Source organism: Beta vulgaris, chromosome 1 (assembly GCF_026745355.1).
Source record: "Beta vulgaris subsp. vulgaris cultivar EL10 chromosome 1, EL10.2, whole genome shotgun sequence".
Taxonomy (NCBI): Eukaryota; Viridiplantae; Streptophyta; class Magnoliopsida; order Caryophyllales; family Amaranthaceae; genus Beta; species Beta vulgaris.
This window is the reverse complement of record NC_079202.1, coordinates 16,981,922-17,036,921: the sequence shown is the minus strand read 5'-3', so window position 1 is coordinate 17,036,921 and position 55,000 is coordinate 16,981,922. Positions and strand designations below refer to the sequence as shown.

At 33.2% G+C, this 55,000-nt stretch overlaps 1 protein-coding gene and 2 long non-coding RNA genes across 5 annotated transcripts; 2 read left to right on the top strand and 1 right to left on the bottom strand.

Moving 5' to 3' along the window:
- The first annotated feature begins 11,692 nt into the window (after positions 1–11,692).
- On the top strand, positions 11,693–23,505 carry LOC104905661 (uncharacterized). Of its 3 annotated transcripts, XM_057392528.1 has the most exons (13): positions 11,698–12,207; positions 12,550–12,607; positions 12,725–12,832; positions 13,542–13,679; positions 14,677–14,746; positions 14,835–14,890; positions 16,594–16,719; positions 18,472–18,611; positions 21,959–22,031; positions 22,118–22,192; positions 22,643–22,729; positions 23,022–23,070; positions 23,220–23,505. In XM_057392528.1, exons 1-12 carry the CDS (start codon positions 12,077–12,079, stop codon positions 23,025–23,027), a joined length of 1,068 nt encoding a protein of 355 aa, XP_057248511.1. In that variant the 5' UTR covers positions 11,698–12,076; the 3' UTR covers positions 23,028–23,070; positions 23,220–23,505. The 3 variants fall into 3 exon arrangements, with proteins under 3 accessions (XP_048501834.1, XP_019107762.1, XP_057248511.1); XM_048645877.2 differs by lacking the exon at positions 23,022–23,070 and having other exon boundaries at positions 11,693–12,207; XM_019252217.3 differs by lacking the exons at positions 23,022–23,070; positions 23,220–23,505 and having other exon boundaries at positions 11,696–12,207; positions 22,643–23,011.
- An 8,028-nt stretch (positions 23,506–31,533) lies between these two features.
- On the top strand, positions 31,534–32,757 carry LOC125491837 (uncharacterized). Its single transcript, XR_007268455.2, has 2 exons — positions 31,534–31,772; positions 32,466–32,757. It is a non-coding gene; the product is annotated as an uncharacterized LOC125491837 (long non-coding RNA).
- A 7,838-nt stretch (positions 32,758–40,595) lies between these two features.
- Positions 40,596–45,845, bottom strand: LOC104905662 (uncharacterized). The gene is made up of 2 exons (XR_008967967.1): positions 43,040–45,845; positions 40,596–42,888 (listed from the first exon to the last, which is right to left on the bottom strand). It is a non-coding gene; the product is annotated as an uncharacterized LOC104905662 (long non-coding RNA).
- Between the last annotated feature and the right edge of the window lie 9,155 nt (positions 45,846–55,000).

The window sequence follows — 55,000 nt, the reverse complement described above, 5'->3', positions numbered from 1 at the left end:
AACTAGAAGAACTATATTGAAAGACAAACCAGAAGAAGAATTTGCAAATATCATTCAAACTTAGATCTAAAACCAGAAACATTAAAACTAATATTAACATCAACAAACTAAAACCCTAACCCTAAAATAACAACTTATAATTCCATTGCCAGATATACTCGTTCATTATATATATACACTTCAGCTTACAATACAAAATCCGAAGTCCGTGATATACATGCTCCCACAATTACTGCGGCAAAATACTCATGGGTGTTGGTAAAAGCAACAGCAGCATCAAGCAAATGACAACATAAACTTATCACACATCAATAAACATGGGTCATAATAAAAACATAATACTACTACTACCAGCAACTACTACTACAAGATCATTTAGACTTACACAGTCAGTGGTGATTCAACACAGTTTTTTTTTCCCATCAGTTCACTCAAATCACACAACTCGAAAGATGATCATAAACTGATTTCTTCCGTGGTGATGAGGGGATATCATGTTGCTCATATAATGCGACTTTAGCTTCCAAGATCTTAACAATTAACATTAGCAAGTCGCACTTTCTGCACCTCTCTAAAAGGGGACCTTCAGGGGCTTCATCACGTAACTAAACAAAAATATTGCAATTTAGAATGATGGCATAAAAGTAATCAATTATAGAAAAAATTGAAATTTAAGAACTATCATCTTCAGAGAACATAAATGCAACTAATACAAACACAAACCCAAAGTTGGCATTAGCTTTCACGTACCTATAACTTGAATTTTTTTAAAAAAAAGGACAACAAAACTTACATCAGAATCATATGAGCTCTCATAAGCAGCCAGTGCTTCTTCGTACGAATCAAACCCTTTATAGCAATTCTTGTTGAATCCTTTGACTTGGTCATTACATTCTTTCCACGAATAATAGATTCCAGGATTTTTTCCTACCCAAAAAACATAGCATTTATGCCATCCTGCATACAAATTCCACAACTTTGATGTGTATAATGACCTTGACAATGCATCATCAAACCAAATACGGACAGATAACACACGCTGGGGAGTTCCAGAAGTGCTGCTAGTATGCTTTTGGGTTGATCCCCCTGCATACAAATCTCACAACTTTGATGAGTATAATGACATAAATTTTGCATCATTAAACCAAACATAGATAGATAATGCACGCTAGGGAGTTTACGATGGGTTGCTAGTATGCTTTTGGGCTGATTGAAACATAATGTTATTTCTACAAATCGGAGAGCATCACATATCAACAAAGATGATTTCAAGTAATGAGAAGTTTAGTAAAAGTCAGCAATATCGGGAGAAAGGGAGAAAGAATAATAATAAAGGCAACGAAAGATATAAGACAATTTATCAATTAATGGTACTTTCATGAAATTTCGGAGAACAAACTGTATCAGGAGAAAGCAAAAGATGTAAGATTTGAAAGTAAGACAAACTATATCACAAATTCATAATGATAAGTTGATAACCTATAAGCATAATAACCAATTTGACAATTAATGATACTTACATGAAACAGCCACTCTACATTACTATCAACATGTCTAATTGTAATGCAATGCAATGCATAGATTAATGGTACTCACATAAAAACAGATAACTCTACAAGCTTAAGAATGAAGATTTTACACATGAAGCAGTTCCTTCATTAAAAGTTTACCTAGCTAAACTAGAAAAACAATATTGAAAGACAAACCAGAAGAACAATTTGCAAATTTCATTCAAGCTTAGATCGAAAACTAGAAACATTAAAACTAACATTAACATCAACAAACGAAAACCCTAACCCTAACTCCATAACCTCCAATCATTTAAAAGGCATATTAACTACATGGTTACTTTCAAAAAAACCTAATTAATTAGAGTTCAACAAACCACCACAAAATCCACAATCCACATAACAAACCCTAATTCATGCGGCATATTCCATCAAGCATTTGAATGCATTTTTCCACAAAAATAAAGTGATGATAACTTGAATTTACTATATTAAATTAATCACCAATACAATGAGCCTATATTGCTAGGTATTTACCATTTGACTAATAACGCCTCAATTTTCTCGAGTATTACTAGACTTGGTGAAAAACTACTACTGCGTAATGATCATATAAATTAAGCAAAAGCAATAATATATCTAAAATAAGGACAATAAATCTAAAATGCCAAATTACTAGCACAATAAATATAAATAAGCTCCAGAATTGATAAACTCACACATATTTTATATTTACCAGCACAAAAAAAAAATCACAGATAAATTTAGGGTTTAGGGTAATCAAACAAACGAAGCATTCAATTTTCCCAACGAATCATAAAAAATAAACAATTGACATGCAGATGGTAATTAAGCAACAAATTGTAATTTTCCCAACAAATCATAGAAAATAATCAATTGAGAACAAGATTAAAGCAGCTATCGTGCCTTCAAGAGTTAGATTAAAGATTCAAGCAAACAATTGTGTTGTTCTTTTTTTCAAAAACAAAAATCCTAACCCTAAACCTAACCCAAAAACAAAAACCCTAACACCCATTGATTAACTTTAATTAAAAAAACATACAAAGAAACAAACAAAAAACATAATCTTTCAGTTCAAGCAAAGGAAGATGAAAGAAGAGGACGAACTGGGGAAAACAAAGGAAGGAAACGAACTGGGGAAGACAAAGGAAGAAAATGAAACTAAATTATGTTGTCTGTGTTTTTGAGGAAGATGAAATTAATCTATGACTAGAAATGAATTTGGTCATTTTTGGTTGAGAGAATTGAAATCTCAATTGAAGAAATGAATGGAGCAATTTCAGCGCTAATGTCGAGGTAGGAGTGGAGGAGTGAGAAAAAGAGTGTATGCTCGAAAATAAATATTAGTCCTAACCAAAAACGTTATGGTACTACAAAATTCAAATCGACCAAAAGTCTTGGTCAAATATTAAAAAGAATGATTAATTCGTAAATCAAATTATATTTTGAAATTGTTTAGAGAAAGGATATATGTAGATATATTTCTATATATCATTAATATTCCTAGAATTAATACACAACTTTTTCTTGAATCAACAAAAATTTGGATTGATAAATCCATTTACAATAATGAAAAAAATCCTGAAAGGATTAATAAACAAAATAAAAATATAATTTCGACTATAAAAAACCAAATTTTGCCTTTTCTTAGTAATAGTAATCTTACTAAGAATTCGAAAATTATTTCTGATTTTTCTTTTTTGTCACAAGCCTATGTATTTTATAAATTATCCCAAGCAAAAATTCTTAACTTATCTAAGTTAAGATCTGTCCTTCAGTATCGTGGAATATCTTTATTTCTTAAAAATGAAATAAAAGATTATTTTGGAACCCAAGGAATAGCTCATTCCAAGCTAAAGACTAAAAAACTTACGAATTCTGAAATGAACCAATGGAAAAACTGGTTAAAATTGAAAAATAATTATCAATACGATTTACCTCAGATAAAATGGTCTCGATTAGTACCACAAAAATGGCGAAATAGAGTAACTGAACATTGTGAGGTTGAAAATAGCAATTTTCAAAAAAACAAAAGCAATTCAGATCAAAAAGAACAATTAATTAATTCCAAAAATACAAATAATTCTGAAAACGATTTATTGGTCTTGCCAGATAAAAAAGATAATTTAAAAAAAAACTATAGATATGATGTTTTATCATATAATTTTTTTTATTATGAAGATAAGAACGATGAATTCTCTTATGCTTATAATTACAACATAAATAAAGACGAATTAATTGACATGTGGTGTAATATTTCTATCACTAAAAATTTAGGAATAAAGAATATTAAGGATATAGAGAAAAATACAGATAGAAAATATTTTGATTTGAAAATGCTCCATTTTTGTCTTAGAAAAAAAGTCGACATTGAGGCCTGGGTCGATATCAGTACTAGCATGAATGAGAATACTAAAACTAAATCTAAGAATTCTAAAATTCTTGATCAAATTGATAATAAAAGTGTTTTTTATAGTACAATTTATCAAGAAATCGGGGGATCCGATCAAAAAAAAAACCTTTTTGATTGGATGGGAATGAACGAAGAAATACTAAGTCATCTCATACCAAATCTGGAATCTTGGTTTTTCTCCGAATTTTTTTTATTTTATAATGCATATAAACTGAAACCTTGGATTATACCAATTAATCTTCTTTTTTCAAATTATAATGTAAGTGAAAATTTTAATGAAAATAAAAATATCAACAGAAAGAAAAAAAAAAATGCTTTTATACCATTAAATGAAAAAAAATCTTTTGAATTAGAGAATGGGAATCAAGACGAAAACGAACTCGTAAGTAAAGAAGATCTTGGATTTGAATTAGAGAATGGGAATCAAGACGAAAATGAACTTAAGTAAACAAGATCTTGGATCATATATATGTTCAAGAAAACTCTGAATCTGTTATTTTGAATCGACAAAAGATATTGAAGAAGATTATATAAGATCATATATGAAAAAACCTCAAAAGAAAACACAATCCAAGAATAGTACAAAAACGGGAATATTTATTACTGAAAAGATATTTGCTTTTTCAATTGAAATGGCCTGATTATTTTACTCAAAAAGTGCTCGATAATATCAAAGTATCTTGTCTCATGCTTAGATTGATAGATCCAACAGAAATTGCCATAGCCTCTATAGAAAAAAGAGAAATAGATATGAATCTACTATTGGATGAGAAAGATCTTACTCTTCAAAACTTGCGAAAAAAAGGGATACTTTTTATTGAACCGATTCGTCTGTCTATAAAAGGCGATGGCCAATTTCTTCTGTATCAAACCATAGGTCTTTCATTGGTTCATAAGAGTAAAGACCAAAATAATCAAAAAAGATACAGTGAAAATGTTGATAAAAAAAAATTGGGTGAAAGAGACAAAAACAATTTTGATTTGGTTGCTCCTGAAAATATTTTATCGCCGAGGCGTCGTAGAGAATTGAGAATTCTAATTTGTTTGAATTCAGGGAATAATAATGGTGTGAATCCAAACCCAATAGGGAATCGGGTAAAAAACTGTAGTCAACTTTTTGATGAAAATAAAGATTTTGATCGAGATAAAAATACATTTAGAAAATTTAAATTCTTTCTTTGGCCCAATTATCGATTAGAAGATCTAGCTTGTATGAATCGTTATTGGTTTGATACTAATAACGGGAGTCGTTTTAGTATATTAAGAATACATATGTATCCACAATTAAAAATGCGTTTATGATGCATTTGTCTTATGGATTCCCTATTTATTTGGTAGATAAACAAAGTCCACAGTCTTGTCGTACATTCAATTCCGATACATGATACTAATTCGATGACGTATCAATTATATCCAGAAATTACTCAACATAATTTTCTTTATTAAGTTTCTTTATAAAATGAATCAATAAGGTATTGTGACGTTATTGTGTATACCAGATTAATTAAAATTGCTGGCATTATTATTACTGATCGGTAAAATTCCATAATTTTTAAAAATAAAAAGGTAAGGAAGGTTAAGAATTTATGAAAAAAATTCATTCATATCTGTTATTTCGGATGTAAAAAAAGAAGAAAAAAGAGGGTATATTAACTATTAAAACCGTGTGATTCGGGTGATTACCGGGTGAAAAAATCTAAATATCAAATTTAGATTACAACTATTAAAAAAATAATGTACCCAATTTTCACCTACACTTTCCGAAATCATAAATAAATACGGCAATGTTTTTAGCATTAAGAAAAGGTGACGTTGCACCATACAAGTTTTAGGAAGTCGTCTTCACAATAATAAAGTCTCGACAACAATACTTCAACAATACGAGTTTCAAAAATACGAGTTTGAACAAAAAAAATTAAACGGATGGATAATGGGTCGGGTGCTTAACCGGGTGGTGGATCGGGTGATGGGTGAGAAATGGTCACCTGCATCCTACCCGGATTCATCACCCGGTCTTCATTCGTTTATTACGGTTTTTCACCCTTTTATTTAAACATGATGGAGCGGGTTACTGGATATCCATTGGATATTGCCATCCCTATGGTAATGCTAGTGTAGACATCATATAAATTTGTCTCCCTTTTAAGCACACAATTAAAAAATACGCTACCCTAATTGATCTAGAGTACATATAAAGCGTTCAAAAATCTTGTCCAAAACCATCTTTGCATAAAAAATATAGGTTTTAAAGCTCATTTGAAAAAATATCCATTTTTAAAATCCAATTAATTATTTTTGATAATTAAATAAATATTTAATTAATTTTTTTTCATAAAATCATATAAAGTCGTTATTATTTGATCACAACAATCAATAAAAGATAAAAATAAAATCGTTATTTGAAGATAAAATCTAAATTTCGGTAAAAACTAAAACATGCATTGTACACGACATCCATGTGTTACATGTATGATGGTTGCTCCAAACACCATTTTAACTTCACTAAACACATCTTTCTGTTTCTTCTGTGTGTGATTTTATTAAAACCCTAATTTCTTTTGCTTTATAAATAGGCTCGATTTTCACTCGTATTTTTACATGACTTTAAACACGAAATACAATATTATTCAATATATGCAGGATAAAAAAAACCTCTTCGAAGCACATTAAAACTATCCTCAAATGCACTCAATACAAGAATCTTTATTCTTCACACAAACAAGATTATCATTCTTCACCCCGTTTTTCAAGGCTAATGTTTGCTCCCTTTGACATCCGTACAATCAAACCTAGGCCACAAAGATATGAAAAACTTGAGGGTCAATTCCAATTTAATTATTATTTTACTAAAAATCAGCTTTTCATGATGTACAAATAAATTGCAAACGCGTGTGTACATATTTGTATAATATTTCTTATTCTTTTCTTAGGATTATATATGATCTTTCATGCATTTATGCCTTTGAATGCTTTTAATTGAAATTCTATTATCACTATGATATTTATTTACTAATTCAGACCTGCAAAATAGTAAAATCATGTCTAATAAGACAAACTAGACAACCGACTTAGGTACCTATTAATCTTGTGATTTTAACAAAGTTATCACCAAAATTAGATCTTATGTGTTAAAAAATCGACCTTTAACATAGTTGTATTTTTATGCGGTTAAGTCGAACTTTATGCGTTTGCAATTTAAATATCTCAGTGAATAAAGTAAGGAAAATCACCCTAACTCAAAAATTCTTATTTTTTATTAAAACTAATTGACGACTCTTCTTTGAACCAAAGCATTGAAAAATTATGTTGGTAAAAACATGACTTACATATGTATATCTACTAATATGTACTATTTGTATCAAAGAGTTATAAGGGTCAATCCTCCAAACCTAACATAAAACAAAACAATAGCTACTCTAAAGCCCAATACTTTCACTTAGAATACTAGCAATAATAATTTATAAGCTTTTAGCCTTAGACCTTAGGAAATTAAAACTCTTCTGAAGTTTGCTTGCATAAAGCAAGATATGTATTCCAAGTTTTCGGAAATCACAATTAAAGAAAAAGCAAAGTGACAATGCTCTTTAAAATTGTGATTGACGGACCTTTTCAGTTTATCAAGAACATTAAAAAATTTGGAAAAATTTAACAACATTAATCCCAATTATTGGCGGTCATTTTAAATAATTTCAACTATTAATTGAATCCGAATAATCCCAACTATTAGGGATATTCTTCTCAAAATAGTATCATGATTGCGCCAACTTATTGAACCAATAACCTTGATAACGTATTATTAATTGATGGTTTCCTTTTCTTTTTAATAATATTCTTTTTTCTCTCTTACCTCCTTTTTCCTCTCCTTCCCACTGCTATTCAACTAACACTTTACACTGTAAATATTTATGGTAAAATAAACTCCTTCCTTACCCCATCCTCATTCCATGCTAACACCTAAACTTCTTGTACTAATATTCCCTTCTTCCTAGTTTGCTACTTGTTTGCTTGTGCTATTGATTGTCAAGAGATCAAACAAAAGAAAATTGGGATTATGCTTGAATAAGTTAATGAGTTGCTAAACGACGTCCTATTTTTTCCTACTAACGTCCTAAATACACCACAATACATAAATTGACCTACCTAATAATACTCATTCCCATACCTCCTCATTCTCATCTCTTACACAAAGGTCATGTGATCGTCATTCTCTCTCTCTCCACGTCACACCACCACACTGCTGCCTGCACCGCTACTGCCAATGATATGCCTACACGATGGAGTCTCTGGCGCTACTGCTAATGTTGTCCAGTTGTTCTTCTCTTTGTTCATCCAAAAAAGTTCGAATTAGCTAGAAAATATGTAAATTGGAATTAGAAGATGTGTACTTCCTCCATTCTTTTATTTTTGCAATATTTTTCTTATTTGGAAGTTTCATATTAATTGCAACATTACTAAATTTAATTATATTTTCTCTCGATCTCTCTCCTTATCATACGTATAGGTTACTTTTTTCATCTCTCTCTATCTCTCTCATCTCCTTAAAAAATATGAAACCCTACATGTTGCAATTATTAAAGAATGAAAAAAGTATATTGGAACTGGAATATTTGAAGATTTCAGATTAGTAGAAGTTCGAATAGTAGTATTAATATGTATTTCGAAGCGAGGTCCCTCAACATTGTAATATTTTAGTTATAAATGTAACCAAATCTATAAAGTTCAATTATAGTTTCTAATAATAATTAATTTGAATTACATTTAAATTTTAGTGTCCACATTCTAAGATAAAGTTCATAAGTGTGAATGTGTGATGGTTAGGACTGTGCAAAAATCAGGATTGGACCGGTTCGATAAAGGAAAGTGCGAGGAGAAAGAGAGAGAAATCTACCAGGGGCAGATCCAGCGTGGGTTCAGTGGGTTCAACTGAATCCACGTGGATCCGGCAAAAAAACTGGGTTTTACAGCAAAAGCAGAAAAATGATTATATAAATAAGCGCCCGCAATGATCCAATATGTTATGTTGTATAGCGCAGTGGTGCTGAAGCTGAAGTACTGGGACTTTCGTATGATCAGGGGATCGAATCCCGGCAAGGGCAGGTGTAATTTTTATTTTTTTTCCTTCTCTTCCTCCTCCCTTTGTTTTTATATTTCAGTTTTTGTTTTTTCCTTTTCTTCCTCCCTTTGTTTTTATATTCCAGTTTTTGTTTTTTTCCTTTTCTTCCTCCCTTTATTTTTATATTTCGGTTTTTGTTTTTTCCTTTTCTTCCTCCCTTTGTTTTTTATATTTCGATTTTTTTTTCCTTTTCTTCCTCCCTTTGTTTTTATATTACTATTACAACTTCTTCCTTTTTTTGTTTTATTTTTCTTATTTCTTCTAATCCTCCATTTTCTAGCTTCCCTTCTTTACAAAAATTCCCCTCTCACCAAGTACTTATACATTAAATATAAGTTTTCATACTTATTCTACCTTAAAAATAATAGAGTTTTTAATTCATTAGTTGATTGAACGAAGAGGAATATACGCAGGGAGATTATGTTCATTTTTAATACCTAAATTTAAAATAATATTTGTATATACATGTTTGATTATTATCTTATTGAAAAATTAAAATTGAAATAAATTGTCTAACTCAAATTACAATCCACCAATATAATTGTTTAAACACCTTTAAATATAAGTATTAATATTAAAATCTCGTCGTTTGCGTGCATATAAGACTAGTTTCGGCTATATGCATGTTTGAACAAGTTCGAACCCACGTGATTCAATTCCTGGATACGCCACTGAAATCTACGGTGTTAGTGTTTCGTCAATAGTAATTATATTGAGACAAAAATCAAACCTCAAGGGTAGTCGATGAATTTTCAAAACGTGATGGGTAGGTCAAACTCCAGGGATATATATCTCAGGAAATTTCTCTTATTTAATTGATCCTTGGAATTATTGTTTTTTCTCTAAATTGTATATTTAATGCTCTTTCACCCATTGTTCTCTATCCTATATCCTAAAATTAGTTTTTTTCCCCAACATTCATTGTTATCATTTAATGTTCTATGAACCTTCATTCCTGTAAAAAAAAGAATGAGAAGCAAACAATATAATGGAACGGGGGAGTATTATGGTAAATTTTATGGTTTAGGCCTTTTTCTTGAAAATTGGTTCTAATATAATCTCTATTATATACGTGAAGGTCGGAGGAAGATGGTATTCCCGTCCCTTACAAAAAGTATGATATACCTTTATGCTATGTTTGGATAGCAAGATTTAATTTCAAATCCTGGATTTGGATGCAATCTATTGTTTGGATGGCATGGAATTTGAAATTATGGAATTTGTCCAAATTCTTATCAAAAGCCTATATTAGTAGAATTTCAAATTCAAGCTATTATCTTGTCATTTGAAATTCTCTCCTCATTAATATCCCAACTCCATGAGTATCTATATCCCAACTTCACTCATTCTCTTTCTAATATTTATTTCTCTCTCCTTTAGTAAACCCACACTTTTTCTCTCTCCTCCATTAAACTTCTATTTCTCTCTCCTCTATTAAACCCCTTTTACAAAACATGATTAGGAATTGAAATACAAACTTTAAATTCCAGATTTCAATTCCATTATTTGAAATGAAATAAAAGTTTCCAAACACTACCTTAATAAATTTAAATTACCATATATATTAAATAATTTTTCTTCTTCCTACTTGCCATATATATTGAACAATTTACCAAAGGAATTGAATTTGAAATTTCAATCAAATATTAAACTAAGGAGAATGATTTTCTCTTCTTACATATGTGAAAAACTTTGATAAAAAACTAAATTGAGAATATAACTTGATTGACACAACTAGAAGAGAAAACAAAAACTTGAATTTCATATAACTAATTATACTGATGATAGTTTAGAGTCTGATACACCATTAATGAATTAAAATTACCATATGTATATATAGTAAGCCTAAATATTGATTATTATTCGGTAATATATAAACCAACCACTTCCACTTTATTAATATTCAAAGATTGAAACTAATACACAAAATTTTCTACTTTTTTTACAAACAAACTTTCTTCTACCTTATTATTCCTTCTCTCAATATTGTATTTGAGTAATGATAAACAAATAACTAAAAAAACCGACGAAACATTGATTTAAGAAAAACATATTAAAAAATTAAAAATAAATGTTTGTTCGAATAAATTTTTTTTGTAATACTGATGAATAACTAATTACGAAAAAAAACATTAATATGACATGCACGTATATCTTAAAAAAATGCTAGTACCAACTATCACTAGTGTGTGCTAAATAATCCTTACTCTTTTATTTGCTCACAGCAAGTCGAGCAATGATATTCCCATACCGGGTATGTGCCAATACCATGACATTTATGTAATTTTGATGACAAAAGTAATATTAAAAAATTATAATTTTTTTTGTTTTTCTTAATTTTTTTTTGGGATTTGTTAGTTGAAATCTTATATCATATCCTAACAATATCTTATCATATCAGTTAGCTATTAAATTATATCTAAGCTAAATCTAATCATATCAAGTACTCTGGTATGGGAAAAGTTTCTCTATATCAAATATGGGAGTATACTTTCTCCAGCAAGTCAGCAATACCAACTGTTGAATAATTTTGATAGTAGTATATCAAAAGGCCCTAATCTTTTGGGTTATATTGAACTACCTGAACTAAACAAAAATTATAAGAGGAAACTTTAAAGCACAGGGCCTCAGCCTCACACCCTTTATTTTACGACTCCAATTTTAACAGTCTTTGATTCTCATTTGTCAAATGGTCACAGGCTCATTGGGGGAAAGAAAAGTCAAGAATCATTAAAACTTGTAAATGGGGATCCAACATTAAATTTTGGCAATCGAGAAGAAATAGAAAAGTAGGATGGATTTTGCTGGTGCAAGTTGAACGTGAAGATTCAGACGACCAACTGACAAAGTGACAACTGCCCCCACCCCCTTTTTCTCTCTCTCTCTCTCCTCTCATATATCATTCATCATTTGATTAACACTCCAAAATTGGGATTAATCATGACAATCAAATGAAAAACAACGGCATCAATTTATTACACACAAACTCTTTCTCTCTCCTCTTTCCCTCTGTAGATTCAGATGGATTCTCTCTCCTCTTATTGGATCTTCATCGTTTTTCTTGCTTGCTTGCCATTTTTCTCACCTGTGGATGCTCGAACTGACCGTAATTCCATCATCACTCCCATCAATCGTGATCTCTATCATTCCAGGTACTTTTCATAATTCCATGAAATTGGGGGAGTTTTAGTGGGAGATTGAATTTTGTAACCTTAATTTTTCTGGGTTTTGTTCCAATTTTTGTGGGTGTTTTTTTTTTTTTTTTTTTTTTTAAGCTTGATTGCAAGAAATGGAGATAATTTTGGTGGAAAATTTAATATTGTAACCTCAATTTTTGTGGGTTTTACTCCAATTTTTGTGGGTGTCGATTATTTTGAACTTGATTGCAAGAAATGGAGACGCTTTAGTGGGAAATTAAACATTGTAATCTTAATTTTATTGGGTTTTGTTTCAATATTGTCGGTTAGATTTATATTAAATTAATTTGTTTTTAGTGTTGATTTGATGGAAGAGATTGAGGCATTGGTCCATCGTCATCCAAACAAGCTAAATGTGAGTTATTTCTTTTTAGATTCTTGCAAAAAAAAATTGGTATGAATTAATTTATTTCACTTTCAGTGTACTGTTTGAAAGTAGGCATCAATGTTTAGTTGTTGTACTATGTGACAGATAGAAACAATTGAATCTGAAAACAGAGGATATCAAGCACAGGTAGCTGTCGTTACTTACTGCAGGGATAGAAAGGAAGATGACAAGTCAAAGTTTAGGATTCTTCTTGTAAGTTCCTAAATTTTTTATTTTTTTATTAATTTTTTTCTGGCTTTTATTGACTAATAATGTTGAAGTAATTACTGCTTAAAGTATTAAAAGTATGATGATAAAGAATATGCATATAAGTATGTAATATGTTGTGCCATTTAATAACGGGAATGCTTATGTTGAATAAAAGTTTTTAAAGATAAGTCTTAAATATTGCTTGTGTGGTATGTATACTTATAACTTATCTATAGTGTTTTATTGATGTTCATTTTATTGAACATTATTTATTGATAATTTTATTGATGAGCATGAGTTGAGAGGCTTTTCAGCAAGCAACACTTTATCTGTAGTTGTAGATGAATAAGTCATTGATATAATTCAATTTGAATTTCATTTTCTGAACCTTAATAATTAGATCCATTGATGAACCATGTTGTGAGAGCACAAAGCATGATGCTCCTAGGTGCTCTCAATATTTTGCGCATCGCTCGGTAGATTAAAGTAATTTTGACTGGAATCAATATGTCTGCTGGATTTTTTCAATGAGGATTTTGTAGCATAAACCAGCAAAAAATGACTTTGAAAACAGGATCTGAATGTGGTCTGGAGTGAAGTCTGTACCATATAGTAGTCATTGCTATCAAATTCCAATTTGGACATTAGTGGTTAGATTTGTCTCAGATTGGTGATTGGTGCTGTTTTTGACAGATGATTCCTTGTGTTCCAGACTTTTGGGCAGCATGGGAGAGAGCTCATTACATCTGAGCTTGCCTTGCGAATCCTTTCAATATTGAGTGAAGAAGAATTTCTGCCCAAAATGGATCGAAAGTCCTTGAACAACACACTCGACAAGCTTATTGTTAAGGTAATTATTTTCTTTATAAACTTTCAAGTTACTCCAGTCATTAAAATTATTGAATGTGAAGGGAACGGTGATTGTGATCTTAGTAATTAAGTCAAGTTTACTCTGTGGAATATAATATGGATGTTTAGATGAGGCAATGATCAATGATTTTCTGCAAAGTGAACCAAGATATGGGCTGATAAGTTGGTGTTCATCCACTCTAATAGTTATCTCCTATTTTGCAACCAACTACAAACAAGGACCACATAGGAATTGGGACATCGAACTAGAGAGTTCATATTTGGATGATTCAACAGTTAGATTAGAGGACATGAGGTGGGAAGAGGAGGAAGGAAACACAACAATGCCAACTGCACCTAAGAGGCAACAATATGCAGATTGAGTTTTTTTTCTTAATTTTTCATTTACTATCACGAGTTAGAGTACTTTAAATTTAAGTCTTTAGTTTAACTTTTAATCTTGTATCTGTATTCTGAAATTTTTAGGATGTAATCAGATTATCAGAAATTGGAAATCAAGATTTTGGATTTTTTTCTTATTGCATTTTAATTTCAGTTTCTAAATCTATTGAAAAAAATCAGTTAAAAATGACCCAACGTTCCCGATTCACCCAAGGTAGCGTTTCCCGTACCACGTTTCGCATCGACTCTCGTTCCTTGTATTATTTGTTTTGGGCTTAATATACTTCCATTGTGGGTGAGCTTCAGCTTGATATCTTGATGAGGCTACTTTGAAAAAAGCTACTTTGAAGGTTTACCAAATTATCCTCATTGTTGGGTGAGCTTCAGCTCCTATTGCCACTGGGCTGAGTGCTGACCTGACTTTTATCACCTGAATATTTAGTTCATGTACACTGTCTATACAGGTCAAGCTTCCAGATTTTAGGGACTAAAGAAATGCATTTATTGGGATATTTGACCTCCCCGTTTCAGATTTTAGGTTATTATCTACGGAAGCCTGGAGAGATCTCTAATATATCTGATTATGTCTCTATTAGGTTGTGCCTATGGAAAATATTAATGGTCGTAAACGAGTGGAGGATGGAGATCTTTGTGAAAGGAGAAATGGTATGTACACAGTTTTGTGGGCCTTTTCATGCAATATACTCTGATGTTTATGTTGTATTTCTTAATCTTGTTGTTGTTTCATTGACAGGAAGAGGAGTTGATCTGAACCGCAACTGGAGTGTAGATTGGGGAAAAAAGGAAAAGGTTTGTATCTCTCTAATCTCTATTTGCGCTAATTCATTGCTTGCTTATTTTTATGAAGATAGAAAGACGACAACCTTAGCCTGTGTAACTGTGTTTAGTGGGGTCTGTCAGTGTTATAGAGAGATGTGATATTAACTTAATTTTTGGTTCTCCAGTTATTGCCCAATTAAACCATCCAGAATCTAGACATACATTTTACTTCTCTATTTGGCGTGCCACTTCTCTTGCATGCTACAGATCATCATTTCCATTCCACTTCTTAGCTTGTCTGACTTCTCTTTACTATGTGTGTGCATAACTAGGTTAGGATGACAGTTCATTAGTTTTATGTGAAAGGAGATTGCAAATATTCTGGCCTACAATTTTGCATTTCTTTGAGGGGAAAGATTGGCGACTATAGTGAAGGTAAAGTGCAGTACATGAGGGAAACAATATTATTTGAATTAATACCCCAAAAAGATTTCACCCTGTTCACTGTTGTATATAGGATGATCAATTAGACTCTGGGGATTTTTTTCTCTTATTTTAGAAGGGGTTTGCTCATATTGTGTGTATTGATGATGCTATTTGCATTGCTTGTGAGATTCTCATTGATTCATCTCTACACGAGTGAAATTGATGCTTATTGTGAGATCTTGGTGTTCATTGGCTGCTATGTGATAGCATAGGTCAATCATGAGGAAGGTAGTTTGGTATTTTGGATCGGGAGTGTGTTGTAAATATGGGACGTTAGAGCACCCATTTGTTTTGGAGGGATGCGTTCCTCTTCTTAATTTGGAGCAGCGTCAATTGTGTGGTTGACTGGTTGAATGTGGCATGTATTGGCTGTTTCTGGAGGTGGTAGTATGTGCAAGTGGGAGTCTATTGGATGATCTCTTGGATGAATGTGAAGTCAATAGTCCATTCAGGAGGCTAGAGGCGAGGTTTTAGTCCTTGTGATTTTAGTTGCAATTGAATTGTTGAAATAACCTTCCTGAATCTAAGGGGGACAAATTTGAAGATCGGGTTTTTACAAAGTAGAAAGAACCGTAATCTAGGGATGAGTAGTTCTTACAAGGCTCATGTATGCCTCGATAATATGCAAGTATTTGTTGCTTGTACATCTCTTGCCTCTTGGTTTAATGTACGTGAGTTTCGTAAATTCTTTTGAGTGTTATTTATTCTCTTCTACTGACAATTAAATCTACCAAGTGAGTATCTAGGTAGGCAAATTGGCCCATAATTTCCCAAGGCATTGTGACATAAAAGATGATGTATATCAGTACAGCCCATTTGGTAAAAATTATCCTTCCAATATCTATGTCAGTAAGGTTATAGTTCATTGATGTAGACAGTAAAAAGATAAATCATTAAGAAGTGGCCCTTTTTACTCTCTCTGTGCTATTCCTTTCCTTTCTTTAGTTAGCCTCTTTAATTCTGGGTCAGTCACGTGTGGAGTTCTATTGAGGGTTCCCAGATACCTTTTAAACGTTTCCAAGTTGATAGGATTTCATATCTGGACCGTCTTGAAGGAAAATCTATTTCTTTCTGAAATGGCCTGATCACTTTTCAGTGAACAGATCAGCTGAAAACACCCTCGAATTCCCTTGATTTGGATTGTTGCTAACTTGCTATGCTATGTGGTAGGACTACCTCTGTATCACTGGACAACGTGAGATTTTTCTCTGACAATTTATCCTCGTGCTGTTGGTCCTCCATGACAGGATTATGATCCTTATGAAGAAAATCCTGGAAGTGCTCCTTTTAGCGAGCCTGAGAGCCAAATAATGCGGAAACTTGCCTTGTCATTTGAGCCACATTTATGGGTTAATGTGCACTCTGGAATGCAGGTAATGAAATGTTTATACCATATACTTTGTGTTTGCAATAAACTTTGGTGAACTGACCTAGCTTGACAATTAACTACTGTAAGGGTCACTGGCTGGTTAGGCCCCCTAATTCCCTTCCTCTGCTTCAACCATACAACTTGAGATTTCGGAGTGTATCTGTTAGTATTGAAGATGTCAGCCTAGTGATTTCATAGTTTCCATGACGTGCCTTCTTGTTGTCTGAGTTTGGGTTCAATCCTATTTGCCTTATGGTGCTTTTGAGTGCTATTATCTGCACACTCTTCTTTCCAATATCCCTGTTCAGAGAGAGAGATAAGCTATGAAGAATTGAGGGGTGCCAACATCATTGCCTGCCCTTTTTCCTTTTTGTCATTTCTTCATGTCTAATGTTCCTCTAACATTTGTTATACGAAAGGCAGAATATGAGCTCCCCTCCCTTGGTTATAAAATTCTTACTCTGACCTTGGAAGAATACTAGGTTTTGGTTGAGTTGAAGATGGTACTCCTCTTATTGGTAAGAAAACCACAAGTCCATACAATGTGGTACTTTGATCGACAAAGTGTTGAATAATAATTTCCATGTCCATTTGTTGAGCTATACATTTGTATGGTTACTATTGGATCCATTATTTCATTCGCTTCCAGCTTTTAGGTTTGCCATAGGTTGATCATATTTTGATATCTGCTGCATCTGCTCAAAGGTTTTAAGAATGAATTGCCCGTTTGGTATGGTAAAATTTGTGGTAACTAATAATGTATTATATTGTAGATTTTATAAGAAAAAAATCAAGTCAATGTCCGTGGTAATTGGAGTTTATTCCTGAACATGTCTTTTTGTTCATACATTTGTATTATCATTCATTATCAATTTTGATGGGGTATTGAGTGGAAATGGAAAATTTTGAAGGACATCACATGTTTGTGGATGAGATTTCGTTACTATGGGTATGAATATGGGATTTTCCATAAAACTTGCATATTTCATTGTCATTACCGCCTTCTAGTACGCCCTACCAAACAGGCCATAAGAGTAATCTCTGTGCTGCTGCTGCCAGTCCCTGAATGGGATATAGATATTAGTCGGCCATGGGAGCCTGGGAGAGGCAAATATTATGAGCACATTCTTTCTGAGACTTATAGGAGATCTTAGGATTTGATTTACCAACCCTTAAATAGCTACAAGCAATTGTACCATGATGTATCTATTTCCACTCTAGCCTTTGTAATAAAATGATGTTGTGTAGTTTAGTTTATAACAAATGCCAATGACATTTTATTCCAGAGAGTTCCATCATGACCTTTACTACTACATTTTAGTAACCGTTGCTAAGTAAGAAATACAATATGTGGATATGCTGTTATGAAACACATGGAAGACCATTGTTATAATCTATGCACCATACATAGTACATACCATACTAGTTTTATGTAAGATAAAACACTATACTTTGGGAACTAGTTATTTTTGTTACAATGTGGTATAATGTCAACTTAATAATTTTTATTGATATATATTTTATAGTATTAATTGTCAAATGTGTGTCTTTCAGACCGTCAAAGTCAAACTGTGTAAACTTACATGGACACAGGGAATATATCTATTCAATCATCTTCCGGACAGATTGTGTATTGTTGCATATCATTGTATTTTTTGTTTAAATTGCTATTGTATATCTCCCTTTTGATGGCCCCTTATCATACATCTCTGCCGCAGTGATGTTTGATTTGCATTCTTCCCTCTCTGTTTCTCAGGCTTTATTCATGCCATATGACCACAGAAATACTACCCCAGATGGAGCATCTTCAGCTAAAATGAAAGCCTTGGTCAATGATTTAAACTATCGGCACTTCCAAGGTCGCTGCATGACTGGTTCTGGGGGAGGCTCTGTTGGGTTAGTTTATCAAACTAAAGCTAAAAAATACTTTTACCGATTTTATTTCAGCACTTATAAAGTGCTTTATGCACATTGTTTATTTTTCTGAAACGAGTGAAAAATGTGTTGAACGCAAAGCCGCTTCATTTTGGGCAGTTATGCAGAACCATGAGCTCATAAATAGTTCTGGTTTCCTATTCATAAGTGTCTGGACTCTGTGATGTACAAGCCTGAACATGATATTATGTAATATCAGTTGCGCTCCCCGACTATGTTATAGCTGCTCATCTCTATTATATAAGCCAAGGGGGAGCTATGGTGTCCCCCAATGAAATGTATTTTTTATCCTTAGCTAAATATATATATTTAATTGGATATTAAGATTTGTATAATTATATCCTGTCGTAATTTGAAGATGGGTCTAAAATTCCAATAATAAACTAGATAAGCATTAACAACGTAATTTGACATAATGAGAAAAATGGTTACTCAATAAAAAAAATTACAAATTTAATTTGATTACAAAACTTTACATCTAAATGTTTATCTCAATTTCTAAAAACTTTATAGATTACATTTGTTTGTATTTTTATAATTATATTTTGATGAAATTTATTAAGAATAGACCCAAACAATCGACGCAAGCATCACATGCATAGAAGACTAGTTCTTAAAAAAGAGGGAGGAAGAGAAAAATAAGAGTTTGCAAATTCCTATCATTGGTTTAGATGAATTTTTATCTGTGGATCTTTACCCAAATAGCACTATTAAGGGAGAGGCATTTCTCAAAATCACCCATTAATTCCTTGTGAAAACAAACCACCATTATGCTTCAAACTGCATACTCAGAGGCTAAAGCCGCCCCTCACCTTATTACCCAAATAAACATAAGTTAACAATTTTAACACTAAACCCTTTGATTGGACCTTCATTAAACGAGTCTTCAATCAACCTCAATCTCAGCAATTCCTCACTTCTCTCTCCTGTTAGTCTTCTGTAGATGGCCACTAGCACGACCACTTTTAGGGCTTCATCCACCAAAATAACACAAGAACCAGGATGTTATTTTTCTTCACACCAATTTTCACACCAATTTTATTATTATTATTATTATTATTATTATTACTATTACTATTATTATTATTATTATTATTATTATTATTACTATTACTATTATTATTATTATTATTATTATTATTATTATTTTTATTACTACTACTATTACTATTATTAGTATTAATATTAATATTAATATTAATTTTAATATAATTATTACAATTACTATTATTATTATTATTATTATTATTTTTATTATTATTATCATTATTATTATTATTATTATTATTATTATTATTATTATTATTATTATTATTATTATTATTATTATTATTATTATTATACTCCTATTACTATTGCTTTTACTACTATTATTATTACTATTATTATTAATATTGTCATTATTATTAGATACTTTATCATTAGAATTTAATAGTTTATTATTATTATTTAATAACTTATTATTATTTTATTTAATACTCCATCCATTTCCAAAAGTTCTGTCTAGTTTGACCAATTTTCTCTCACAAAAGATTCCAAATAGGAACAACAAAAGAAAACGTAGGAAATAAGTTATTATTATTAATAACTTACCATTATGAATTTATTATTAATTAAATAATATTTTGATATTATGTTATGTTATGTTATGTTAGATGAATTTTTATTTGTGGATATATACCCAAATACCAATATTAAGTGAGAGGCATATTCTCAAAACCACCCATTAATTCCTTATGAAAACAAACCACCATTATGCTTTGAACTGCCTACTCATAGGCCAAAGCCGCCCCTCACCTTATTACCCAGATAAACATAAATTAACTATTATTTAACACTAAACCCTTTGATTGAACCTTTATTAAACGAGTCTTCAATCAACCTCAATCTCAACAATTCTTCAGTTCTCTCTCCTGTTAGTCTTCTGTTCATGGCCACCAGCACGACCACCTTTTAGGGCTTCATCCACCAAATACAACACCTTAACTACGGGAGCCAACAGTCACAGACTCAAGAAAACTGAACCCAAATACACCCCTATCTCACCTCTGTTCCGGCCATGTGTGCTAACCAATCATGTCAACTTGCAACTTGGAGTGAATACTTGTAATCTTCAACACTACAATCATATGCTTCTTTGATGTGTTTCAATTGATATATGATTTTAACACGCTTCCTTGGTAATTGAGTATCAATTTGAGCTCCATTTTGTATGATTTGATATGGTTGGACTTGCTCTGTTCTTTTTTAATTTATTGTACACGTTAGGCATCTATGGCCTCAATTTAGCTATGGAAGACAAGTCCAATGATTATTTGACGCCCACACACAGTCGGGGAAGCAAGACAAGTGCTCCGAATAGAAAAAATTGAAGTCAGTAGAGAAAAGGGCACTACCTGGTAGGGTGATAAACGTCTCATGGGGCGGAAACCGCATGGTTTACCGAGCAAAGCCTCTAAATTGAGTGATAAATCGCTTACGCGCATGATCCGGTGGGTGAAGCGCCTGTCAAAACATCATCTTTAGTGTTTTTTCATACTTTTTTTTATCACTATATATTGTTTTTGAGGAATTTCGATAAAGGCATCTCCTTTTATCTAGCGGTTTTCGCCCGACCATGTGGTTCACGCAGTCAGGTGGTGCCCATTTCTCTATCCTGACTTCAAGTTTTATGTTTGGAGGACTTACCTTCCATAGCTAGATTGAGGCCTTATATGTGTAACCTGCACAATAAAGCACAAAAGATCGGTAGCAAGTCCAACTGTATCAAATTATACAAAATGGAGTTCAAAAGAGCTCAAGTTCTACTCAATTGCCAAGGTGGGGGGGGGGGGTAAAATCACATATTAACACATCATTCTTCAACCCACAAACAAAAATCAAATTGATGATCTTTGATTAATTTATATAAGAAGTAACTCTGAAGGTTTAAGGATTTATTTCTTTTGAGTTGTGCAGAACTGTTGGGGTTGAGCTTGATGGGACACTCCACAGTCATTTGATTGGAAAAGAGAGGGCTTCTCGGGTTTTTAATTACGTGAATTAGTTAGGGTCCTGTTTAATGATCATATGGATGATTAAGCATAATGGGTGGCTCTGAGTATACAATCAAAGACTTAACCCCATCACTTGGGGTTGGTATTTGGTTGAGGTTCCTTAATCTTTGAGGATGAACAGAGGGTTGAAGAAGAATAGCAGTTTAATTTTTTAAAAATCATATTCAATGAAATTGCTTATCCATAGCCTGCATTTCATGCACAAATCGCTGCATAAACATTCTTTTTAGCTTACCATCTTCTTTGTTCTAGGTATCTAGCACATGGCACTGCGACGGATTATATTTATGAGATTGCAAAAGTTCCCATGGCTTTCACTTTCGAGGTTTGTCAGATGCTGCTTGCTTTATGTAATTATTTGATTAACTTACCTTTTTGCAGCGGTCTTACAAGTTTAATGCACATTTGCAGATCTATGGAGATGAATCAGCTCCTTCAAAAGACTGCTTCAGAATGTTCAACCCAACAGATCTAACCACCTATAAGGTATGATGAGCTTTATTACATTTGTTTGTTTTATTGGTGGCCAGTGGGTCTGTGCGATCTTGTCGGGGCGGGTTTTACGAAGTCGAACCGGAACACAGACCAACCAGGCTGTGAGGGTCAGTTGGGCCACTTTGTTTTGCTGGCTTAAAATTATTCCGGTTAACTGGGCTGGCCTAGTTCGGGTCGGTCTGTGGCAGGCTAGTGGACTTGGAGTTTGAGGCATGACCTGTGGTTTGGTAGATCTATCCAACTTGCTGTGCCGCCATGCCGGTACTCTGAGTTGGTCTTGTTGAATTTACCCAGCCAGGCTCGGCCAGCCTAAACCAGCTCTCTGACTCTGATGAGTCTGATCCCTTTTATACTTTGTTTTCTGAATTGTTTTTCCTGGCCAGACTGCTTGCCTTGAGGTTTCCTAATATGCAAAGCTGAATAATTTTGTATTTATTGTAGAGAGTTCTTAATGACTGGTCTGCTGCGTTCTTCACAATTTTCAAGTTTGGACCACAACTGCTTGGCCTTGCTAAGTCGGAGGAATCAGTTAAGTGGATATCAATTGACGACTATTTAGATGGATACTTGATGAGTAGACGGAACAGATATGGAAAAAAAATGGAGGTTTTTGAGCTCGGAATGCAGGAGATACGATCATATTTCAGACTTTTTATGCTTTCTTGTGTGATTTTGATGTTTATGTTCTGTACTAGAATTTCAAAGAGCAAGCTTCAGAGGCCTATTGTTTCTGCCTTACCTCCCTGATTCAGTTTTATATCTCATTTTCGGTACCACATTATATTCCCATTAATTATGTATTCTTTCTCATGTGGTACAGAGTTAAATCACCAAATCTGGGTACCATTAGTTCCTTCTTCTCACTCCAGGTTATGTGCACTAATTTAGTGTTCCTTCTGTCCAGAAAAAAAAAAAAACTTTCTTTTTCTAAAAGAAAAAAGTTAAGCCATTAGAGAGGAGAAATATTATTGTAACTAGAATTAGTTCTGACATATTTATTCTTAATTCCTTATAACAGAAATTAGCAACCAGATGTCCAGATCAGCCAACGGTTATGTAAATCATTGAAGGTTTCTTGACATACTGAGTAACAACGTGATGGAATTACAGAGAAGCCCAAAAAGAAACTTATAATACTAATTTTAATGTATGGTTACATATAGAAGTACTAAAATAGTAATCCTCCATCGAGGTGATTGATTTCTCATGAGGTGTTAAATAAAGAAAAAAGAATTATAGTAGTAGCCACTCGCCTGCTTCTATATGTATTCTTTATCATATGATTATAAATTCTTTTTAAATGATTTTGAATTGTGAGTCTTGTGAAAGCATAATAACCTACCTTATAGTAGACCATTGTTTTGAAGTCTGTGCATTGCACGGGTTATTGTTTATATTTTTTTTTGCAAAATATTTTTGTTAACATTGTTGATTTTGTGTTGCTATAGAATGAGATTCTTCAACACCATTTTATTTACATATTTTCTCTATTCTTTTTCTATTGCAATAATCACCATTTTGAGTAGTTTTATCTATTTGAACCACTTTATTTTAGTAAAAAAATCAACTATAACTGACAATATTGCCTTTACTTTATGTTAATAAAATCATCATTTATTACTCATCAATTATCTCATAAAGTTGCGTTTACTTTATTAAGGGTCCTACATTTGTCAATTAAAGGGGTACCTTTATGCTAAACTATTCACATTTTTATTTCCTTAAAATTCATTCCCAAACCCATTCTTGCAGTAGAAAAAGAACGAATAAAGTATATTTTTAAATATTAAACTAAATATTGTAGTTAAGTCTATTATTAAATAGTATCCCGATGATTAGTATGACTAATATAGTTAACAAAATTTTAATATGAAGAACTCTCTAATGATACTTGAAGAAAGTAGAGGGTATTGATTTAATAGATGCATGACAGAAAAATTATAAAAAACATGAGTGTCAACCACAACTTCAACTTTTAATGGTACATAAACACTAGCACATATAGAATGAAAGATAGAAAAGTGAAAAAAACATCATAATGACGGTATGTATCTTAAATATATTTAACTAAATATAAAACTAACCTCTATTAATAATCGAAAATAATGTTTAAGAGAAAAATATACATCTTCATCCATCATGACCATATCAAAACTTATCAAACTCTCTCGTTGTTTATGATATGTGACCTCAAATAGTCTAGAAACGCGAACATTGATTTTTCAATTAGTTTAATAGAATCAAGTTCATGGAGAAAACAATAAAATCAGACATATGTATATATGTGAAAAAACAAACATGAACAATATACAATATATATTCTATCAATAAAATAATTAGTGATTGCATAATACCTTTGCAATGTCGTTGACAAACTTTCATGTGATTCATGGAACGACATTATGGTATGCTATAGGTTCAAAATTATAAATATGTATTTTTATCTTTATATAACTCAATTTTTAAAAGTATGATTTTCAAAGATATAATTGATACTGCCCCACATATAATACGCTATTTTTATAATTCTTTTTACATGTAATTAAAAAAAGAATAAAGAACGTTATTTTTCATCCAAATAAATAAGTTTTCATATTTTGTAAAACTATATTGTATATGAAACTTATTTCGAAACATATTTCGATCACTCTCTAATGGTAAAAAAAAATTATAATATTGCGAATTTGTAACAAAAGTTATACTTCCTCCGTTTCAAAATAGATGGTACATTGTGATTAAAACGGACTCCTAGGCAAAATTTCATATGTATGTTTAAGTAGTATAAAGGGAGGTAGATTAAATCTAGTGGTCCCATGTGAAAAGGAGGGAGAAAGAAAAAGTTGGGGACCACATGTTTTTTGCCCGCCAGCTTTGGGGAACAAAGGGGACCACTTTTTTTTTTCCCTCCATTTTTTTGGAAGTACATTAACCTTTTACACATGAAACCTTTTCAACCAAAATAGAAAATTTTGGCTTCCCTCTAAAATTTGAAACCACTTAAACTTTAGTTAAATTTACCACCAAATCCTTGTTTTCCCTATTTAAGGGTTACAAACATTCCCCCAAAAAATCAATGTTCCTACCAACCAAACTGCTTACATAAGGTAGAGAACATTCTCTCCTACACATTCACTGCACACACGCAGCACTATATTAACCAACCAAAATCTAAGGCAAAAAAATTCAGTTTGTTAATCTCTTCATCATTTGCTGCATCTGGACAAAATGGATGCAGCACAAGAAATGTACAATGCTGTTGTTGATGAAGAGGACTTGGATGAGTACTATCTACAACTACTTGAAGAGATTGTGCCCAACTTCAACAGTCAAATCTCCTCTGAACCAGAATCTGCTACACAAGAACAAAACAGAAGAATTAAACCTGAGATGAAACATGAAAAGAGAAGGAAAGCTGTAGATGAATTGTTAATTATGGAAGAGAACGGAATATTACCATATGGTGCATTGAAGAAGACAACAGAGAAGTATGGTGTTTCAAGACACACAATAGAGAGATTATGGAAAAGAGCATGCAATCAAAGAGTTAAGGGTGATGTCATTGATGTCAGGTCAAGGAAAAAGGGAATTGTGGGGAGGAAATTAAAGGAATATAGTGAAGAGTTTCTCCAATCAGTGCCACTGAATTTACGCACTTCAGTTAGATGCTTTGCTGGGGCACTTAAAGTGTCTCCTTTAGCAATTTATAGACTGCTCAAGAAGGGGAAGCTCAGAAGCTATACAAGTAGTAACCATCCAAGTTTGACAGAGACTCACAAATTGGAGAGGATGAAGTGGGTGCTATCCCACATTCTGCCTGACACACCCACTGAACAAGCACAGTTTATACACATGAAGAACATCATACACATTGATGAGAAATGTTCTACTTGAACCCAGATACAAGGAGATTTTATTTATTGCCAAGAGAAGATGATCCATATAGATGTTGCCAATCAAAGAGATTCAAAATTAAAGCTATGTTTATGGGGGTAGTATCAAAACCAATGTATGATGCTGAAGGTAATCTGATTCATGATGGCAAGTTTGGCATCTTTCCTTTTGTAGAGAGGGTGGCAGCAAAATACACTACCTAAACAGAGATAAGGGCACTATTGAAACAAAGGCTGTTGAGAGGATCACTCAGAAGGTCATCAGAGACATGATTATACAAATGTACTGCCATCTATAATGAGTAAGTGGCCTGCTGGTATGTCCAAGGATATATTCACCCAGGACAATGCTAGGCCTCACATACAAGGAAATGATGAGGCATTCAAGGCAGCAGCAACTCAAAATGGGTTCAACATCATGCTCATTCAACAGCCACCTCAGTCCCCAGATTTAAATGTTCTTGATTTAGGTTTTTTTGAAGCCATACAAGCTTTAATGTATCAAACTCTTCCTAAGAACATAGATGAGCTCATAACAAATGTGCAAGATGCATATGACAGATTTGATCCTAGTGTTATGAAATACACATGGTTACAATTACAGTGGATTATGGTTGAGATTCTACAGGTTAAGGAGGTAATAATTACAAGAACCCTCATCATGGGAAGGCAAGATTAGAAAGGTTGGGTCTTCTCCCAAAAACTGTCAAATGTGATCAAGTTATTGTGGATGAAGCTGTGCACTATTTGAATGAGAAGTTACCAAATGAAAGTAAAGAACTTGAGTACTTTGACAATGAGGGGTTATTGATGAAGACTAAAATGAATGGTATGTGTGCATTTTTTTTGTGAAGATAACAGTTTTTTGGAAGTACATTAAAAGTGGGTGAATTTTGTGAAGAAAACAGTTTTTTGGAAGAACATGTTTTTTTTGGTAAATACATAACAATGACATTGAAGTAGGAACTTTTGTTAAACTGCACACCAAACCTAAGCTATGTACATGTAGTGGAGGAATGTAGGTTTGTAAATGCAGTTTATATCAATGATTATGCTTATTCTATTTACATTTATGTTTCTTATTTACATCATTGTTATTGTTTCTTTAGTTTTAGGGACCGAGGCATACTATGAATTAGCAAAGAACCACAATCACAATCATTCATGTAAAGACATCATTTGACCTTCTACAATCCATCAGGGAGACTTTTAACTTATGAAGGAGATCAAATCATTAACACCTCAAGGCACAATGCCGAGCAAATCATTGACTCACTTCAAGTTATTGGTGAGTCCTTCATCATATGGATTAGGGAGTGATTTAAAAAACAGGGGGACTCAATAAAGAACAACAAACCAATCCCACAACAAAAGTGCTTTATCTATTCATAAGTCATCATTCATCAATTTGACATCACCCTTAAACTCTAGGTCAAGCTCAACAAACCAATAATCAACCAACACAACCAACAGCTCCCAAGAACACAAGCATCAAACACAATCCAAGCTTATCCAACAGCAAGCCAAACATTGAACATCACCAACAGAAACATTCAACATCACCAATCAGATTCAAGATCACCAACACAAGCAAATATACATAAGCATTAAAACAGAAGAACACAAACCAACAACAGCAAATATTAACATGCAAAAAAACGCAAGTAAATAAGGATAACAAAGGGACAATAGTCAAACCTCCCTTACAAGAATTTTTGTTCAAATCAGTACCACCAATCATTATCCCCCTCCTCTTTGAACCAGATTGCATGACCGATTTACTCCCACTACCACCACTTTCTTTAAAAGAACCCACCTTAGCCTTTCCTTTTCGGCTGTATGAATAGTAATTCATCTCAGAAGTCCATACAAGGAAGAGCACAAACAGTAATGCGTTCAGAATTAGGTTTTTTTGAGACAGAGAGTGGGGGTAAAGTGGGAGTTTTGAAAACCACTTTTTCTTTCACATCTTCCTCGAAACTCACCAGATCTATAATTTCATCTTCTTCAGAGGACTCACTTGGTAAATCATCAGGAAACCAAGGTTCCTTCATGTCCTTGATATTTTGAAGAACAGCACCCAAAGCTTTGCAAGCACTTGGACCCATACACTTCTCAGCAGCCCCTGATTCGTAAAGTCTACGGGGCCAAGGAGAACCATGTTCAATTGATTTCATGACGTCATAGATGAACATCGCCTCTCCCTCATCCGTAGTTTCAAAATGCGCATCAATCAAAGGTTCCAAATTGATTGAATAAACCATTTTTAAGGAGAGAGAAAATGATTTTGAAGGAAAATTATGAAGAACAGAAAGAAAAACGAAGATGAGGAGAGAGAGAGAGCGAAAATCTGAAGAGTTGGTGTTTCAGGAGAGAGAGTAGATCTGAAAAACTTAGAGAGAGAACAGAGGGAGATGAGCAGTTACGAGGGAGATGAATGATGATGAAGAACCCTAGGTTAGATGGAGTTGGTGGGGTGGGAATTTAAGTGGGGTAGTTGGGGGGTCATAAAAATTGGTGGGAATCATTAGTTTTAGGTTAGATTCTGTTAGGATTAATCAGATTATTAGAAGTAGATTAATCTACATAACACAAGTTAGTAAGGGTAAAATGGTAAAAGTGTAAGGCAAAAGTTACTAAATAAGGAAAAAAAACAATGTTGCATCTATTTTGAAATACCCATAAATAGACAATGTAGCATCTATTTTGAAACGGAGGAAGTATTTTAATTTACATAGTATAATAATTTAGGTTGTTTATCTAAAATCAGAATGTAATGTTCACTTATCCAAAACACCTTATATGTATTTATATATATAGTGAACATAAAAAAAAATTAATAATAAAAAACAATGACATGACATGCTTGGATGGAGCTATTTATAATATTCTAAGGTTGTTTTTTGAAATCAAACTCTAAGTTTTTCACCATCCAAAATTCTTATATATATGTAACTTTGTCGCTACAGATTTTAGTTTTTGTTGTAACAATAAATTTACTTAATAAATTTTGTTGCAATACTAAATTGTTTTTATTAAGTGGAGAAATTAAGGTTGAGATTTTAAAAGATAATATGTCTAATTTTGTAAATTGGACCTATTATAAAATGCTAGAATAACGTGTTGTACACTATACTTATAGCTTAATTATTATTATATTTATCAAAAAGAAAGACTAAAAAAATGTCTTATCATTCATCTAATTAAATATATTTTTATGAGTTGTAAAACTATATTGTAGATGGTTCTCATTTTGAATCATATTTCAACCACTTTCCAATTTGTAAAAAATGATAATGTTTTGAATTAAATAGCAAAAGTCATATTCAATTTACATAATATAATAATTTAGGTTGTTCATTCAAAACTAAACGTAAATTTCTCCCTAATCAAAACACCTTTTATATATTTAAATATGTGTAGAACTCTATTTTTTATTATATTTGAAATAAAAATCAATGACATAACAATCCTACGTGGTACTCTCTATTCATAAGTTGTAGAGCTATATTGTATATAGATCTATTTCGAAACATATTTCGAGCACTTTCCAATGGCACAAAAATTATTATATTTCGAATTACGTAGCAAAAGTTATACACAAATCATATGATATAATAATTAAATTGTTCATTCAGCATGAAACCCTGTTTTGCTTATCCAAAGCTCCTTATATGTATTTATATCTATGTAGAACTCTATTTTTGTAAAAAAACTAAAAATAAAAATTGATGAGATTGCAATCCTACGTGGCGCACTCTATTCATAAGTTGTAGAACTATATTGTATATGGATCGTATTTCAAGCACTATCCAATGGTACAACAATTATAATATTTCGAATTACGTAGGAAAAGTTATACACAAATTATATAATATAATAATTAAGTTGTTCATTCAACATAAAACTCTATTTCGCTTATCAAAAGCTTCTTACATGTATTTAAATATATAGAGAACTCTATTTTTGTAAAAAATAAAAATAAGAATTGATGATATGACAATCCTACGTGGCGCGCTCTATTCATAAGTTGTAGAACTATATTGTATATGGATCGTATTTCGAGCACTATCCAATGGTACAAAAATTATAATATTTCGAATTACGTAGCAAAAGTTATACACAAATTACATAATATGATAATTTAAGTTGTTCATTCAACACGAAACTCTAATTTTCGCTTATCCACGGCTCGTTATATGTATTTAATTTTCTAAAAAAGAAAAAAAATTGATGACATGACAATCCTGTGTGGCATGCTCTATGCTCCCAAAAAGTTCCTCCTTTATATGTATATATTGATTAGTATTATCTCTCTCGTATCACAAGAACATATTGTTAAACAAAATAACAAAAGGATAGGAGTACCATGTAGAATGCTAGCGGATAATTGTTTAATAGCGCACGAGCTTATAATGAAGTTGCAGCGCCATTCCAAAGGTAAGGATTATTTATTGGCGCTAAAGATTGCCATGTTCAAGACCTATCACAAAGTCAATTGGACATTTCTTCAATATTTACTTCACTAGGTGGGATCCCCTGAAAATTGTGTGCAATGGATAAATACAGTGTGTTACAATAGTTTCTTACTCCATCATAATTAACGAGGAACCTTCTCAGAGATTCTTAACGAAATGTGGTTTGCGGCAAGGGGATCCCCGTTAGCCTTATCTATTCATCCTTGTCATGGATGTGTTTTCAAGAATGTTAGGCAAGGTGGAGACTCAGGGTGCAATTCAGGGAATGTGCATTGCCAAAGCAGTTCTCAAGTTACACACTTAGTTCTTTGCAGATGACGCAAGGAAGAAAAGGGGGGTCGTCGTTGCTGTAATTTGGAGCATTTGGTGCTTGAATTAGGGGCGTTTTCAAGTTATTTCTCATCCCAAATCTTCTATATTAGTGGGTAAGATGAATTCCTCAACTAATTTAAGTTTTCTTTTAAAATTATGAAGTTAGGGTTTTTAGATTGAAATTGAATTGGGGTTTTTGATTTTAGAGTTTGGGTGTGGAATTTTATGAGTTGAATGTTCATTCATGAGTTTAATAGTTACTTTAGAATAGTAGGAAGCCTGTTAATGTTCAAGTGAATTGAATATAGCGTGCTGTAATTCGTAGAATTACCAGTTCAGGTTCGTATTTTGCATTTTTAGGCAGTTTACGGGCATTTTTAGCAAAAATACTATTCCACAAAAGTTGTTCGCATTGAAATTTTACTCATGATAGGCTCAAGAAACGCTTGATTTGGACTTCGTAGGAGAAAGTTATGCTCATATTAAGTTTCTGTTCAAATTTCATATTTTATATAGTTGATTTAAAACTATACTTTTCATATAATTGCTTCATAATGAACTTTTGAGTTACCATATGAACATATGATTCTTTAATATTGACTTAATATAAAGTAAGATGATTTTGATTAATTTGGTAAGGATTGTAGTTAGACGGTTTAAGTTAGACGGTTTGACTTAGATGTTAGAACATGAAAGTCATTTATATGGTAAAAGAACATGATATGTTTGTTTGATGTTTTATGTGAAATTAGAAAAGGTTGATGGCTTTGTGAACTAGAGTTAGTTGTATCCAAGTCTTTTACTTACGAAGTACACACATTTATATTGTAGATTCCGGTTTCATTGAGGAGCCGTATTGACTGAGCTAGTTGGTTTGATATAGTTTAAAAGGTAAGATTCCTTACTCAAATCTTTAATAGTTACGAGAAAGGTCTACAAAAGATAAGATTTCAACTAAAATTTTCATATTTACGAGAAAAGATTATAAAGGTATGTTTCTTTCTTGAGTCGAGATTGGTTTGAATAGGAGGATGTTCCTCCTAATACGGATAGTTTGTTTTCAAACCTTGAATTATAGAATAGTTACAGAAAAGATTTATGGATAGTTTTATGTTTTTAAACTGGTTGGGATTGCCTTTATGGTGTCTCAAGGAATTGGAACTTCATCGGGATCGTCTCGACATTACAAAATAGTTGGGGGGTACGTTGATATATGCAGGTACATGAAGGTTTAGAGTCGGGGTATGGGCGGAGAGCAACGTATATGGTTTGCAAAAGAAATTGTTTAATAGTTACCCGGAGGGCCTAGCTAGCCCAATGGGAAATAAAGTTCTTTCCATTCCATAGATTTATGATTCTAAGATTCTGAAAGAAATTGTTTTAGCAGAGAAAATAGAAAAGTATATGGTTTGCAAAAGAAATGAAGAAAAATGTTTTTACAATGTTTTTATTTAGTATTTGGGTTGCAAAAGTGAATGATTTGTAGGATATAATTAATGCATCCTACCTACACATATATTTGCCTTTACAGTATTGAATCTTGCTTAGCCTGTTTGGCTGATACTACATGCTTGGTATATGCAGGTACATGAAGGCTTAGAGTCGGGGTATGGGCGGAGAGCAACGTCCACTAGTTTTGCGTAAATATAGTTATAATAGTTCTGTTCTGGTGCATTTCTTATATATAATCAATATTTTGAAACTTAGGGTTGTAAATATTAATCCACCTAAATCTTTATTCGGTTGGGTTGTAATAGTTTAAAATAAGCTTTAATTTAGTTTTGGTGCAGGTAGTTCTTCCTTAGCGATTATTCTCGTAATAATCGTGGAATAACACGTTTGGATTTCGAGTAGTTATACCGGAATTTTGTTGGTATTTGAAATGGGTGGAGTTGTTGGGAATTTGGATTTTGGATTGCTGATTTGTTGAATACAGGTTTAAAAGTCGGACGCCAATCCTAAATTAAATTTTAGGCAGTCCATTTTTCAAACGGAACTCTGCCGAATTTTCTATAAAATTTTAATATTATTTAATTGAATTAATCACTCGAAATTCAGGGGTGCAATATAGAGGTTGATGGCAGGAGCTCCAGGAAGTTTTTGCCAATAGTGGAGAAGGTATAGAAGAAGGTAGAGGATTGAAAATATCTGGCAGTGTCGCATGCTGGGAGGATTATCCTCATAGATGCAATTCTTGCATGTTTGTGCAATCATAATATGTTTGTCTTCTTGTTGTCACAATCGATGGCAGGCAAAAATATAAATGCAGTATTCTCAAATTATATAGGGAGGCACGCCATGATAAGAAAATATATGGGAAAAGTAGACAAGTAATTGAGAGCCCAAAAAGTAGTGGTAGGTTAGGAGTGCAAAACGTCCATTGCTACAGCAAAATGTCGGCTAAATAAGTAGCGAGAGTTTATAATAACCCTGAGCTGCTAGTCTCGAAACTCCTAAGAGTAAAATAAAAAGGCTCGCCGGTCTCGCTAGCGATGCAAAAGCATAAGCTCCAGGGGTCTTCATGGGGATTTAGAGGGCTGTATTGGATGTAGTAGACTGCGAGGAAGGTTTTCTAAGAACCATGGAGAATGGGTGCACAATGAATGTTCAAGAAGATAGATGGATCAAGGGTCATTCCGTACAGGTAAAACATGTGGTCAGGTTACAAGAGAAAGGAATAACCCTAGTTAAGGACCTCTCGATTCCTGAAGGTAAGACTTGGAATGCATACTTATCTCCGAGAAATTTGAAGCCCAATCGACATTCAAAAATTTGACTACTCGTATTCCAAAGTGTGACATTGAATATAACTATGTGTGGGGATGGAGGAACAAGGTAGAAATAAGTGCCAAGGAAGTGTATACACTACTTATGGAAAAGGGGGCCACGCTAACGTCATAGTTGGCACTACATATTTTTGGAGGAAACTGTGTACCCTAAGAAGGCGGATAATGCATAGCGCACTGGCTAAAACTAAAAACCTACGAAAAAGAAGAGTCCTTGTCAAGCCTGAGTGTTATCTTTGTGGCCAGGAAAGGGAAATAGAGGCACACTTATTCAGATATTGTGAGTTGATAAAAAGGGTCTGGAGAATTTCCGCTTGGGCTCAGGTTGATCAGGATTATAGTGTACCCTTTCAAGAATGGTTACCAAGCTACCTCCTACACATGTGGAAAATCGAAGGAGCAGCACATAAGCAATCTATTTTTGGCCACTCTTTGGGCTATATGGCTGCACCAAAACAGAGTGGTATTCAGAGGAGGCCAAGTCAACCCAAGGCAATTCTATGAGATGTGAGAACATACTAAGAGAGGACCATGTAAGATATACCATATTCAAAGTAGAGCATGCATACAAGTCAGGGACAATTCCAGGGGAGAGGGCCACTAGGGAGGAAATTGAGCAACACTAGGATTATTGCGTCATTCAGTTGGATGGAGCTTGGAAGAAAGCGACAAAGGGAAGATCAGTAGTTGAGATGGAAGGATTCTCTTCCAAGGAAACAACTGTGTAATGGCGACATTATCAATGTAAATAACCGTAGTGTTCTAAGACGACCAACTTATTAACATGTATTTCCACTACTGGGAAAAAGCCCATCTGATACGGTCAAAACCGGACTTAATGATGCGGTTTTGGTCCGCATCAGGTGGGCTCGCGGTAAATGATTGACTGCTGCGGTTTTGAGACGTTTTGGGTCAAAACTGCAACGGTTGACCACCCCAAAAACCAAAAATTTGTTTTTTTTTTTTGGATTTTTTCATTATTAATTAATACAAAATCAATAATATATATCAATAATTATTTTATTAAGCATATTATGCTTAATTGAAGCATAAACATAAATAATTTGATACATGAGAATATTAACTATATTTTTGCGAGACATAACACCATGAACTCATTAAAAAGCAACTTTGTAGATTATGATGAAATAATCACTATATGCATATCCCATGAGCTGTAGACTTTGGCTTTACAAAGAATGTTACTCTCCCTGCAAAGGACATATGCTAAATGCCTTTTGTCAGAAAGGTGATGAGGGTCTCAGCGGTAGCATATTGGTAGTCCTATAGCTTCAAGCAGGCAGAATTAGAACCCATGAGATCCTATTAGCCACAATTGTACAGTCGCCGAAAGCCTGTAAGGCCACATGAATTGTTTGGTTCCTTACTTTGATATACAAATAATCAATAGAGCAGAATGCATAAACATCTGTATAAATAAAAAATTACCCTCCAAAAGTACAGCTAGATATTATGAACAGAGTCAACATCTGGATATAATCAAGAGAAATGAAACTCACTGAGAAGATCCAACAACAATGCTGAAGAAATTTGACTCTTTATGTGTGTATCAATGGTTCCAAAGTGTCTGAAATAACAACAACACATTAATAAATCATCAGAGAAATTAAGCTTCACATGCAATCAAATGAAAATAATGAACGAGAATCAAACTTCAGATTACTCGATTACAAGATCATGAGAGATTCTAATAACTTCGACTTAGGGGAACGGGGAAGGGAACAAGTCTAACCTAAGAACGATGGGAAAGAACTGATGCAGGCTCGTCGACGACCCTGATGCCACCAGCGAGCCTGCTAGGCTGGAGTGGCAGCCCGCTTAGGGTTTTCTAGGTTTTGGTTTTTTAGGGCACTTTTTAGAGAGAGAAGGAAGGGAGTGTTTTTTCTTTTATCATTTTTGAGAGGAAGTAACTTTGAGTATTGTATTGATGTGTAAAGAGTATATCATCTGTACAATCTCGAAATTACAGTTTAAATCATTCAAGCTTTTTGTACATAGTTCTTCATGAAAGGTTGGAAACATAAAATTTAGGACTGATAATGTTCAACTAAGTATTCATCTTTCTGATAAGTGTATAAATTGCCTATTAACTATTGAGCATGGAAAGTTGGGAAATTCCAGGACATCATCTTTCCCGTTTCTAAAACATTTTTGTTCCCGAACCCTAGCTGTTTGAAGCCCGGAAAAACATCACAATGAAGGAAAAGATGCGAAATTTCATAAATGTGTATAAATTCCTTTAGTATTCTACTAGTGGGTAATCTGACTTACCAGGACAATAATAATTGTCTTCTAATTTCTCGAAAGGTTTCCGAGTATCATTACAAATGTATCTGCAAGCCAATAAATTCATCAAATAACTTTACTATACAAAACAGAATTCCATAAAAATGCAAAAAAAAAAAAAAAAAAAAAAAAAAAACAAGATTGGCAAAACCAAACAGAAAGAGGCACTTCATTATAATCAACCATGCACATTCTAATGTGTACAATTAACCTTCTCAAACTTGTTTGGTTGTCCCATTACACTATCATTATAGAAAGATTGGCTATAGTTGAGATTGTTTCCATAAATCCCTAATTTTGGTGGTTAGTCGATTCCTGCCTAATAATTAACATTGCACCGCATATAGATAAATCAAACTCATAGTCATAACTCATATCTAACGCTTACATTTAGATTTTAGACAGATGAACACATAACCAAGCATTTGGTTTGCATAACAAAAGTACAAATGTAGGTACCCACAAATTACAAATTTTCAAATGGTATTGATTATTGAAAGTATGATTCCATTTGCCATCTCATTCTGCAGCAAGCATATGGACATATCAGGACTAAGGACTATCCTCTCACATTCACACTGAATCCCAATGCTTATTTTAGCGTTCTTTTTTTTTCTTCTTTCTAAAACATGGTATTCAAATGTACTTAATTTTGTGAATTGACAAATGAATGCTAGCCACATCAATATTATGAAATACATGTTCAACAATAACTTCTGAATTAGCTTTTAGTATTTGAAATAAATATAACCTAAATTAGTATTTGGTGAAATAGTGTTTAAAGTAACTTTTGGTGTTTGAACTAGTGGTTTGAAAAAACTAATAAATATTATGTTTTTGGTAATTTTATAGGTTGAATGTACCAAAATAAAGGTAAGGTCGTACCAAATCATAATCAAGTTATTGGCACCATAATTTTCACTTTTACTACCAAACTGACTCTTACTACCAAAGTAAAATTTTTTTTGCTAGCTTACTTCTATTTTGATATCTTCGACTTATGAATTACCAAAATGCCCTTATTGGAGTCTAATGAGATACCAAGTCTTTCTCCTTTTAGAGTAGCTTTGAAAACACTAATAACAGCTAGGTTAAACGAACACTAATATTCACCGTCAAATACTAACAACTACTAGGTAAAGAAATTATGTTTTCACATATTCAGTTTTCACACACTTGTACCCCTCTCTGGGTACTCTTTTATTTGGGGGGGGGGTTGGGGAGGAATGCAAGGGATAGAAATATAATGAAGTCTAAGGGGACAGTCTAAGCAGCCTTTTTGGGTGGGTCCATGACAACTGCAAAGACTTACAAAATACTCTCCTAGCAAAAAGTAACCTTAGCTTGAATTAAGAAACAAGTGAGACATTAATTGGGTGTGAGGGGCAGCACATGCATAGTCGAAAAGTCTAGAGCACTCACCCTGATTTAGAGGTGATCATTTTGGCCCGGCCCGTTTTTGGGCCGGGTTTTGGGCAGAATTTTTCGGCCCGCGGGCCGGGGCCGGCGGGCCCGGCCCGGTCATTTTTTTTTTTGTTTTTGGGCGGGCTTTGGGAAAGCTAAAAACGACTTTTTAGTCTATTTTTTTGGCCCGGCCCGTTTTGGCCCGCAAAAGCCCGCTAAGCCCGGCCCGAAATAGCGGGCTTTGGACACAAAAATTCGGCCCGAATTTAGGCCCGGCCCGGCCCGGCCCGGCCAATGGGCAAATTTTTTTGGCCGCGGCCCGGCCCGGCCCATGATCACCTCTACCCTGATTTGGAGCAAGAGATGCAACACTTAGTGTAGGGCCAGCCACCATACTCCGGTTGCCACCAGTTCCCACTTGAACAACATGATTTGATAATGTACGACAAAAGCTCGCATAACGACGGAGACACGTTATAAAATGCGAAGCAAGATCAAGAACAACATCAACATAGGCCTGAATTGGTGCTAAGTATTAGATCATGCAAGATCAAGAAAATAACCAGAGCATTTTACAGATACAGAGGGTTACAACTCGGATGAACTATATATATGGTATCAACAAGGATTTATACAAGTTGAAGATATTTATAACATCACTCAATCAAGGATCGATATTTTTTACTGCAGCCTCAACCTGCAAGCCACACTAAATATTTCTTTTGTTTGTTAATTTCAGAATTATGTTTATCAACTAGATTAGCTTTATATATGACAATGTAGTCATAAGCCTAACAGACCAGATCTACCTAAATGCATATGTAGCACATAACAATTACCACCGAAGAAAACTCACTCTTAAAACCAATCTACCTAACCAAATATTCTTGCACCAAACACCAAGTCACCCTTCCTTAGAAACAAACCAAACCCAATTGAGTGCCTCTAGCTTTCATGACCAATACTAACCATATAAATGATTAAATCAACTCCCCCACAATCTAAACAAAGCATGAAATATCATGTTAGCAACGTAGAATCAAACCGGAAACTGTGTATGTTGTATTCACTATTTTGATGATGACAAATATTTATCTTTGATTAATTTAGTTTCTTTTATTTCGTGTGTTTTATTAGATTTATTTTATCTTATAATTTAGGTTTGTTATTTTATTTAGGTTTATTGTTTTATATCACAAATTTCATGTTCAATAACTTATGGAGAATTGATTAGGAGTTTAATAAAAAATTAAGTTATTAACTTTATTTGTGTTTTTGACCAATAATTAATATTATGGACTTTAATTTGTGAAAATATAAGAAACCATAATGTTCTTGGAAGTTAGTATATGCGCAGGAAATGAAACAGTTAATTGATGAGAAGCGTTGTGAGGCGCTAACTTCCAACACCTAAAAAGGAGGGCTGTTGAAGTAGTTCCTAGATTTTAGGAACTACAACAACCCACAACAGCTTACCTATTTATATGGCGTGTGATCGTGGCTGAAGATTTGGAATCGTAACAGCACAACTTCCAACGGATTTTTAACGGCTACAAAGTGGATGAGTGAGGCTGAAATTTAGCTCCCACTATGTTCGTGGAGAAGATCATGGGACAATATGTTATCTACAAATAGTTGTGTGTAACGAACAAAATGATTAAGCTTTCAGAATTTTATTGTAATATTTCTGTGAAAGTATATTCGGTTTCATCTCTTCTTTCATTATTATTCACTGTATTAGAGATTGGGTTGTGTGAAACAAAATCTATAATCATTTCGAGAGAAAAAGAGAAAGAGAAAGAAAAGAGCGAGAAAGAGAAAGACTTCGAGTGAAGTCAAGAGAGAAAGTCACTTGTTCAGGGGGAACAAGGTGACAGGGAGCAAGTTCCTAGAGGAATAGAAGATCCAATATTAGGTTGTACAAAAGAGAGTCTTTTGGCCTAAGTATATTAAAGAGAATGAAGTCAAAATCCCTCGTGGTCAAGATTTTTCTTCCTATTGGGCCTAGGAAGTTTTCCTTGTAAAAATTCTCGTGTTCTTATTTCTTTTAAGTTTATGTTCTTTTCTCTTTCTTATTTAAAGATTGCTTTATTTCCGCAAAAAGTTAGAAAATCTCCCCAACTACAATTCACCCCCCTCTTGTAGTTGCTCAAGTGTTTGCACTCGACTAACAGTGTACCATTGTGAATGTCTAGCATTACAATCACACCCAAAATCCCACAAAACATCATTCCTTACTAACATAATTCATCCTGCCACATCATCACTACATACCACACAAGTTAACGCAAACGCATTAAACCAACAAAAAAGCACTTGTCACATTTCTTAGATAAACCTTTAACACCTGTACTTGAACAAATTAATGGAGCCTAGATCTACCTAAAAACAGACTAAATACAGAGACGACCAACGAAAATTAAAAAGCCAATAGATAAACAAAAATCAACAAAGTTTTATATATAAAAGAAAAAAAATCAATAAACAAACGAAAATTGGAAAAAGAAATTAAAAAATAACGAAAATCAAAAAGAAAAATAATAAATTACGAAAGAAATAAAAAAACGAAAATTGACAAAAAAATTTAAATAATTAAAATAAACTAAATCTACAAACCCTAAATTCTTCGTCTTCGTCTCTTCGATTTTTTGTCTTCCTCGCCTTCTTCCTTCTTCGTCTTATTTCTTCACCCTTTCGTCTTCTTCCTTCTTCGCCGTCTTCTTCCTTCCGTCTTCCTTCTTGGTGGTGATAGCGATTTTAAACAAGTTATAAAACCCTATTCTTGCAAGTGTACAAGATCCAGTAGATAGTGATAAATAATAGGGTATCATATCCACAGGGAACGTGGGTTAATGCTAAATTCAACGTCTACTAATTTAATTCTAAGAAAATAAATTGATTGATTTGGTTATGACTATTAAACTAATTAGACTTAAATTGTAATACTAAAATAACAAATTACTAAAATTCACGGACGACAAATAGTATGGAGGAACTTCTAGGACATTCGAATCCACCACTATTAATATGATTGACAACTTAGTTTGAGTGAGATTTAATTGGTTTATCAAGCTCCCTAAACTACAAGCCGGGACTACTTCCAACAAAATAGTGTTGTAATTAATTAGGTGACATAACTTATCTAACTAAAGCATAAATTATTCAACTATTCAACCTCAATTCTTGAAATACCATTGCATAACATCACCCTTTGAACTACAAGAACAAAGTGTGTGAATTTGATAACAATATAAACTAATAAATCATTCTACAAGAATAATAATCAATCTATATTGCAAACAGTAAATAAACTCAACAATAATCTCTATAGTTATGCAATCATAAACCATAATCAATTCCCAAACAAAACTAAATTATCAAATCATACTAATACGAGTTTCATCTAGGCCCTATAATAGAAAAAATTAGCTACTCATAATTGAAGAGAATATCACCCAAATTATAAGAAACCATGGCTGAAAATTATGACGGAAGGCTCGAATTGACGTTGCTGTACTGCTGCTGCGTTTCCCCTCGTCGAACTCTGCCGCCGTCCTCAGTTGGTCTGCTGCTCCTCTCCTGCGTGTCTCCTTTTCTTCGTCTAGCCAAAAACCCTCTTTTTTATTGCTGCTGTATGTTGGTGTCCGTCCCCCAGCCCAACATATTTTCTCCTCTCTTTTAATCCAAGCCCACTCCTCCTGTTGTTGCGTGATATTTCAGCCCTCCAAAACCAAAAACCCATTCAGCTCCCTTTTGTTCTTTAGTTGGACGTCATTTCCCAAAAAAAGAAATCCAAGTTCCTTTTATTCTTCTTGCTTTGTTGTTTTGATTCAAATAGGTTTAACCCATTAAAATTGTTAAGGCCCAATTTCATTTCTTTCGCTCCAACATTATAATGTACCTATCAACATTCTATAAATAATTACTAGTATAATATATAAGATAGGTCAAACTTATAAATCTTCATATAAATATAATTTCTAAATAAAATATGAAAACAATTAAAACCCACAACCTATAGTTTATAATACTAATAAGAAGCTAGTAAAAGGGAATAAGAAGGTTATAATATATAATAATTCACACTTATCAACTCCCCCACACTACAACTTTGCTAGTCCTCGAGCAAATAAATTTTTAAAGCAATATCCATTATTACTGAAGACCAACTAGCATCGTATCACTCACCACCCCTCAAAGAAGAAACCAAAGACTAATGAGAATTTAATAGTAGGCTAAAATGGTTTGTTTTTTTTTTTAAAAAAAAAAAAACTTAAAAAGTTAGTCACAAAAAACATTTTTGTTAGGTTAGCAAGCTATGAACGCTGTTGAACTTTTATTCTCGAACAACCTTTATAATAAAATTAGTTTGTTCTCATAAGTAATCTAGGTGCTCATGTGCAAGTGTATTGACGTTCGAATACGAGGTATTTTAGTCGGACTTGATTATTATTTCAGTTGATTCCCACATACTTTTCCGTACAAGAGGCACTTAGTACCCGTACATGGATCGTCTCTTTCATATGACATTGCACTTGCCACCCAATGATCTCAAAGGAGTACTCGATACTTTGTTGTTTGCATCGCTTTTGAGGCTTTTTCTATGCTTTTTTTCGATTTTCTTTTTGGAAATACGAATTTTCACTATTTTTTTTCAATGGTTCACATTCTCACAATTTTGATAATTTGGATTACTAATTCCTTTTTTTTTTTTCTGAACCATGATTCCCTCTGTTTTTTTTAACAAAGTCAAGTAATTCTCCAGTAACCAAGAGCAGTGAAAGATCACCAAGAAGAGTATAGGTACTAATTAGGTAGATTAAAGTATAAAAGTCCTTCCTCCATACCCCGCATCTAAGCCAATGAAGAAAGTGTGCTAGATTACTAATAAGAATGATCATTATTAAGGTACATTAATAGGTTGCAAGAGTTAAAGCCATCACATTCATAACTTCAAAAATAATTTTTTTATGTAATAAAACGGAATTTGAGTAAAACGTTGTTAGATTAGAGCCTATTATCAATTATTCTCATTAACTAGCTGCTCATCTATGAGATGACAATGAATGGTGCATAATATACCCTCAAATAGACACATAATAACATATATAAACCTAAAAAATTTCCCATTAAATTTTGTCAAAAATTTGGGCAGTATCTCCCCATAAATAGGACAACCGACACTTAAATGCCATATAATTTAAACCTGTAATATTAAGATTCTTCCCACAAAACAACTAGCCAGCCAACCAACAACAACAAATAGCAGCAACATACACCAAACAATTCCAAAATGCCCCAAATTTTTCCTCTCCCCCACACTTAGTTATTGCATTGTCCTCAATGCAAGATGAGAGTAATAAAAAGCATAAAATAAGGGGGATGGAGCAACACAACCTGGTGATGGGGTGTATACGATGTGGAAGCTGAACATAAGGATGCGCAACGTTAAATATGTCAGCCGAGAAGACAGCAAGGCAGCAGTATACGGCACACATGCTGAATATGAACTACAATTGCAGCAGCAACATACGATGTACAACAACCACAAAAATCAGTAGCAAATGGTCAAATGGCAATGACAAACTGCAGCGGCAAATGGGCAGCACTAGAGCAAGTTTTGACTGATCAGGCGTGGCAAAACAACATGCAGCAACTTACAAAAACAGCCAAAAATAGGAGATGAGTACTGAGATGGCATAATTCACGGGTTCAAGCAAGTTGTAGACTTCATACTCCTGCACATGAAAATCAAATGCAGTAATTAATTCATAGCATAAAAATATCAATGCTCCGAATAATTTAGTATTACCCCAAAAGAAGAGAGTATAGTAATAAGCTTTGACTAATAATTAACTAAGATGGGGAATGGGAGACACTCAGCTAAGATATAACATTATAATGGATAAAGAGCATCAACCACTCCACTCTATTTTAGTAAGTTAAATCATACCCCGTCAAAGCTCGAAGAAGCTTGTCATAAGATTGACCACAAAATGCAGAAAAGTGGAAGTACGAATAAGATAAAACAAAAGTAATTATATGCGATAAAGCCCTTGACAACTTAATAGAAATAAGACCAGAATATTTGTTGAAAGGATTAAATTGATATTTGTAATTCAAATGAGACAATTTATAGAATATAGGGGCACTAGAACATGTAAAGTCATGCAAAATTACATCAAAATTGTTCTTTTCTTCTTTGAAAGACTTAGATGGTTTGACTTCAATCTCTTGATATGGAAAATAATCATAAGATATTAGTGGGTAATCAGGTCCTAAAATTATGAATCTTGGATGGTTATAAGAGGAACTAAACTTTATTGTAGGACAAAAGAGTGACATACAAGAATCAGAACTTAATGTATTAGAATCAATAGGATCTAAAACACTTATAAACTCAATAGTGTCCTCTACATCAATACAAGATTTAAACTTTTCCTGGTGTGACTCTTTTATTTTCTTAGTGCAATTCAGCTTATCCTCCATATGAGAGAGTGTTTCCCTAGGAAAAGATAAAATGTTAGTATCATGCTCACTCTTGTCAAAGCTCAAAACTGAAGTATCTAGTGTCTCATTTTCTTTATCATCCCCACAATTGATTAACCTCTCTTGCTCAATAGGTAACTTAAGCTCAATATTATTCACCTCAAAATTCATGTTTACCCCAAAATCATCTAACTTGACTGAACTAAGATCTTGCTTAATGTGAAAAAGTGGTGCACAATCATAATGCTCCTTGTTATTATCCTCTAAATTAACTTCATCATGAGTTGGGAATGTTTGATGTTCATTAAGTTGCTCTTGTGCTTCTAATTCGTCCATATAATATGGTGAACATGAGGGATAAGGCTCAATAACGATTTCATTACAGGACTCTCCCAAAAAGTTTCTTCCATTAGTAATACCCTCAAACTATTATTTATCTCCTCTACTTTCTCACCAAGATCATTAATAGTAGATAAGATAATCTCAAGATCATGATTGGAACTCGAAATTTGAAAATCAGGTTGGTATGAAGGTAAATTATTTGTATGAGGTTCATTCAAAAGATCATTCATAAAAGGTGGTCGAGTTGGTAAAGGTTGAGCATATAAATTAAAATGCATAGCCGACTCCCATTCATAAGTTTCTTGTATAAACCACTCAAAGAAACTCCAAGCCTCATCTACGGTTTGAGACATAAAGGCTCCATCAAACATTGACTCAATGATGCATCTAGTCTCATCATTAACGCCCTCATAAATTATTTGGCATACTTCCCATTTTTCTAAATGATGGTTTATGAATCGAGCAAGAAAATCTTTAAGCCTCTCCATGTACCTCCAAAATACTTCTCCCTCATATTGTAGAAAATTAACCCTAGCCATAAACTAACAATAGATAAATTATGAAATAAAAATAACCTAATAATACTATAAGATTAAAACAGCTAGACTCCTACCTGAGCTAGTAATGATATAGAATAAAATCATAATATAAATAATATCAAAAACATATAAATTATGCAAAGAACTAAAATAGCAGACAGTTAAACCGAATTCACCAACACCTAAAATATAACTAAAGATAAGTGGAACTAAACTGTAAATTAAAACAGGAAAAATATGATGGAAAAAAAAAAGAATAAAGGAAAACAAGTTGTAGGAACTAATTACAATGCCAAAAATGATAAAAACATATTTTTTTTTTCTTTAAATTTTTAATTAAGACTAAGAAAATAGAAAACAAGAAACTAAAGACACGTAAAATACAAATTGAACTAGTAGACAATGAAACTGAATTAACCAAACACCGTTCCCCGGCAACGGCGCCAAAAACTTGATAGCGATTTTAAACAAGTTATAAAACCCTATTCTTGCAAGTGTACAAGATCCAGTAGATAGTGATAAATAATAAGGTATCGTATCCACAGGGAACGTGGGTTAATGCTAAATTCAACGTCTACTAATTTAATTCTAAGAAAATAAATTGATTGATTTGGTTATGACTATTAAACTAGCTAATTAGACTTAAATTGTAATACTAAAATAACAAATTACTAAAATTCACGGACGACAAATAGTATGGAGGAACTTCTAGGACATTCGAATCCACCACTATTAATATGATTGACAACTTAGTTTGAGTGAGATTTAATTGGTTTATCAAGCTCCCTAAACTACAAGCCGGGATTACTTCCAACAAAATAGTGTTGTGATTAATTAGGTGACATAACTTATCTAACTAAAGCATAAATTATTCAACTTTTCAACCACAATTCTTGAAATACCATTGCATAACATCACCCTTTGAACTACAAGAACAAAGTGTGTGAATTTGATAACAATATAAACTAATAAATCATTCTACAAGAATAATAATCAATCTATATTGCAAACAGTAAATAAACTCAACAATAATCTCTATAGTTATGCAATCATAAACCATATTCAATTCCCAAACAAAACTAAATTATCAAATCATACTAATATGATTGACAACTTAGTTTGAGTGAGATTTAATTGGTTTATCAAGCTCCCTAAACTACAAGCCGGGATTACTTCCAACAAAATAGTGTTGTGATTAATTAGGTGACATAACTTATCTAACACTAAAGCATAAATTATTCAACTTTTCAACCACAATTCTTGAAATACCATTGCATAACATCACCCTTTGAACTACAAGAACAAAGTGTGTGAATTTGATAACAATATAAACTAATAAATCATTCTACAAGAATAATAATCAATCTATATTGCAAACAGTAAATAAACTCAACAATAATCTCTATAGTTATGCAATCATAAACCATATTCAATTCCCAAACAAAACTAAATTATCAAATCATACTAATACAGGTTTCATCTAGGCCCTAGAATAGAAAAAATTAGCTACTCATAATTGAAGAGAATATCACCCAATTATAAGAAACCATGGCTGAAAAATATGACGGAAGGCTCGAATTGGCGTTGTTGTACTGCTGTTGCGTTTCCCCTCGTCGAACTCTGCCGCCGTCCTCAGTTGGTCTGCTGCTCCTCTCCTGCGTGTCTCCTTTTCTTCGTCTAGCCAAAAACCCTTTTTTTTTATTGCTGATGTATGTTGGTGTCCGTCCCCCAGCCCAACAGATTTTCTCCTCTCTTTAAATCCAAGCCCACTCCTCCTGTTGTTGCGTGATATTTCAGCCCTCCAAAACCAAAAACCCATCCAGCTCCCTTTTGTTCTTTAGTTGGACGTCATTTCCCAAATAAAGAAATCCAAGTTCCTTTTATTCTTCTTGCTTTGTTGTTTTGATTCAAATAGGTTTAACCCATTAAAATTGTTAAGGCCCAATTTCATTTCTTTCGCTCCAACATTATAATGTACCTATCAACATTCGATAAATAATTACTAGTATAAAATATAAGATAGGTCAAACTAATAAATCTTCATATAAATATAATTTCTAAATAAAATATAAAAACAATTAAAACCCACAACCTATAGTTTATAATACTAATAAGAAGCTAGTAAAAGGGAATAAGAAGGTTATAATATATAATAATTCACACTTATCAGGTAGTTGCGGGTTTTGGTTGACAGAGAAATCGAAGAGCGGATCTGGTGAATAGAGGGGTTGAGTAGAGGGTGAAGAGAGGGGTTGAGTAGAGGGTGAAAGGGGTTGAGAAAGAAAAGAGGAAGAGAGAGAGAGACAGGGGAGGGAAGAGGATGAGTGAGAGAGAGAGAGAGAAATGAATAAACTTACGGGAATTTAGCATGAGGGACTAATGCGAGATTTTTGGGCCATGAGGGAATTGGGCCAGGCCATGAGGACTGACGCGGGATTTTTGGGAGGCAAAAAACGAATTTTCTGATGCAATCCACCAAACCACATCAGATTTTAAAAAAACCGCAATAGTTTTTTTAATCTGATGCGGTCCACAAGAGGACCGCATCAGATTGTACACCTAACGCCTCCCATTTTTAATGTCCATTTTCGGATGCAGTTTGACAAAAAGTGCATCTGTTACTAAGTGACATATAAGGTCTTTTCCACTAGTGTTACCATTCTAAATGTGACTAAATATTGTTAAAAGACGAGTACCTAATTCAATATTTACTATTTTAAATGTCACCAAGCGTTAGTGCTACAAGACGAACAACTTATTGACTTATATTTACTATTATTAATCAATGTAAATAAGCTTGGTCTTAAATTTACTATTCTAAATGTCACTAAGTGAGTGTTATAAGACGAGTACCTTATTCACTTATATTAATTACTTCTATTATATATGTTAGTAAGCGTAGTGTTATAAGACCAACACCTCATTGACATATATTAGTTACTTCTATTATATATGTTAATAAACGTAGTGCTATAAAATGAGCACATTGTTCTTATATATATTGTTTGTCTTAGCTCGTACAATATAAAGTCAGTATATGTGGTTATAAACTTTATGTATAATAATAAATTACAAGAAAACAATTAATACAAAAACTAAGACATTTAGAATAGTATAAATAATAAAACTAACACACTATGAATGAAAACAACAATAACAATGAAGTTATGTTACTATGACATTTGGTTTGCATGTTTAAGCAAAATCTTTGAGTTTTTTGTCAGAAACAACCTTTTATAAGTGTCATTTTGTCAGAAACAACCTTATAAATTTTTTTTGTCAAAAACAACCTTTAAACTCAATTTTTTTGTAAGATCAGACCTGGTGGCTATTTTCCGGCATTGACTGGGATTTTCCGGCCTTAACTTTTTTTTTACCCCCTCCCTCTCTTTTATATTACGTTGGTATTAATTTTCCCTCCAATTTCATTCTTAAAACCCACCCTATTTCAAAACCCACACCCTATTTTTCTCTCTCCTCTCTTTGGAACTGTAGAGGATTGAAGACCTTATACTGTGATTGAATGCTTCTGTGCAATAGCAAGTAAGAGCCATTAAACTTCCCATGCTGTAATTTCTCTCTCTTCAGTAAATTACTTCTCTTTTTCTTCAGTAATTCTCTCTCTCTTAACTGTACATTTTTCTCTTCTTTTTGCTAATTTTGGTGATTGTGTGTTTTCCTTTTTTGTGTGATGAAAATAACAGATTAAGTTCAAAGGAATGTCCTAATTCAATTAATAAGATAAGCCCTAATTCAATTCAAAAGATAACCCTAAATGTTATGAACAAGAAGAAATTAATTGAGATGAAAAATCATAAACTTACCAATTGAAGAACCCTAAAATAGAACACACCAGATTTAGGGATTTTGGTTGGGGAATTTTCGAATTTGGGATTAATGAGGAAGAGAGAGAAGAAATAGTTATATAAGGGTGGATTATAAGCATGAAATTGGAGGGAAAGTTAATACCAAGTAAAATAAAAGAGAGGGAAGGGGGGTAAAAATAAAGTCAAGGCCGGAAAATCTCGGTCAATGCCGGAAAATAGGCACCAGGTCTGATTTTACAAAAAAATTGAGTTTAAAGGTTGTTTTTGACAAAAAAAATTTTATAAGGTTGTTTCTGACAAAATGACACTTATAAAAGGTTGTTTCTGACAAAAAACTCCAAAATCTTTCCCATAAAATTAAATGATTAATAAATTTATGTTACTTCATCAACATTTGTTATGCAAGTTAAAAGAAGACATTTGCTTAACCGTGGTAAAACACAATGCAAACAACAACCATCATTAGCCCCAATTCTCTCTCATACTTCATACAATATATAACTTGCTTTACATAGTAAATTCACAACATTGCACCAACACCTTCTCTCTCTCCCTCATACCATCCTCTATCATCTTCCATGGACGATGACCATAAAGTTCAACCACCATTGATCCCATCAGGGATGGGTATTCAAAGAGCATCCTAAATGCATATTTTTGCTAACCCCAACCTATTTAGAAGCCCTAAAATTTTCTTCCACCAATGGGAATACCATTGATACCACGAGTGTTATGGTTTTACTGATGCGAATGTGAAAAGACTTCAGGAGATGATATGGGTGCCGAAGATGGAGTTGAAGAATTCCTCGATGATTGAGGCGTTATTCATGGAGATGGATGGAATAACTGAGGTTGGTTTCCTCCCAAATAGATGTTGGTTTATTGATGCAAACTTAGTTGGAGTAATTTTAGGAATATTAGTTTCTAATTATCGGTTAAGTTAGTGAGTCATGGGATATTTACTTAAGTTGTTAGTGGAGATTTATTTCCTTATTTTTAGCTATTACAGTTAGCACTTTGAAGTAATGCACTAAGTTATTTAGTAATGGGGAGGCATCCACGTAATTAGATTAGTCGTAATATTTTAGAAGTGATGACGTAGCTTAGTTTATTACAAAAAGGTTGGTTTGTATTCATTTTAATCAGTGACAAAAGATGCAGTAGTTTTCGTGGGTTTTCTATACTTCTCAATCTCTTTACTTTATTATTTTTACTTCAACATGGTATCAGAGCTTCATGTTAGATTCTAGGGAGAGAAATAGAAAAAAAAGGAGGAGGAGAGGTTTTCTTTAAAACAAATTGTGAGAAAGTGTTTGTCATGGCCACTAACGGTATTCATTGAAATACGCGCAAAATTCCAATTTTTAAAGGTGAGAAGTATCATTTATGGAGTATCAAGATGCAAACTATGTTTCAACCCAGGAGTTATGAGATATTGTTGAGAGCGGGTATGAGGAACCGGAGGAGCCACCGGAGGTACCCGATAAATGTTACGTGACAATTGCAAATTAAATGCGAAAGCTTTATTTATTATCCAATATGCAGTGGATGATGATATATCTCCTCGAATTTCAACAGCTAAGACGGCAAAGGAAGCTTGGGAAATTATGAAAATGGAGTATAGAGGTGATAGTAAGGTATTTTTTGCCAAGTTGCAAAACCTCCATGGTAATTTCGAATCACTTAAAATGAAAGAAAGAGAGTCTGTGCAAGATTATTTGTCTAAAGTGTTAAATATAATTAATCAAATGAGGTCGTTTGGTGAAAATATTAGTGACTCACCAGTGGTGCAAAAAGTTTCAAGGAGTCTTACAAATATTACATTCATGTTATTGCTGCAATTGAGGAGTCAAAAAATATGTCCTCTTATAGTTTTGATGAGTTAATGGGTTTCCTTTTAGCCCATGAAGATAGAATTTTAAGGCCGAATGAAGATATCGAGGAGAAAGACTTCCAAGTTAAGGGTGAAATGTCAAATGAATGGCATTATGAAGATGGTCGGGGTCGGGGTCGTGGTATTGATAGTTGAGGTCGAGGTCGTAAAGAAAGTGGAGGGCATGGTCAATATGTAGGACAACATCAATCTATGGGTAGCATCCAATGTTACTATTGCAAAAGGTATGGGCACAAAGAAGATAGATGTTGGGATTAGCAAAGGGATGAGCAAGGTGAACAAACCAATTTTACTCAAAAGGTTGAAGAAGAAGAGACGCTCTTCTAAAATGAGTGTGCATGTGTTCGTTAAAGTCAATTGTTCGTAGTCTTGATCGTGTGCGTGGTTGCATGTTCATGTTGAGTGTGTCTAGTTCAAGTTCATCCAAGTCCATCTCAATATGGATTGTTAAAGTCAGTAACAAGGTTCAATAACTTGTCTTCATTCATTTACTTAACAACTCTTCCTTTAAGTCCCCTTATTCAATAACCGAAGTTATACTGATACATAACTTACATGCATGGTTAATTTGGAGTCAGTTAACTCGTTTTCATTTAAGGAAATACAAAATCTGAACTTACATGCATACATAACTTAGCTATTTAACTTGTCTTCATTTATTTAGGAAAGTCAATAACCGGATTTAGATGGATCCATAACTACATTTTTCTACAAATAACTACTCCATCCATCTCTTTTTTATTTATTTATTATTATACTTACACTTATCACGCATTTTACTATTTTGTGTAACATCCCTCCTGTATTTTATTCACGTCTCATTTTTATTTTTTTTGTTATACTTACACTTATCTCGCATTCCTGAGTTCCTAATGCAATCCAATGCATGACTTTTTTTTTATACATGTAAATATCATAAACGAGGTGTGAAAGTCCAATTTGTTAATAGTGTAAGATGTGAAACTTTCACAATTAAAATAAAGTTAAGGTATTATAAGGTATAAACATTATTTCCTTATGTATGTTGTTTTATAACATACTTTATTACAAGTTCTATAACTTTATTATGTTGAACATTTTTTTTTCTAACACACTACATTTATTTTCCAAAAACCAATAAAATATAATTTTTATTGTTTAGATCCTTGATGAGTTATACATCAAATGTTTTTTTTATGTACTTCTACTTCTACTTTAATCCTTTAATCTATTCAATCATAAAAACACTCATCATTATCATATCCTTAGGCGTCAGATTTATAGGGCTAAACTTGACCTTCAGTGTTGTGTGCATGTTACAGGCAAAATTCCATTGTCCAATTATCTTTCTTTCATGGGAAAGACGCATAAAATCACTTTTTGGACCTGCCCATTGATTTTCGACATTTTCCCAAAATTTCCAACACTTTCCTTCCAACATTTTAAACTTCACTTCACCCCTTCCACTTTCCTTCACATGTACTATTAGCCCATGTTGAAAAATGAGCCCAACCTTCATATGCACCATACCTCCCTCATTAATGTAAGGATTACATTAAGCCAAATAACTAGCCATAATTATTTATCAGCTTTTGTATCCCCAATTATTCAGCAGGCCACAAATTTTCTTTTACTATCTCAATTATGGAAATTATACCTTCACCCCTTTCAACCTTGACAGTATTGCAACAAAAAATTAAAATTGCCTGCACTGCATTCGACAACCTCTTGAATGGTGGTTACACAACAGGTATGATCACCGAGGTCTTTGGAGAAAGTGGTACAGATAGAACCCAAATATGCCTCCAATTAGTATTACATAGTCAATTACCGCCTTATTATGAGGGTATTTTTTGTGCCTCCATCTACATACATAGCAACAATTTATTTATGACAAATCGACTTCAACCAACGTTGGATGACCTTACTAACAAGTACGAATATGGTCGAACTTACTTAAGTGTGGAACACGTTACAATCAAGCGCGTTGACGCATCAACATAAATACTAACCACTTTAAATGGGGTGGAATTATTATGTCACCAAGCTTCCGTAAGTGGCAGAATTGTCTGTGTACTTATTACAGACTCGATTGCTATTTTTGACGTTGACTATTTAAACAATACACGAGACATGTCTAAAAGATCAAATCTTTTCTTCAAAAACTTCCCCAAAGCTTAAGTCACTCGTCCTACTAACAACATTGCGGTACTTGTTACAAATGAAATGAGATATCTTCCGCGACACATGCTACACAACTAACAACATGAAACTCACAGCTTGTGACAATAGAAGAATGCAACTCACTTTAGGCCTTGCATGGTCACATTGCACTTCTAAAAGATTATATGTCGGAATGAAAAATGTCAACGACACTAAAGTTAGATACATTATTGTTGTTTTTTCACCTCACCTTGGAGATTATACTAGTCATTTCAACATGACACCTATTGGAGTTGAAAATGTCGCATAATAACAAATTCAATTATACAACACTGCAAACCAATATATGCTATCACCCATTTTCCCTTATCACAGCTATTAAATTGCTTAATACTAACATTAATATACTCCCAACAATGTTTAGAATTCAACAGTAAAACAATTCATGTTGGTTATTACAATACAATCAGACAATATAAATTGACTCATTACACTTTAATCACTCATACTTGCATCTAATTTTCTTCTCCCCCAGGTTCACCAAGAAATGTCCATCACTACCCACCAAAAAATGTCCATCACTGTCCCACCATAAAAGCCAACCCCACCAAATTATCCACAATAAAACCATCCATCACAGCGCACCATCTATACAAGCAAAATATGTCTATCCTATCCTATCTAATAGAACTAAAAATTCCCAAACAACCCACCCTACCTACCACAAAAAAATTTCATCCCGTCCCACAACCCACAACCCACAACCAAGCGTACATTGTGTCAGCCCACACAATTTTTCCCACCGAAAAAATTCTCAACACTTAATAATTATAAATTGACAGGTTAATAACAAGCAAAATTGCAATCATAGGCAAATGTCAGATAACATGGATGCAAAAGTTTCATCCTAAAGTCCAGTTCTATGTTTGAAACTAATGGTCAGGTTTAGGTTAGGTCTAAAAGGGTCCATGACTAAGAGATTGATCTAATGCCTCATACCTCTGCTTAAAGAGGTGGACATGTGTAAGACGCACTCTAGTTCTCAAGTCAGGAACAAGGGAACAGTGCTATGGTTGGGTAGGTTTGCTTATGACTAAGATCCAACAATATCGCTCAGGAAGCTTTTTGGCAAGACAAAGTGCAAACCCCCGGGGATAACCTCACACATAGAACATGCATTAATGAGGCAAGGTAGATTGCCCTTATGGTGACTGAACAATAGTCATGCATATGAAAAACTATAACGTCATTCTAAAGCATAAATAGAGTATGGATCGTATTTTTCGAGTTTCACCCACTCATTTAAAAAATTAATTTTTTAAAATCCTCTCAGTGGAGTCGCCGAATTGTACGCATGTTTTTATTTTGCCTATGTGGGATGAGCACATATTTGTATTTTGACTATCCCCATTGTAAGGATTTTTATTGAAAATGTTTTGAAGTCGCCAACATGTCTTTAAAGGAAGACTCATAAACCTAATTGGATATGGAAAACCGTAGGGACAAATTAGGGACTTATCCCACGTATACTTCCCCATCTAGACTCCATATATAGTCAAAATGAACCAAATATTGAGTTAAGAGGTGAGGGTAAAAGCACAGTCAGGAACCATGTTACCAATTACTAACCTCAACTAAATATCGATTCATGTCGATGTTTAGCAATAGAATAACCAAATAATATTTAAAATACCCTACAAATAATTAGACTAGGTTGGTTTAGAAAACACATAAAAAGACTGTTTAATTTTTTATGCACATGTTATTATACAATCAATTTACAGGGAACCTATAAGGTTGTCCAAATTAATCTGATTAATATTAATACAGTTCTTTAGGTCTTTTATTAACAAAAATAACATGTGAGTCGTAAAAGAAATAAAGCAAGACAATCATGTAATATGCACAGAATAATCAGGTAATAAGCATAAAATAATATATAAAAGTATATAGAAAGAAATAAAAATTTAGAATGTACAAAGGCACGATTATATATCAATGATCTACAATTACATAATGAAGTTAATGGTTAGTAACTTCAATGAAAAAAAATAGTGAATTTATTTAAGGACCCTCAGTATTATACCGTGGCTTGGTCTGCGAGATTAACAACCGTCGGGACGAGCAATCGTGAAGTCTGCAAATCTGAAAGTCTGAAAGTATGTGAATTTGGATGTGTTTGCATTTGAAAGGTTTGAGTTTTTGTAGGGAGGCTTTATGTTTCGTAGAGAGGTTCTTAAGGCATTTGTAATATAAAAGTCAAGAACTTTTTGAAAATCCCATTCTGAAATCTGTACGGAAATTAGGTGTATTTATAAGAAAATGGAACTAAGCTTCACGCTCAGCTGCACCAGGCGCAGGCTGACGTGGCACATGCAATTCCACGGGT

Excerpts from the sequence above, each read along its gene's own strand:
- LOC104905661 (XM_019252217.3), top strand. The coding sequence starts at position 12,077 with ATGGATTCTCTCTCCTCTTATTGGATCTTCATCGTTTTTCTTGCTTGC. Across the intron at positions 12,608-12,724 it reads GTCATCCAAACAAGCTAAAT|ATAGAAACAATTGAATCTGA; the intron begins GTGAGTTATTTC and ends ACTATGTGACAG. Across the intron at positions 18,612-21,958 it reads TCTGGGGGAGGCTCTGTTGG|GTATCTAGCACATGGCACTG; the intron begins GTTAGTTTATCA and ends TCTTTGTTCTAG.